This window comes from Hibiscus syriacus, unplaced genomic scaffold (genome assembly GCF_006381635.1).
Source record: "Hibiscus syriacus cultivar Baekdansim isolate YM2019G1 unplaced genomic scaffold, ASM638163v2 tig00111648_pilon, whole genome shotgun sequence".
Classification (NCBI taxonomy): domain Eukaryota; kingdom Viridiplantae; phylum Streptophyta; class Magnoliopsida; order Malvales; family Malvaceae; genus Hibiscus; species Hibiscus syriacus.
This window is the reverse complement of record NW_024063145.1, coordinates 1,132,082-1,204,170: the sequence shown is the minus strand read 5'-3', so window position 1 is coordinate 1,204,170 and position 72,089 is coordinate 1,132,082. Positions and strand designations below refer to the sequence as shown.

General features: G+C 33.1%; 2 long non-coding RNA genes and 1 pseudogene across 2 annotated transcripts; 2 read left to right on the top strand and 1 right to left on the bottom strand.

Annotated features, from left to right (window-relative positions):
* Positions 1-174: 174 nt before the first annotated feature.
* On the top strand, positions 175-912 carry LOC120166866. Its single transcript, XR_005519974.1, has 3 exons — positions 175-322; positions 705-713; positions 901-912. It is a non-coding gene; the product is annotated as an uncharacterized LOC120166866 (long non-coding RNA).
* Positions 913-33,339: 32,427 nt separating this feature from the next.
* Positions 33,340-34,822, bottom strand: LOC120166859 (annotated as a pseudogene).
* A 7,129-nt stretch (positions 34,823-41,951) lies between these two features.
* LOC120166868 lies at positions 41,952-62,495 on the top strand. The gene is made up of 4 exons (XR_005519975.1): positions 41,952-42,003; positions 42,092-42,191; positions 60,732-60,773; positions 62,468-62,495. It is a non-coding gene; the product is annotated as an uncharacterized LOC120166868 (long non-coding RNA).
* Positions 62,496-72,089: the final 9,594 nt, after the last annotated feature.

Here is a 72,089-nt window from a genome sequence, read left to right as displayed (position 1 = left end):
AACATAATTCCAAAGCCACAAGTAGTCTAGGAGGGGAGATCTCGCGGGGCATAGCGAATGCTAGTTGACAACCCCTCTCCTCAACCAAGAGCGTGATATGGGGCCCACTTCCCCCAAACCATCCCTAGGTTGATCCTAGAGAGACACCGTACCATCCACTTGGTCCCGATGCCCGCACACCTAGGTTCCTCATGAACCTAGGAGAAGGTCGCTTACACCATGGTAGCTCCACATGCTAGCTCAGGGTGAGGGGGATGGTGGAGACCTAACACCAGATCACTTCCCCCTAAAGAGCTAAATAAACTTACCAGCCATGACACCAGTACACGTTGGAATGTTTGAATTGAGGCCATTACCTTGACAGGCCCTTATTCTTCATTCTTCAAGCTTTTCTTGTGTCCCAGTTACAACCTACTCGGCCCACCATTGGGTTACGGTCGAGGTAATCTCATGGAAATGAGATGTCCACGACATTCTCCCCCACTCACTTTGGTCGATGTCCTCATCGACACTAAAACCATATCTAGTTAACTTGTTGCATAGAGTTGACCCTTCTCATGAGTCCATCTCTTGCCCTCAATAACTAAGATCATGATTCGTTCCACGGGACACTAAACTCAAAGCTTTGGGTAGAGGAAACCCACCTACCTCTATTTTTCTCTCATTGCCATTGAGCTTGTTCTCTCTAAGGATATAACCTTGAGGAGCCATTGGTTACGTCTAACATGTTGAACACCATCACATATTCTAAACCATATGACATATCACTTGTTGTGTTACCCTTTTACTTACCTATCACTTTGTGGCATCTTAATTAATGTGTCACACATGACAGGATCCAGGTAATCAATCACGAGGTACCATATTAGCTCAAAACATATGGGCATTCAATTATGTTAGACATGTCCCAACTCAAGTCCTCTCGGTCCTTTGTAAACGCTATGCCTAAACTTTGTTCACCTGGCTCACGATTGCTCACTTGCAACATCCTAGACAAAGGATAAAGGCTCACCCACTTCCTCAACAAAGGATAATGGCTCCCCCACTTTTATTCTTGTTCGAACCCTACTTAATAGTAACGATATACCTGCTCAAACACTAAAACACCACACCACCACTAGTAAACACATTTGTTAGCCCAATAATTATAATACGACTTCCAATACACCATTTCAAAAAACATTAGCTAATAAATATAACACAAATCTACATACCTTATCTCAAGATACCAAAGTACCTTAAGTTTATCATTCTCTATTATTGCCACTTATTGACATCATGCCAAGTGATTTACCTGGTCCAAACCATTCTTTTCAAATTTGTATCTTGCTCCTCCATCTTCTCCCCCACACATTCTCACGACTTGTACACTCAATGCACCCATGCATGCCTCGATCTTTGCATTCTTCTTAAACAATCGGATACACTTCTGATCCCTTCCAGGAAAGTGCTAAACATCATTACATCATCCAAGTAGATGACTACGAACTTGTCAAGGCAGCCATGGAACACCGAGTCACACAAGTCAGTTCTGGTTGATCCCCTTAGGCCATCATCACCTGATGGTATTCTGATATGAGAAAACTTTGTGGAATACTTGGTACTATTCCGCTAGTCAAATAAATCATGTTTCCTTTTGGATAACACTGATGCCCGAAAGACAACTTCGAGGGTCGAAAGAAATCTAGCTTGAAGGAACCCATCCCACTACTTTTCTAACTTAGTCAGCTCTTGTAGTACACACCGAGAAAGGCCACTTTGCATGAGGTTGTACTTCCGTGATTAACTCATTCTCATGGTCCACTGCCAGAAATGACATCCTCCTCGGAAACTAGAAAGGTTAAGAATAAAGGCTCCCCTTCTTCCCTCTTTTATCAAACTGGATAGCTGATAGTACTTTATTCCCGGGACACATATAATAATCGTAGTGGCCAAAAACACGGTTGTTTCCCCATGCATAAAATAATTTGACGCAGAAAGAGAAATCACCAGGAATGCTATCATGCTTCATGGAATTTTCCCTACAACCAATATAATGTTAGGTAATATTCTATTGACACAATTACCTCTTTGGACCTTTTCCCCCGAACTCAGCGTATTAGCCATATAAATGGCCTGTCAGCTAGTGATCCATTTGATCCTAGCCAACATCCAACCTTTGACAATTCGATGATTTTCTCAGAACCCAGTGAGCATCAATGTTCTCAAAAGAATAACCATCCTACAAAAAATACAGAAATTAGGCATCACATTGCCATAAGGAATAAGAATCGATGAATATAGATTAAAATCAACATCCCTTGAACAATCAATACCGAACACCTTGTACGAACATCTAACGAGCACCTCCGTGCCAAAATAAGATTGGCTCTTATGTAGATATCACACAAGTATCTTTGTGCTAAAGAACATGCACCCATGTGATAGTAATACAGTGACGCAGTCTTATGCGAGCTTCACAAATTGAGCCTCTCTGTACAATACCAAGTTGTTTCACCATTCCTGCTCCATACGTTAGAGGGCTTAGGGTAAGATCAGGTCATCCTTCCTCCTCCCATGTGGAAGCGCTCGACAAGAACTCTATCTACTGGCCTACTCTTAACGTTAAGGTACATAACGTGAATCATAAAAAGAAATGAGGAACACACACTATACAAAAACATCCATTCCCTCTCTGGCATTTTCTCAAGCTACTCAACCGGGACTGTAAGGCAAATATGAATCACATGGAATACATTAGAACCAGCTCAGTTCGACTATCTTCAGTTAGAGCGTTCACTTGCAGACCGTCCCTTATTGATGCCACCATGGCATTAAAAGCACTTTATGGTGGACACTCTACAGATCGCTGAGGCCCATTTACAAAGAAACCACCTTAATGAGGGTCTGCTCCCTCCCTTGCTCGAACCAAAACCAGCGGGACTCTATTTTGGAGTTGGTTCCCTTCTAAGGAAACTATTATTCGCTCCACTCGTATAAGGCACCTTACGCTTTTCACGATGATCATTGTAATCATTACGGAACCCAGCAAGAACTATTGCTACTTTCACATCTCGTACCTTCTAGGTTTGCAATTGAAGCCTCACTCACGGCTTAGGCCCTTTAAGGAAATGAAAGAATTTATCCTTTTCAGACATGTCCTTGATATCTAGCACCAGGGTTGAGAACTCTCTCCCATTCTCCCGTAGGGTCCTGTATGAGTCACTTTCCTCCACCTCTTACGAGCGTCATAGTCTACATTCCCAGGGAGAACGAAACACATTAAACTCCCTTTTTTTTCACGCATGCCAAGTCTTAATGGAGCATACTCCATCTTCAAATTTGGCCCGCCACCATCACAAGTGTCAACTGATATATATGTATCGACAATCACCACCTTATATTCCTTAGACTCGGTGCGTATTGCTCGAAAATACTGTTCCATACCCATCATAAAATTTTCAAGCTAGCATCTTTTACCCCATGAATTGTTGGGGATCAGGGATCTTTTCTCGTACGCCCATATTTCACAAGGTTCGCAGTCAAACAAGCTATAGCTGCTTAAAGCCCGCCTTAACTTGAGCTTTCAGCTCCTCAAACACAAACTAAATAACACGTATGGCATTCTCGCCTCGTTCCCTGATCCAATCAGTGACTCCACTAATCCCTCTTGAGTCTCCTCGACTCTCATTATTTGATCACCATATATCATATGAGTCATACCGACCGCTCATTTGGCTTTCGAAACCCGTATAACTCGTCTCATGTATGACAGGAATTATAACTCATTGCTTCTCACATCTGTGAGAGCTTGTTGACCCATCATTACACATACGAACCATTTGCACTAGTTCGTAAACACCTCTATACCTGTACCACAAATGAAGCACTATCATACCTGAAAAAAAGGAGAAGAGTCACTAGCACGGCTTCGATCTCTTCTAGCTTTTGTCCCTCAACAGAACCAGGTTTCTTGTACAAACGACTCGGTTGCTTTTTGCCCTACACCTCTGTGAGAGCCTGTTGATCCACCATAAATGTGCGAACCATTCTCTTTAATTCGTTAGCACTTCTAGGCATACAACACAAATAAGCACTATCGTGCCCAAATTAGAAAGGAAAAGAGCACCGCTGTGCTGAATTCAAGCACATCAGTGCAAGAATTAGCAATTGAGCACCTCTGTGCATCAATCAAAAGCTGACACCTCTATGTAGCTAAAACGAATTGAGCACCTCTGTGCTTCAACCGAGAACTGACACCTCTGTGCAATTAAAAATGACTGAGCACCTCTGTACTTCAGCGGAGAGCTGACACCTCTGTGTAGCTAAAACTGATTGAGCACCTCTGTGCTTCAATCAAGAACTGACACCTCTGTGCAGTTAAAAATGACTGAGCACCTCTGTACTTCAGCCAAGAGCTGACACCTCTGTGTAGCTAACATTGATTGAGCACCTCTGTGCTTCAATCTAGGATCTGACACCTCTATGCATTAAGATGATTGAGCAGCTCTGTGCATTAAGATGATTGAGCACCTCTGTGCTACAATATAAAATCAAGCACCTCTGTGCTTTTACAAGTGATCGAGCACCTCTGTACTGTAATCGACAACCAACCACCTCTATACTAAGTTTAGCAAAAGTGCACCGCTATGCAATAAGCAGGTCCAAGCATCAACATGCCTTAGTCCATGAGATGAGCACCTCTGTGCTTCAATCATTAAGCTGGCACTCCTGTGCATTTGCCAAACTATTTCACCCTGCCTACTCCACACATTAGAGCGCTTGGCATGAACATTGTCCACCTTGCCTACTCAACGTGTCGAAGCGCTTGGCGTGGAATAAAAAAGAAGAAACTCAAATCATCTGCCAAAACCAAACCGTTTTGGCTCTGATACCAAGTGTCACGGGCATAACGTCTCGATCCTGTTGTTATGCCGTGCGGCACTTGAATGGGACAACTCCCAGACAAGTCAACCTTTCCCATCATAGATCCATGCCTCGAATTAACTCGTCATCAAGCCAAGTTGCAATGGCTAATAATCACCCCTCAGTTCGCTAGGCGATCCCACAACATCCTGTCCGAACAAACAAGCCACACATTAGTCTCTTGCCATAAAATAATTCCAAAGCCACAAGTAGTCTAGGAGGGGAGATCCCGCGAGGCATAGCGAATGCTAGTTGACAACCCCTCTCCTCAACCAAGAGTGCGATATGGGGCTCACTGCCCCCAAACCGTCTCTAGGTTAATCCTAGAGAGACACCGTACCATCCACTTGGTCCCGATGCCCGTATACCTAGGTTCCTCATGAACCTAGGAGAAGGTCGCTTACACCATGGTAGCTCCACATGCTAGCTCAGGTGAGGGATGGTGGAGACCTAACACCAGATCACTTCCCCCTAAAGAGCTAAATAAACTTACCAGCCATGACACCAGTACACGTTGGAATGTTTGAATTGAGGCCATTACCTTGACATGCCCTCCTTCTTCATTCTTCAAGCTTTTTCTTGTGTCCCAGTTGCAACCTACTCGGCCCACATCGGGTTACGGTCGAGGTAATTTCATGGAAATGAGATGTCCACGACATGGCACCCAACAGTACCACTATGGTGCTCATCAACGTCTTGTTCCCAACATTCATCACCACCAGGTTCTCCATCAACCCCTTTCTTTTATTTTTTTCAATTTTATAACCCCTTGTTTCGTTGTTTTACAATGTTTAAAAAGAAATATTTGTCATTTCCCTTTCTATATTAATTTGCCTACCTTTTTCTTTGGTCTAATATAATTATGAAGTTCTCGTATCACAGGACATGTCAATGCAAAATCCAAAACAAGAGTTGGTTATTAAAGATTTGCTCAAAATGAGTGATGTTTTCAGCATGTCTTAGAGATTAATACTTACAATACCAATAATATTAGACTCAAATCTAAACATTAAGTAAATCATTTTCTTATTTTGAGGAATTGGTTCACTTGAAAATGGGAATGGTAGGTCAACCAAGAAGACACTTACAAGACGGAGGGATTTTGTCGTTGGATACATTTTTTTTAAGGTTAGATTTCTTCCTAAAAATTACTATCACATTTGGTTTGTTGTTTATTTCACTTAAACGTGGACATGGAATTGACTTGAAATACGAGTGCTTAATATTAAACCAAATCTTATAATCATTTTATAGAGGTGAGAATGAAGAGCTACGTGTTGGACTACAAAAGGAAATGAGGCCAAATTCCAATACTACTTCTACAAGTTCAAGTGATCCTCTTGTTGTGCTTGCAGATGTATGAGAGGCCAACGTAAGAAGAATGTTATTCACTATATATTACAAACCAGTGTTTATTTTATTTCAAATTTGTTAAATTTCATGGTTTCCCTATTTCTTTTTTAAACCATTAAGCTTGTAATCATGAATTTTTAATTTTAGGAGATAGTATATCTATAAATTAAGTGAGACGAGTTATGTTAGATATTGATTGAGGAAGTTTTCTTTCTAGTGAGGAAGATGATGGGGTAAGATCTCAATCAACATCCATGGAAAATAGCGATCCTTGAGCATGAATCCCATGAAAGATTAAGCGTGCAGCCTATGAAAGGTTGATCTCAATAAGACATCATTCCTAGGAAAGATCAAAGTCACTCTAAGTTAGCTCCAAAAATCATTCCAGGAGCTATTAGGACATCATCCCTCCAAGCATCAACATTCAATTCCCTCTTAAGTAGTTAGTAGGAAAAAAAGGAGAATTTTCTATTTTTTTTAAAGTTCAATTCATTTCTTTTAAAAAACTATTTACAATTGAGTATTATAACCTCTACATATAATACTAGATTTTTAAACAAAAAAATTCTTTGAAAATATGATACATGTATCAAGGCTCGAGATCAAGATCTTAGACGTGATGGACTAACCTTCCCCCAATGCACAACAACAAAGTCCACTTATCTCTTTAATTTGAAATCCATGCCGTTACAATTCGCTTCTCTTAAAAAATATTTATCCTCAAAATTTACCTAAATGAAACTGATATGGATATTATAGCTGCATAGCCTCATTAGGCTCCCAATTTGTCTCATCGGGACCATGATTCCTCCAAATAACTTTCACTATGGGAATCCTTTTATTCCTCAGTTCCTTGACCTCTCGAGCCAAAATCTTAAATAATTCCTCCTTATAAGAAAAATCAAGGCTCATCCATAATGTTGTGGGAAGGGTCGTAAAGATACATCCGAATCATTGATACATGGAGCATTATGAATGCACTCCATCTTTGGTGATAAGGCTAATCAATAAGCCACAAACCCAAATGTCTCAAGTACCTCATATGGTACTATGAATCATGGACTTAACTTTCCTTTATGCTCAAAATGCAATATCACCTTCCAAGGCGACACATTGAGAAACACTTTGTCACCCACAACAAACTATATGTCTTTATGCTTCAAATCTGCATAAGATCTCTAACAATCGAACACCACTCTCAACTAGTTTTGTATTAGTAAAAAATTTTCCTTCGTCTCACGGATCAATTCGATAATAAAGATCTTCCACATAATGAGCTTCATCCAAAACAATGGAGTCCTACATTTTCGTCCATACAATGCCTGAAAAATGAACCACCTGAATGTTCGATTGAAAACTATTTTTGTAGGCAAACTCAACCAACAAAAAATGATTCTCCCTAGGGGTGTAAATGAACCTAGCTTGAATGAACAATACTATGTTCATTTCGTTTGTTTGTTTTAAAAGTGTTCATGTTCGATGCATGTTCGTTTAATTTTTCAATATCATGTTCGTGTTCATTATTTTCAAATGTATTCGTATTTGTTCATTTAAAGTTTGCGAACGTGTTCGTTTAATGTTCATGAACATATTCGTTTGGATGTTCATGAACATGTTTGTTTAATGTTCGTTTAAAAGTTCACAGACATGTTCATTTAATGTTTGCGAACATGTTCGTTTAACATTCACGAGCACGTTCGTTTAGTGTTCATTTAACATTCGTGAACATGTTCGTTTATATATGTTCAAAAATGTTACCAAATAAATATAAAAGAAAAAATTAAATAGAATCACCTAATAAAACTTATATAACATCCAAAATAATAAAATACAATCTTAAAACATACTATTAGTATTTAGAAACATCCATAAACATTTCCATCTTAAAAAATACTTGAAAATAAAATGGAACAACCAAATCAGGATGAATAGACTGCTGTAACAAATGGGTCAATTCCAACAAAACCAACAAAATGAAATTATATAACAAAAGAAAACACAAAATACATCACCTTAACTAGGAGCAAACATACGAGCAACAAGTGATAGCAACTCAACAAAACATGACCATCAAATAATGAACAACACAGTCAAAACAACAAAATAAAGTAGCAAACACAACCAAAATACCTTTCCTAAAATGTTAAATCACCTACAGAACATAAGAGATAAAAACAAACAACAAGAATGTTAAAACACAAATAGCAACAACATAAAGAGAATTTAAACTAAAAAATAAATCATATATACTTTAAAATTTATAAAAATATTTAAAAATAGTAGAAATCATTAAAGATGAATACGAGAAGCATATAACAATGCCACAAGATTAAACAACCCTAAAGCACAACATATTTTATTTGAGTAAAAATTTAACCCTCTTAAAAAATGAATAAGAAAATGCACCAACATTGTAGATATTCTTCCAACAAAGACGTTTTATATTGGGAGCGTAAAATTGTTCCAGTTGTGCAAGAAAGAAACATGAAATTTCTCAAGAACATAAATTTTTTGAGCCACTAAAGATATGGTCCAATTCAATGGTTGGACATATCTAGGCTCTAGGTGCCAAGTGTAAATCTCTCTAACTAGTTCAAGTCAGAATTCTTAAATATAAAGAGGGAAAAACAAATGTCTTCTAACAGGAGCTTGAATACCAATAACATGAGTCAGTAAAATAATCAATACCATCCGCCCAAGTAACCTTTATTCCACTGTTTAAAAAATTATAATCGGTGTAAAAAAATTAAATACCTTTAAAATTCTTTAAAATTATAATTTCAAAGTAAAAAAATCTCTTTAATTTCTTCTTTCCCCTTCATAAAAAAATTAAAATTAGGTGATCAAATTAAATAATATTTTAAATATTAAATAAATATAACAAATACTTGAAAATTACTTACTTAATATTTTTTAACCCTTAAAAGTTTCGATACCAATCAAAACCACAAAGTAACATTTACATTGTATTAATTCTTAAATATAAACGATATGCATCAATCACTCTACCACTAGCACTAAAAGCATATTCTAAGGCAACTGTGGTAATAGGAATAGACAATATTTCACAAACCATTTTTTGATAAAATTCGAAACTTGAGTTTTTTAACCTTCCACCACTCTAAAGCATCGAAATCACCATAGTTTTCCTTACAAATGAAAATTCATTCTTCCAAGTATTATCTAGTTCATACTTTACATTATAAACTGTTTCAACACTCCAAATATATATCTCAAACTTGGACCTCGTAGTCATAACTTTTTCCTTTCATGTTTTACTAGTGGTAGAAGTATTGCTAACACTACTTTCTTACACACCATTTTTCATTGATATACCAACATTTGCTACTACATATTTATCCATTTATTCTTTATAAAGCACATATAAATTATCACACACAGTGCAAATTTATCTAAGAGCTTCCTCTTCAGAATAAATAACTTGAAAACTAAATTCGATCATTTCATCTTATTCCTAGGATTAAGTGTGAGTGTTCGATCGAGTCGATTCAAAAAATTTTGTGTTATTCAAGTTGACAAATCTTATTTTACAACTCAGAGTTGACTTGAAATTTTTTCGAGTCGAGTTATTCGAGTTTCTCTATAAAATAATATTTTTTTCATTTTAAAAAAGGCCTCATTAAAACCCACTTATTTTCCAAGTCATGCCAAAGCAAAACCAAAGACAGTGGAAGAAGGGAAAAGAGTACCCCAAAATATATTAACAACTAAATCGAACAATTACATAGTAAAGTTTAGAAAATCTAACATCACAAAATGTAAAAAAAACAAAAAACAAAAACAAAAAACAAAGCAATGATAGTCTAAAAAGTCAAACAACAAACAACATCTTGAGTTCTCGAAATTATATTCTCAAAGACCTTAAATTTCATCTTCTTCTTCATGCACTATCGGTAACTTCGAAAAAACTTCTTCTTTATCGAATATTCTTGATAAATCTAAAAAAGTTCAAAACAAACATGTTAGTTAAATTATAAATAAATTTATAATATAAATAAAAAAATAACATTACGAATCAAAACAAAAATATTACCATCTTCCATTTCTTGAAGTTTCACAACATACTCGTCAAGATTGATAGGATCCTTATATTTCTGAAGCCAATCCTGAGTACAAATCAAAGCTTCAACCATCGTCGGAGTTAATGAACTTTTAAAACCATCTAGAACACATTCACTGGTGCTGAATGCACTTTCTGAGGCAACTGCTGAAATAGGAATTGAGAAAACATCTCGAGCAATGAACTCGAGTTGTTTTCATCTTCCTCTTCAGTTAAATATTATCCAACTCAGACTTTTTTCCAAACTAACTTGTTGCTTCTTCAAAAAATATTGTTGCATAGCCAAACTCGCCTTTGATTGATGCAAGTCCATAGACACGAACACTTTTGTCGGAATACTTGATTGACTTTCATGAGCGCTCACAGTTTTCCCGACAATGAAATAGTATTCATCAAAAAAACAATACAATTCTTTATTAATCATCTTCATAACCTCTCTAGCAATATTAGGAAAAAGTAAGTATACCCCAAAATTCTCAAAGCCCATTTTCCGTCGTTGATCTAAGATAATGACTAAGTAAACTATGAAGTTGATGTTCTTGGCATCACCCAAATACTTGTTGTAATTCTCCCTCATTTTTGAAGCCATGGAGATTATTTCTAAATCCTCAAAATTTATCCATTCATCAAGTAAACAATGCATGTCTATCAATGTTTCCCAAAAGAAATGAGAGGTAACATGTAATGACCCAGACACCTTCAATGTAAGATTATAAAAAGGTTTTAAAACTATTGTAATTCTTCGAACATTTCCCAATCATCAAATGTAGGGACTCCATCTCTAACTGTGAGGTCGAGAAAAAAACTATTGTAATCACGAGCATATGAATCAAATGCATGCTCATATTTTTCAGCTACCTTCAACATCATATACGTTGACTTCCACCTAGTAGGCACATCTAAACGCAAATAAGCTTTAGTATCTATCATTTCTTATTATGCTTGATCATATAATTTTTTCATCCTTGATGGTGATGCTCTTATGTACTTCACAACAACTCTAACTCTATCAACAGACAAAGAAGTATACTTTACACCTTTTTGCAAGATGAGATTAATAACGTGTGCAACACATCACATATGTATATATTTCCCATTTGCAACACAAGTGTTTCGATTGTTCAACTTCTTTCTAAATATTTAATACTAACACCATTAGCAGATGCATTATCAACTGTAATAGTGAAGACTCTCTCAGTCCCTCAATCCCGAATGCATTTTCAAGGGCTTGACCTATGTTTTCACTTCTATGAGTAGATATTGGACAAAAGTTTATGATTCTCTTTCGCAACATTTATTCATCATCTATCCAATGTGCCGTTAGAACCACATAAGACACCCTTTGCAGTAAAGTCCAAGTGTCAGTTGTCAAACAAATTATTCTTGTATCTTTTGAAAAACATTCTTCACTATTCTCTTTATGGAGTTGAATAAATCGAGACAATCCCTTCTAATTGTAAAACGAGAAGGAAGATGAAATCTTGGGCATGTTAAAGAAATAAATGACTTAAACCCTTCATCCTCTACAATTCAAAAAGGTAGCTCATCCACGATTATCATGTGAATCAATGCCTTTCTAATAGCCTCTTCTTCAAACTTCCAAGTTGAAAGTTTTGTCGCTTCACTTTAAAGGTTAGACCGAAGTATTGATATTTCAAATTGTCTAGAATCTGAAGTGTTGCCTCAAGGTTTTTTAAGCATGTCTTCAAATGATTATTCAAACTAGTTGTACAACCCCCAGTTTCTATGCAGTAAGTTATGTCGCAATAATTGCATTTTACCCTATTTTCCCCATCTTCAGTTACATATTTTTTGAAATGATTACAACATGCTGCTCTTGGTTTTTGTCTATTTCGAACATTTTTATTACTCGTTGGATCATTGAATTTACATGTAGAACTTTCTAAACTTTGATTTGAACTATGACCACATGGTTGTGAGCTTTGAGTCCCTTACGATTAAGTCATCTATAAATCCTAAAAAATAAGAATTGTGACGAATATACAAAACATAAAAGGAAAAAAATAAATAATTAAACACATAGAAAAAGAATCCAGAAATTCATAAAAGAAAATATAAAATTCTGCTATCAGAAAGTAGTATCAAACTACACTGTTCAAATCTATTTTTTGAAACAATGGGCACACCAAGAACAAGTTCATGGAAGAATAATAATTAATCGAACTTTCAAACTTTTTTTGTATATTTATAGGGTATAACATGTCTATACAATGAAAGAAATTTAAGTTTGGACAATGGTTAAATCCATCTAAGGCAATCAACGACTTCACATAATCATTTTTCTATGTATGGCAGCGTCTTAATGCATTTAGTTAGCTTTTGATTTTTCTTGATTCATATCGAGTATGATCATAATGATTCATATTCCAGTTAAATATTGAAACTACTTGACTTCAATAATCATATGTTTGTGGAAGTTTTTTTTTTTTTTACAATTTCTGATTTTCGATGTATACATGTGAATATCTACAAAGTTTCTAACAAAACAAATGTTGCAAAGCTCTTACTTTTAATAGCATAATGGATCAGTTTACTAAAAAGTTATAATTTTTTCAATTTACAATGGATATTATTAGTGTTAATCATTCTGTGATATATATACAAGATTAATTATGCAGTTAACTTCGTTTGGAGAATATATGCAATTTTCAATTTGCAAAAACTAATAATTATGGAAATTAGAAAACCAAATTTCCAGAACTGTTATCTAATCCCAGATATCTCGCTTAAAAATTTTTGTTTCCAACCCATTTTTATCTATCCTATCACTTTACTATGAAATGTATTTATATTTTATGTCCGAGAGATATAAAAGATTTCACAACATTGTTTACGAGAGAGAGAGAACAAAAAATAAATACGTTAAATACTTAATATAAATGAAATTAATTACTAATCAACAAAGGGAAGCAACCAACAACTTACTTGAATTCGTGAGGCTTCGTTAACAAAAACACATATATCAATCGCTGTTGATGAGAAAAGTTTTAGGGATTTTGACTTTCGCGTGAATGTTGGTGTTTTTGGTCGTTGCCTGTTAGATCAAGGTGGTCTGTAAAGGAATTTACAAAACTAAACGGCATAGTTTTGAAATATTTAAACTAAATAGAAAAACGATGTCATTTTAAATTTCAGTTTTTTTATTTTTTGAGTTGGAAAAATTTAAATTCGACTCGAACTCGAAAACTGAATTAAAAATTCGAGTTGACTCAAATTGTAACACCCAATTCCCGTATACATTCCTACATATGAGTCCAGGATGTTACATAGAATTTGCAAAGTAATCATTTTTCCGAAAACCAATAAAATTTTGTTTCTTTCTAATATGAATTAATTATATCGAGAATCATAAAATATTTAGAAACAAAGATAGTATTGACATTAGTTACCATTAAAATGCTAGGCAATAAACTGTCATTCATAAGTAGTATTAAGCAGTATCATTCATTTAAGACAAAATAAAAACATTTTGAGTTCTAAGTATCATAACCATATAATATACATGCCAACTAGTTTATCAATATTCAAAAGATGTCATAATGAATATGGAGCATATTTGATTCCTAAAAAATTTGATGTTGAACTTGACTCCTTACTCCTTACGCTTTCTACTACCTACGCATAAAAATCATCACACGCTAAGTATATACTTAGTGAGACATTATGATACTAACAATAATAAAAATAAGAATAATAATTAAAAACATGTATAGGAAAATAACATACATATGACATAATGTAAAATCATCATATAAAACTTTACTTTCAATAAAATGAACAAACTTGTAAGTTTCACTTTCATTTCAATTCACAACCCAATGTATGATGAATGAGAATGCATGATACGTGAGTTATATATGAGTGTGCGCAAATATGTAGTCAAAATTGTCGCGTAGATAATATGCACCTAAAGTGACATGTAGAATATACATGTACTATATAACACATCATCACTGTATAAATCAGGAATATCATAATGATTAACATCATGAATTTCTTGAATGCACAAATAGTAGAATTACACATAAAGTGCCACATAGAATTAAACATAAGTGCCGCGTAGAATGTACACTAATGTACCATGTAAGATTAGTCAATAATCACTCGAACTCTTGGCATGCCAATTGTACCACTTACTCTCAATGCACATATAATGGGCATTATATTTAAATCCATATACCATTCACATGTCAAATTTCATAAACACAAATATATCAAAATATCATATAAAAATACATTGGGCAGTTCATACCCGAAATAATTCAAATCCTTTCCATAATATATTAAGAAATATCGTAACATAACCTAGATCATTTCATTGTTAGACTTTCAAGATTGGCTTATCACAAGCCAAAATATTAAAAAAATCATTTAATAAAGCATTATGAAAATATATATCATAATATGATTCCAAAACAATTTTCTTTTAAAACATTCGAGGTTGACTCATCGCAAGTTTTCCTCAAATCATATTTAAATAAGATAGAAATGCATTCACTTGATAATGCCTCACTAGAAATTCTACTACCGGTATTCCTTTACTCTTGAACTTTTTCTTTGATTTTGAATCACTTTGAACTTGCTTTTATCATGATCTACACAAGCATTATTTATCCATCACATACAAATTTCAAAATATAAATTAGTATCATACTAACATAGGAACAACTTAGTAATAAAATTCATAAAATTTCCATTGATACTTATTCGATTCTAAATCCATTTCCTCTTCAATTCTAAAATTTCCATATTCTGACAATTTGCACCACCTTTAAAGAATCATTATTATGTATTGATATACCCACTGAAATTTAATTCCGTTTCTTCCGTTGGAAAATAAGCTCGAATAAAAATCTAACCATATAAATTTCTCCTTCTAATTCAAGTTTTACAATTTATAGTGATTTTTCTAATCCAATTTTCATAAGCTGTTTTGAGCAGAATCTGCTGCCTTGTTTTCTGACCTATCATTGATTAAAAATTTGTATCTTTCATTATACAATTCAAAATCAATCCCTTTTTTTTTAAACAAAACTAGACTGACATACAAACACAACGATATAAAAATAACATTCTAATAAGTTTTATATAATTTCTAGTGTTTTTTCAAAACTTATTGCTAGATTCAAAAATCTAAACCGTTTTCATTATTTTGCATCCTCTATTTCTTCATCAATTCTTACAACTTACTTCTTGATACTTCATATTTTTTACTTTATTCAAATCAATCCCAAACATTCCAGCATTGTAAAAATATAATTAATTCAACACACGCGCCTTTACATAATTTCAATTCAATCCCATATTTCCTAATCCATTCGTCATGTCTAGCCTCAAGGAATATTTTACATATTTTCCCTAATTTATTCACCATGGCCGAATACGAAGGGTCACCTAAGACCAACTTTCCAACTTGATTTAATCATGAATTCAACTTATAAACATCATTTCCATTCATCTACAATCAAGTCCTTATCAATTTCAATTCAAACAATTTATTTCTAAATAAACCCTAATGGTCGAATATTACTACATGAAATTCCATGTAGCTTCAACCATCATACAAGTATGGAAATAGTTCTCCAACATCAACTACACCATAATCAAGCCTTAGTTCATCAAAACCTAACTTCCCCTTCATCCATCAAATTCAAGAATCCAATGTTCTAAGCATAAAAAACATGAACTAATAGTACCAATGATAGAGAATTTCATGTTGAACAATTTTCTATTTCATGTCTTCATCTAAATTCCTAAGAAATTAGCTTGAAAATAAAAAAGAAAGCTTCTCCTTACCTTAGATGAATTTCACGGACAAGAGAGAAAAGATGAACAAGTTTCTTGATTTTTTAAACAAAAATCTAAGCATACTTATAATCTTTTAATGTTAAAAATTAATTAAAATTCATTTATTGCAAAATGACCATTTAGCCTTGAAATCCAAGGCTCCATAACTTTCCACATGTCAAATTAGACCAATGAGTTAGTAGTTACCAACTTAGCCCTTCGAATTTTCAAAATTATAATCTAGCCATTTTTTATCCAATGATCCAAATTGATTATGGAAAACTATCCTAAATCCAGTGGTTCATATTAAATCCTACACATTAAAGTCATGGAAATGACATTTTTAACCTTGCTTAATCATCCTTCAAAATTTCCTAAAAATTCAATTCGATCCGATTATCTGTATTTTTTTTCTTGAATTTTATTGCTTTATAGCTTTTAATACAAAATCTGTACGAAAAATCTGATTCCGTGGAAACTTCATTCTTGGGAGTAAACTATTCATTTATGGGTCCGGATTACATAAATTTTTGAAATTACAATTTAGTCCCTAAAATTGTACATTAAAAAAATTAGATTTTTTGAGTCGAGTCAAGTTTTTCTCACCCCTACCTAGGATCTAAATAGTAGCAATAGAAATTAACAAATTACATTCGCCTCAATATTTATCAAAGTTTCCTTGCATTTTGTCGATCATTTGTGTCATTCAAATTTCATCACTAAAGATTTCTTCATCAATAACTCTTTGATAATCCATAGTTAGGAAGAAACAAATTTGAAGTTGGATATACATAATCTGATATTTATAAAAGAAAAATCATGTATTAAATTAAATATCAAAAATAAAAATTAATAAATAACGAAACTATATATATATATATTTAAATTGTTTATATGATATAATGTTGGTAAATTCATTAAAAGTGCGAATAAAGAACAAACTTCTTTAACTCTCATCCAATCTTCATCACTTGGCAAATACTTATAACTTACATCTCGTTGAGCATACCACGAAAATACATCCTTAAATTCCATTGAACATGACAACATAAAATATGTTGCATTCTACCGTGTACAATAATCTAAAATCAACATCTTATTTGGCAACTGAAGTTGTTTAACAATATCACTAAACATAGCTCACAATGGATATTGTGATATGCTTTATACTTTCCTTCACATTCTTAATTACATCTTCAATTTCAGAAAGATCATCATGCACCAATATGTTTAAGATGTGTGAACAACAAAGAACATGAAATAATTTCCCATTTAAAGGAAGCCTTTTATGAAATGAAAGGCTATCTTTCAATATCCTTACAGCTGGATCATTGCAATAAGCATTGTCTACAGAAATTGAGCATACTTTTTCTCCAATACTCCAATATTGTAAGCATTTGTACAATGCATCATATACAATAAGTCTATTATATGGAGGAGACATATCAACAAAGTTAAAAACTTTTTTTTGTTGCAAATTCCAATAAGAGTATACAACATGAGATGTCAAGACCATGTATTGAGTCTTTTGACCCAATTTCCACACATCATTTGTAATGTTAATCTTATCCACAATGTTCAATAACCCATTTAACCTCTTCTTCTAACCTCATAACTTGTCCAACAATCAGCTTTATTTGTAGCATGAGAAATTCTTACATAGTGAGGACTTGCAATTTTCATCAATAAAGTTAATAACTCATACTCAGTGAATGTAAAAGGTAATCATGAACCATTATCATGTGAGAAATAACTTTCCTAATCTTTGCTTGATCATATATTTAAGTATGGATACCAATCGTACTGTCAGATCATGGTTCTTACGATAGCAAAAAAAATTGCCTTGTCCCATTAAAAGTACCTGGCATTTCACAAAACCATCTAAATGAGTTTTAAACTGTGTAGTTGTACTGATCACGTGTAAATGTGTGTGTTGTGGCACACAAATCTATGTAAGTATACACAATCAATGCAAATAATATAGTAGTAAGTGAGTTATCTTCTCCTTAGGGATTGATGGGAATTTTTGGTGTTTTCAACAATTAGAACTAGGTGTCACTAACTAGTCCTACGATTCTTGCTAAACAACAATAAAGTGTACAATCAGATGGAAATGTATTGTCGAGGCAAGAAAAATTCTAAAGTGTAGTGATCAGAAAAGTTTGGCCGAGGCAATAAAAATATGTAAAGGTAAACAAAGAAAAGTTGTTAAAGAAATAAAAATTAACAATTATCAAATATTCAGAAAAACCTCACACAATCAGACTTCTAACGGAGCACTTGGGTTGGACTTGCTATGGTGACAAATTATTCTACGTTTATAAAGATTCAGAATGCTATGCTTATGTTGCTCAATAGGATTTAATAGAGTGTTTTAGGACTTTTGCTATAGCAATACTAGTCGGCGTGAACTACAACCCTTGGTCTGTCAAACTATTGTTGCGGTAATACCACTCAGCGTAAACTATATCCTTTGTCCTATCTCACTCAAGTACTTACCTTTTTAGCCGAATGAAATGCTTTCCTTATATCTAAGTGGATTAAAACCTCACCATCCTAGATTAGTTCCCTTGTTCACGTAGATATACCCTAACTCTCTCGATATTAGGCATCTACTCCTAAAAATAGAAATCTCTCGAAGGCTCTTACAAAGACTAGGATTGTTCTACCGTGGCACCAGACAATCTCTCAAAAGCTCTTATAGCGTCAAGGATAAATATTGAAACTGTGAACAAAACAACACTTAGCAAAAACAAAAACTGCATCAATAATTAGCAATTAAGAAAAATATTTTTCAAGCGTCATCCAACACCAAATAAAACAATTATGGTGTGGTAAATATCATCCAAGAATCATTCATTAAATACAACCCTTTAACCAATATGGAAATAAAAACAAAGGAAGAAAAACTCCCAAAATTAGAGCTCTACCATGACATTCTGACCACCGCCACACCTATTATGGTGACCAACCTCTCTCGAGGCCTGGCCCCTACTCCAATGAAGTCCGGCTATAGAGGGCACCAAGAACGGTTGAGTGGGGAACGGTGTGAAAGTGAGTGTTGCAGCCGTCTACTCCAAGCCTTGGGTATATTATTCTCTCTTCTTCTCGATTCTGATCTCCTTATGAAGAATTATAATAGGCTATTTATAGTGGGAATTTCTAGGGTTTAGTGCATGTGGAAATTCCTTAAACACCCTTACTATCAAACCCATTATATGAATGATGTAGCGGCTATCGATGGTCCCCATTAACTTAATAAGGGTATAATTGCATGTGTGGTTGAAGATGGGCAAGTGACGTCAGCAGTGTCGTCAATCTACGTCAGACTTGCATGATATCTCTCGCCTAGGAGAGAAAATATGTTCCTCAATGTCATCTTTTTCTACTCCACTGGCCCTAGAAAATTGATTTGTCTCGGCTAATAAATTATTCCTTCATCATTTCTTATATCAACGCAACCAGCAAACAACATTCCTCTTCAGCAGCATTAGTTAAACTAAATAAAGTTTGCCTCGGAAAAACTTGTCCACCACAAGAAAATGTGTTCTACATGCAACTATATGCAACTAAAATGCTATGAAAATGGCTTTTACAAATAATAACCTAAATAAAAAGACCCAGAACATTGTCTTTTACGGAGTTATCACACCCCCAAACTTAAGCTATTGCTTGTCTTCAAGCAATGAATAATAAGCATTAGAAAAATTAAGTGTCACGATAAAGTAAGAATTAGGATAATCATGTGGTTTAAAATTTCATCCCTCAACAAAAAGTTTGGCCTCAACATGCAAGACTGTATGAGAAGTTAAACACCTTTCCCTAAGTCAAGACTCTTTGTCAGTGTGTGTGCGTGATTGTGTCTATTCTATCCTTTAAAGTATTTAGAAAACTCTTAAGTAAGTTCTTCTATTTTTCCAAGACATCAAATAGTTCACTGAGAACAGTTTCACTCCTATTTATTCTACATGTAACTTCATACTTTGTGTTGTTTTTTTGTACTGTTTTTTTAACAACTGCTATGAGGGGTGTCAGATCTCACCTACCATCCCACACACTAGGAGAAAGGGAGCATACCTTCCACCCAAGCTAGTCAGGTAGAGTCATCACGTGACTACTTTCATTCACTCATGTGCTAAGGCTACCATTTATTCAAGGGGTTTTCCAGGTAATGTTGTAACACAGAGGAGCGTCCCTCTACAGTTATGTCGAGGCATTTATTCACAAGTCACCACAATTCAAACATTAAGAAGTTTAATTTAGCCTTTCAAACATTGATATGCAGTTTAGTATATTACTAAAATTTTATGTCACAAGGCGCAAAAGTTCTTCCATAAAAAATTCTAAGTTCTTTAAGCATATAAAACATACAATCGTGTTCAAATAGTCAAAAAGAATCAAGTCCTAGGGTTGGTTCTATCTTCCTCAATAGTCATGTACAATAATTTCTAGCAATGACAATTTTTTTATCATCAGTGGATATCATCAATTTATTCCACGTAACTAACCTGATCTTAACTAATTCCATAACAAAAAAAATATTCTACTAAACATTATCAATGCAAATGACTAAGTATGAGCAATACTTCCCCCAATCTTGAGGGATGCATTGTCCTCAATGCATAAAGACTAAACTAAAGATGAAATGCAATGCAAGGTACCTTGACTAACAACCATTTTGATGGTGGTGGGGTTGTTTTGCTTAGATTATTGAGGTGGAGAAGTCCAATCATGATTGGTTATCTTCTTCAGGCGACGATCTTCACAAGTTTAATCTTACAGTGATTACATTACACTTTTTCAGTCCCATCAACAAGCTTAACGATAGTAAATTCTTACAAACTAGTTGATGTCTTGTTTCATTTCTCCTCGTACATGTGTCAACATCAATTCATCCAAATACTCATGTTTCTCAGGGGTTGATTTTTCATGACTATTTTCTCGAGCATTGGAAATTACATTTCCTTCAGTGACATCCACCAGTGAAAAAGAACCATTGCACGAACAATGACCTTGTTATGAGTTATAAGATATATGATGTAAGGTACTCCTACCTTAAATTGATTGTGGATCTAGGAAGGAAGCAAAACAGCCTGCATAAGTGAATAACTTAAATAGATGGTTTAATAGTTGACGTAAAGGTGAAATGGAGGGCTATTTATGTTTAAGAATATAGTAGAGGAAGTAGGATGATATGGCTATGGTATGGTTTATGAAACAGAGAATGTTTGGTGAGGATAATATCTTAGAAAGACCAAGAAGAACCAGTGCTACAATGAGCAAAGACCCAGCCTTACAAATCTCTCTAAGGGGTGGTAACAAAGGACTTGGACCCACTATCTATAAGAAGATAGGAACCACAAGTATCAAGGAATAGAAGTTGATGCCACAAGTAATTAACTTACTTGATAAGTCGATAAAATCACAAGGGCTTGAGAAAAGAGAACAATCTCACTTAATTATATGAAAGGTGTGTTTACAAAATGAATAGGACTAGTCTATTTATAGGAATTGAAAGGACATGGCTGAATGGATACATGTTAGATCGGCCAAGCCTTGTGTCCTTCTAGAATGACATAATTAATTAATTAAGTATATGAATGAAAGGGGATAATGTTTCAGCTGAATGGAGGGGGCATGTCTCTTGGCCGAATGATGCTTGAACTCCTTCAAGTTGGCGCCTAAATGAAGCATTATGAGCCTTGGCCGAATGGTTGGCTTGTTTGGTGTTTGGTACCCCTAGGAGGAGTCCACACGCTTGGCACATGGTTGCTGGTCACAAGGCGCACACATGGTTATCTAGGAGGCTTATGGTGTAGCCTTATGCATATGATGAAGACCAAATATGTGTAGCAGCCTTGGGCGTGAGTTGAGCTATCTTCAAGCTTGCATGTGTATATCTAGTTAACAATGCAAGGGTGGTGATGAAGGCTCTTCTTAGCCGTGATCTCCTAAGCTCCCTAGCATCACCTTAGCTATGTTTAGCTACATTTGTTTTCACTTTAGCAACTTTTCTTCAAATAGTCCAACTAGCTAAGATTAGCTAACCTTGAGCTCCTCCAGCTGAGTTGAGTTTCCCATTATGTTCTATGATCTACCATGTTGTTTAAGAGTTAATTGTGAGCTGCATATGGATCCCAATTACTCCAAAAAGCTGTCCCAATGTGTGCCATGCTTCCATGTACCTACATGTGCAAAGAAAATAAGGTAAATCAAAGGCATTGAGCTTGTATGATCCAATTACCTTGCTGCCGTGCATGAATATGATCTTGTGAGCTATGAATGCATTTCATGACCTAAGTACACAATGATATAACATATGTAAGATAATATATAAGACTTATGAGATAAAATGAATGCACATGAGCTAACAAATGAATGGTTAAGCATGCTGCCACTTCATGAATGTAATGAATCATGCTTAAATGAATGCAAGACTAATCTAACATACTTAACATATTTATAACATTGTGCATCAATCATAAGATGTGGATATGCTAATTTACTTTACTCATTAAATCACATAACTAACAACCTTAGCATGATATGTATGATTATTTCATAAATGATCATAATGATAGAAAGTAAGTAAAGTATTAAGATGTTCAAGAATACTCCCTTTGCATGTGGTGAAAATGTGCTTGCCTCAACATACCTAAGAATTAAAAAATCAACTTATTATTAGTGGGCAACACTACATATAATAAACAAGAGCTATGAAAGCAATAATACATATTACTTAAACAAGTTTAAAGACAATAGTATACCACAAATAAAGATCTGAAAATGTCTCCCCCAAACTCTTTGTGGCCTCATCGAATCTCATTTTTGGAGAGACTGTTAGAAAGGGTTGTATCTTATAAGAGGATATATATTACCAATATATGGGAAATAAAGGAAAGGATAACTCTTTTGATATACCTTTTAAAAATAAAAGTCGATTATTTATGACAACTGATAAAGTTGAACAATGAAATATATCAAGAGATGCAACAAATTATCTAGTTGAAGATGGAATTAATTTGAATCCAAATTAAATCGGTCTTGACTTCTCACTGTCATTCCATAAGATAATTGACATTATATAAATCGAACATACAAATCAACACGTACTTAATCGTTTGCGAGCATCATTAAGCAAAGAAATTTTACCTTGCAATTTACAAGTCATTTTTTATATAAGTTAAAATAAAGTTATTAATACTTGATTTTGAATATGAATGAACAAAACTAAAAACATTAACATAAATAAAAATATTATTTACATTTGATAAATTAGTGATATATAACATTAGTGAGAAATGCAATCTGTTGATAAATATATTAATGATATTAATTTATCAAAATTAGAGATAACATTTTACCAAATATATTAATGCATTATGTAAATTATGATGAGGAATGATTAGTAGTTGTGGAGGATTCCTATGAAATGTTTGATTCTTATAAACATGATGCAAGTACACATAGTCCATAACACTAAAAGATTGTAAAGAAAACACCATATTTCAAGAGGTCGATAAATAATCCGAAGATTAGCGATATTCATACAAAGATAAACATTCTGGCAAACATAGGTTGATAGAGGAGTAAAGTTAAGGACATGATACTAACTTCAAACTTTTCAACAACATGCCGTAACTTTTCTGAAGATTAGAAACATCCCTATAAAGATAAATATTCTTACAAACATATACCTACAACTTTTAGTGCTTAGTACCATGAGTCATGGAAATTTAATAACAAGTAAATAAATAAACATGTTCTTGTTTCATAAAGATTCTGAATTCTCCTGAAGCTGACGACAAACGACGAACGAAGACTTCTTGGTACCGCTATGATTGGGACAAGGTGAGGAGCAAAAAGAAACTTAAAGTTTAAAAGACATCCTCACAAAAGATGATTTAGGGTTTGACAAATCTCGTGAAAAATAGAGAAAATGAAGCTTTTAGAGATGAACGACGGGCTAGAAGGGAAAAGAAATGAGGAAAAGAGTTTTAGTGTTATAATTAGGAGTAAATAGTAAAACTACATAATTAGTGCTTTAACTTTTTAGGGTTCATAGTTTAAACACTAAATTTGATCATATATTCATTTAGTATGTACATTCACTAATATTTAAAATGTAAGAAAATTAAACGAGCTTATAAACAAGCTTGTTTGTGAACATATACGAACTGTTGAACCATGTTTTGTAATATTTTGATATAACAATTTAAGGGCAAAATGTTTTTGGACTTGATTGAATTTGTTCAAAGTTTTAAAAAATAATTTAAAGTCCATAACTAAAATTTGAACACAAAATAGTTTTCTAAGTAAATAGTACCAATATTGTTCTTACAGTATTGATACTACATGAACAATATCGATATTGTTCATGTTGTACCGATAGCGAAAGTAAGAGAAGTATCGATACTCTTTTGGTAGTATCGATACTACCCGTTCTTTTCCAAAATGTTCAAATTCTAGAATAAAAAATTGGTACTGATACTACTTTACATAGTGATATTGATACCATGAAACTCTACTATCAATACTAATTAATCCCAACGATCACTAACAACTAGTTTATTTAAATATTATAAAGGAAGTATCAATACTCTCTATTCTTGGTAGTTTTACTTTTGCAGAAATTTTATCCCCAATGACTTTAAACTTCCTCCAACGGATAGAAACAACCACAAACACATTCCAACATATAAAAACAAATCAATAGCACTTGTAAAATGTTACAACACCCATCTAATCAATCTATATCAAGAGAAAAGTCCGTCCAATCTTTTATTTCCTTTTTTTTCTTGTACGTATGTGCTTGAGCTCATTGTAAATCTTTCAATTGTTTGTCTTGTGAGCTTAATTATTGTAAACACCTACCTTGTGAGGTTTTCTTGTTTACAACTTTTATCCTTTTTGTAAAAAGGGAGTTGTTCTAGTTTAGCCTTTGAAAAACTAGGGAGATTGTAAAGGTTACTCTTGAGTTTAGAAAAAGAAAGAACAAATTAGTGAATTTGTTAGAGAATGCTTAGTGTGGAGCTAAGGTAATGGATGTAGACTTGGTTTAGAATTCGAACAACTATAAATCGTTATGCAAATTTTCTTATTCTTAATCCTCCAAACCCAAATTTTTCAAAAGGTCAATTCACCCATTCTTGACATTTTTCGGTTGATTATTTAAGCTTCATAAATCCTAACATGAATCGAACACACCCCTGTTCGTGCTAATTCGTTTATTAAACGAACATAAAATTTTTGTTCATTCTCATTTATTTATTTTAGCAAATGAACATAAACGAACATTTTACAAACAATTCACCGAACGATCTGTTCATTTACACCCATAATCCTCCCAACTACCCTCAAAATCGATGATGCAACACCCAAGCATGTCCTCAAGAATCTAAAATGCTATTTCTAACTAATCATTAATTTATGAGTGCAAAATGATATTGGAGTGCAACCGGGTACACAAAGCCTCATAAACTGCATTCCAAAACCTCAAAGTGAAACACAAATCTCTATTAAAGATAATCAAAGTTGGCACTCCATGCAACCTCGCTATTTAGTGAATGTATAATTGTATCAATCTCTCGATTTAAAGTCCATTTGTTTACAAAGAAAATGGTTTTTTCTTGGTTAATCTATTCACGATGACCCAAATGGCATCGTGTTTTGATGATTCATCGAGAAACCCATCATGAAATCTATAGTCACACTATCCTATTTTCATCGAGGAATCTAATTTCGTACTCATAATCATTTTGTTTTTGGGACAATACGATCCCTTTAAGTTATTAACTTTGGGCATTGTGAGGTGCTTCAACCTTCCTCATGTTTAGCTTATTTCCGAATTCGATCATGATCTCATTGTAGACGGGGACCAAACTCATGTGTATCCAGTTCTACCTAGCTAAATATGATCAATGATGACTCCAACTGTATGATGAATTCTTCAAAAACTCAACATAATCGATTCATCATAAGATGACTTAGAAAATATCTTTTTATTTTATTAATAAAATAATACTACGATGTTGATTGTTTGTGCCACATAAGGAGACATGACCTCTGTTTTGAAAACCGGACCGGACCGGTCGGTTCAACCGGAAACCATTGCCTAGTCCGGTTCAATCTAAACCGGTTGAACCGCTACTAGTGAACCGGCCAGAATCGCTGAACCGTTTGAACCGGACCGGCTGAAAACCGGAAAAAACCGGAAATTTTGTTTTTTAAAAAAAATAATTAAACCAAACGTCGTTCGTTAAACGAGTCAAGTCAAATTCGAGTATTGCTGAGCTCGACTCGAACTTGAAAACTTTAAAAGTAAGCTCAACTCCACTCAAACTCACAAGTTAAAAATTATCAAGTTCAACTCGAACTCGAAATATAATATTGAAACTTGAACTCAAAAAGGCTTGAACTAAAAAAAAATTTAGAAGCTCAATTGAAGCCTAAAATTCGAGCTTGATTGAAGTGAAAGAATAATTCACTCAATGCTCACCAAAAGGCTCCATGATTTTGAATGCCAAATTACCTCTATTATTTATAGAAGTTAGTTGTGATGCTCTTCTATGTTTCTTAGCAATATGAGATTGTTTTGTTCTCATATTTTTACTCTTTAGACTTTTGGGATGCTCTTCTATGTTTCTTAGCCATGTGAGATTATTTTTAAAAAAAAAATTAAACCAACAATATCATTTTGTTATGATTTTTTTAGCCCCAAATTTATTTTTTAATTATAGTTTATAATTATTTATTATTTAATATGTTTTACCTTAAATATTATGTTGTAGTTAATTTGAATCATTTTGTTTCACTTGATTTTATGGTTTTTAATTTATATATGTTATGACTTGCTTTGAATAAGACTTGTGATATAAAAAAATTATTTTTTATTAAATACTTTTGGTATTTTTATTTAATTTTTTAAATAATTATGACGTCGTCCGGTTCTTCCGACATGTCGAACCGGTTCGACCGGTTGAACCAGTGAACCGGTAGTATGACCGGTTCGCTAACTGGTCCGGTTCTGAAAATCATGGACATGACTGACTATACATACCTTTTTCCTACGTACATGACACAGAAGTTTCATTTTAGAAATTAGGGTAAACTACATGTTTAATACCTAGATTATTAGTTTTGTTTCATTTTAATACATAAACTTTCATTTGTTTCAAAATCATACCTAACATTTACTTTTTGTTTCGTTTTAGTACGTCGCTGTTAAAACGTAGCATAATTGTTACAACATGACACTTTTTTATGGGTAAATTACATCATTCATTACTCAACTAACTTTTTACTCCTATTTTTGTCACTGAAGTTTATTTTTTTAGATTTAATTACTTAACTTTCAAATTACTCCTAATTTAATCACTCTAACTTTCAAATTTAATTTTTTATTTTAATTATATATTAATAAAATAATAATAAAAAATTTATGTCACACAAATTATTTATAAAATAAATTATAGTGATTAAACCATGAGTAGTTTAGAAGTTAATAGTTAATTGAAAATTTTTAAACTTAAGTGACCAAAATAGGAGTGAAAAGATAGTTAAGTGATGAATGATGTAATTTACCCAAAAAATTCCACATGCAACAATTCTATTAAGTTTTTAATGGAAGGTACTAAAATGAAACAAAAGTTAAATGTTATGTATGATTTTGAAATAAATGAAAGTTTAGGTACTAAAACGAAAAAAAAACTGATAGTTTAAGTACTAACGTGTAGTTTATCCTATAAATTAATAAGAAACTAGTGTTAGGTTAAAAAAAATTTTTAAAATATTTTTTAGCAAAAAACTACACCCAATACCAAGTTGATAAATTAAAAAAATATTATTTTTAAAATCAAATTGTTAAGAGCTTTGAAGCCTTTTCTGGTATTTCTAGCCAATTTGATTAATATATATAGATAAATAGATAGAAGTATATTAGTTAAGATTCACCTACATAATGTAAAATTCTTTCAGTTTTACATAGATTTAGAACCGTTGGATGAGTGGAAATAGATGACTGAGAATAATTCATTTTTTTCTAGTGAATATTTTCTTATTTCCTTCTGTTATTTACAACCATCTATTTTCACTTATATAAAATTCCTAAATCTATGTAAAACTAAAAGAATTTTACATTGTGTAAGTGAATCCAATTACACCTAGTGTAAAACTAAGAGTTTTACATCTTTTTAAGACTGTTGGAAATGAGAATATATTCATTAGGAAAAACAAAGAGTTAATCTAGCCTTTGATTTCCATCATCCAGCGGTCCTAAAAATGTTTAAAACTCTCTCTCTCTCTCTCTCACACACACACACGCACGCACCCATGCAGACACACACACGCGCACACACACATGCACACGCACACGCACACTCATGTGCACGCGCACACATGTACCCATACGCCCACACACGCACGCATACACACGCGCGTGTGCACACACACATACGTATATGTGGGTTATAATCCACTTATACCAAGTGTAAAACTAAGAGTTTTACATCTTTTTAGGACTGTTAGATGATGGAAATCAAATGCTAAGATTAACTTATTGTTTTTTTTCAATGAATTTCTTCTCATTTCCTATTGTTAATCTCAACCTTTGATTTGTAATATTTCAAGTGTCTTATCCACTTCCAAATCCAGTCGAACTGATCAGATCCCAATAATGTTGTACTTACCAAGTTTGCGGGTAGAGTAGTCTCTCGAATATTCACTTCTTAGTTCTAATTGCGCCATAGAGTTTAGTTGGTCTGAGCTGAGCACTTTCATAATTTTCATCGATCGAACCTCGAGGAGACAAACAAGTATTTATTCATTCCATGACTTGGAGTTACTGATCACTTGTAAATGTGTGTGTTGTGGCATGCAAATTTGTGCAAGTATACACAATCGATGCAAGTAATATTGTAGTGAGTGAATATCATCTTTATAGGGATTGTAGGGCTTTTAAAATATTACTACAGCTAGAAATAGGTGCCACTAACTAATCCTAAGTATTTAAGTCAAATGATATAAATAAGGAAAATATACAGTGGCAAATGGTATGAACATATGGAAAAAGTTTAGTTGAGGCAAGGAAATTGTAAAGTGAAGTGAGCAAAAAAGTTTTGTCGGGGAAAGAAAATATGCAAGGCAAATAAATAAAAAGTTGTCAAGGCTAAAGTTGTCAAAACTCTATAAATAGGCTGGCAACCTCACAAAATTAGACTTCTAAATGAGCAATTGGGTTGTATTTGCTACGGCGAGAAATTGTTCTATGGCTAGGATGATATAGTATGCTATGCCTATACTGCCCCGATAGGATTAACTAAAGTATTCTAGGACTTTTGCTACAGAAATACTACTCGACATGAACTACAACCCTTGGCTTGTCAAACTATTGCTGCGACAATACCCCTCTACGTAAACTGTAGTTTTTCGTCTATCTTACTTAAGTATTTACCCTTTTTAGTCGAATGAAACCCTCTCCTTATCTCTAAAGCATATTAGAACCTCTTTACCCCCGATTAGTTCCTTTGTTCACGTAGATCTAACTTAACTCTCTTGATATTAAGTATCAAGTCCTAGAAAAATGACAATCTCTCAAAAGCTCTTACAATCAAATAAAGTATCATCCAACACCAAATAAAATAGTTTATGGTGTGGTAAATATCTTCCCAAAAATTAATATTGAAGTACAAGCCCTTAAAAGATAAGAAAATGAAGAACAAAAGGAAGAAAAACTCTCAGAACAGAACTTTGCCATGACATCATACCACCACCATGACTGCTCAAGCGACTAGCCTCTGTCGAGGGACTAGCCACTACTCCAGCGAAGCCTAGCTATGGAAAGCACGAAGGACAGACGAGTGGGGAAAGGTGGAAAAGAGTACGCCGCAGTCACCTTTTTCCAAGCCTAGGGTATTTTCTCTATATGATTCTAAACAATTTATGAATAGTTATAATGGAGTATTTATAGTTGGAATTTCTAGGGTTTAGTGCCCTTGTAAATTCCCTAAATACCCTTGAAGTCAAACCCTTTTTGTGAATAACATAGTAGCTGGTGGTGGTCAAATTCCTTGATGAAGGCATGATTGCACGTGAGGTGAATAGGGCATCTGGCTAAGTGACGTCAGCAGTACCATCAGACTAGCAAGATAAAATTTGCCTTGGCAAGAAAATTTGTTTCTTACTATCATCGTCTTCTGTTCCACTGGCCCTAGCAAATTATTTTTTCTTGAAAAAATGAATTCATCCTTATTAATTTCTTGCATCATCACAACCAACGAACAACCTTTCTCCTCAACATCATCAGTTTAACCAAATAAACTTTGCCTAAGCAAAACTTATCCACCACATGCAAATATGTCCTAAATACAACTAAATGCAACTAAAATTATAATTAAATGGCTTTTAGACACTTAATAACTTAAGTAAAAAAACCTAAAATATAGTCTTTTTACGGAGTTATTAGTTACCTTAGGTCATTTACACTCTAGGGGTATTTTGGTCATTTTATAGTTCAAGGGTATTCAGTCATTTTCTTTGATTCAAACGTATGAATCATTCTAATAATTTTATTTATTAGGTGGTTTTATCCAAAAACCAAAAATTCTAAATCTTTTACCATCTTAGAGGTTAAAATCGGTTATCTAGGATTTTTTAAGTAAAACTAGCATTTTCCATGTACCTCAATAGTATCACTAGATCAATATGTCTTTTCGAAGTTATTTTTCCACTTCTAGAGATAATTCTTGTATTTTTACAACATAAGGGTATTTTCATAATTTTACCCCATAAGGTTATTTTCGTAATTTTACCACATAAGGGTATTTTCATAATTTTACCTAATAGAAGTATTTTCATAATTTCTCATCCAAGTACCTTTGGAATTTAATCTTTAAAGAGATAAATCAGAATTTACAAATCCTGAGGTTGATTGCTTTACCAATTAATCACAGAACTTGTAATTTAATTCCTATCGATCTTCCAATTTCTTATACGACTCATATGAGTCATATTCAATTTACTAACTTTACACCATATTCGATTCTAGTCCAATAATAATTAACTATATGTAAATGATCAATAATATTTTTATTCATGCAACTCATACCAACATGTTCCTAAAAGCATGCAAGATGGTAGTAATGTATTACCTTAATTTTCGTGCTCCACTGATCAAACATTAAAACTCTATTCGATCACTCTCGAACTTGAATCCAATATCTAATAATATCTCGTATACATATCAATAGAAATTACGTCAGAAACGGAGCTTAATTATGAAAAACGGATCGAATGGGGAGGTTAATCAGTGAAAAATAACTTATAGGGTTTGAATTTGGCGAGACAGACCCAAAAACGGACTCAGGACGTCAAAAAACATCAGGATAGGTGTTCCTGGAAAAAGTCAACGATGGTTAACGATCAACATTTGGTCAACGCCTGGTCAGCAGTCAAGGTTCGGTCAATAGCTCGGCTCGACTTGATGGTTCGGCTAACAGTTCAACTTGATCGGGTCAGTCTGGTCTAACCGGTTTAGACCGGATGTACTGGTTCAGCAGACCCCCTAGATGCAGACGACGTCCACGCGTAGGGAGCGGCATGTGTGGTAGCTCCGGTCGTTGGACGGTGATGAAAATTTCTAGTTTATTAGATTTTCGGCACGGAAGTCTCGTGCAAGTGTTATTTTTTAATGAAACACGACAGAGTGTGTAAATTTTAAAACGTTCAAACTTTTCCAAAGGTGATCGGCGAGTGACAAACGCGCGGAGCAATGATGGCGTGACAATTTCGGTCGAATTTTGAGCACACAACGAATGATGAGTCCAATGGTGTAGGTGGTGAGGCGAACTGCCGACCGGATCGATGTGAATCAATGAAAATCCGAGCACTGGAGGTGGATTTTTCCAGCGATGCTTCGAACGTTGATTCGCATCGATTAACGATGAATCATGCTTTGATAGTGCTTGAGTCTTGGTCACCGATCGATGGCGAGTTGAATAGGAGTGGTGGCGAGCTGAGTGGTGGTCGGACGGTGGAGAAATTGACATTGAAAGGGTCGATGATTAGGGATTTATGGGGGTTAGGGATTGGGGATTTTTGGGTATATATAACCCAGCCAAAACTATTAAAAATATATAACACGTGCGTGCGCACACATACACACGTATATATGGGTTATAATCCACTTATACTGAGTGTAAAACTAAGAGTATTACATCTTTTCAGGATTGTTAGATGATGAAAATCAAATGCTAAGATTAACTTATTGTTTTTCTTTTCAGTGAATATCTCAGCCTTTGATTTTTTTTATCCAACGATCCTAAAAAGGTGTAAAACTAAAAGGATTCAAAATTATGTATGATGTTTAAAAAGTAGAATAATACGAGAAATGACCAAACGTCCATAATGTGAAATTTAGAAAAACTAAATCTTTGGGTTTAAGACATCAAATTCAATCTATAGCCACTCAAAGGCATCCACGCAACACTAGGGGTGTAAACGAGCCGAGTCGAGCTCGAGTATCGCCGAGCTCGACTCGAACTCGAAAACTTTAAATGTAAACTCGACTCGACTCGAAAACTCGCGAGCCTAAAATTTTCAAGCTCGACTCGAACTCAAAAAAAAATTCAGGAGCTCGATTGAAACTTGAGACTCGAGCTCGATTGAAGCTCGATTTTGAGCTCGATTCAAGCTCGAACTCGATTCAAGCTCGAACTAAAACTCGAATTTGAACCTACAAAAATCTTATATTGCATTTAAAATATATAAATAATTTTCCCTTTAATCAACCATCACCAATACATTATAATATGATTGTATGAACTATAAAAAATCTAAAAAATAAAAATATAATTACAAGAAATTTAAGATAATTAATATAAACTTTGAAGTTTTTTTTTATAATAATTATCAGTATTATTATTACTCATGTTTATTATATTAACATATGGTGCAAATCCACCAGGAGGAAGCCCGAGATAGTGCGCCACCCACGTGAACCATGCTGGTCAGCCATCCACCGAAACCAATGCTACTGTCGCCCATGCTGGCCATGCTCGAATCCATGCCCTGCAGACACACAAAACAAGGGACAGTGCACCAAGCACAACAAGGGACAGTGCGCCACCCACGTGAACCATGCTAGTCAGCCATCCACTGAAATCAATGCTATTGTCGCCCATGCTGGCCATGCTCGAATTCATGCCCTGCAGACACACAAAACAAGAGACAGAGCACCAAGCACAACAAGGGACAGTGCGCCACCTACGTGACTTTTGTTTGTCTGGACTCTGGAACAAGTGGGTCGTCGGGGTTTGGATCAGTCAGCAAGGAGCAGATTGAGAGCAGAACCTATTTTGCAACAGTGTTAGTTTTGTTGACAATGTTTATAGTACAAAACATCGTAGCAATGGAAGAGACATAAAGTTGTGACTGTCTAAACAAGAGATCTAGCTTAAACAACATTTACCTTGTGAAGAATGAGTTACAGACGTTTAATTTCCTTCTTTGGATAATCAGCATCTTTCTTCTCCAAACAGTTTTTAGCAACTTTCAAATATATATTTCCATACCTGGCAATCGACAACATAGAATAGTAAGCATATAACATAAAGGAACTTTAAACAAAGTAGGAATTTGTAAGAAGTTTTCCTTAGGAGCTGAATATTAAGAAACCGATTAAATACCTCGAATCAAAACCCTTGAATTTCTCAACTTCCTTTTTGATCTTTGAAAATGCTGATTTCTTCTCATCGCCGGTAGCAGCCACGAACTCCTTAACCAATGGATCCAATCCAAACTTGACAAAATACCAGCCTACACAAAGACAAGGGGAGAATAAGTGAACAACCAATCTCAAACAGAAGAAATGGTGATGACGAACATGATGTAAACAATGTATACTGTGAGCTACTACTAACCTTTGAAGTTAGCTGCCCTTTTGCATTACGATTGGTGCCACATTTTTTATTGATGACAACAACAAAAGCATTCAAATCTCTTTCACCATTGTAATCTTCACCAGTTTTGTTGCCCTTGAGAAAGAATTTCAATGTCGGAAATCCGGTTACTTCGTACCTGCACTCATAATGCATAGGCCTTAATATGCATCAACAGAATCCCTCCCTTTTATAAAGGAAACCCTAACTTATTGGCCACATTTACACTTATTTTTCCTCTAAATCTTTGTATTTATCGACATCTAGATTAGCTATTATTACATCATCTTCCATTTTAAATGTTGTCGCTACCTCTTCATAGGTCTATATAGACAAAAAAGAAACAAAAGGTTAGAATAGTTTGCTACTTCAGCCAACTCTATTAAGCGAAGATATAGATGCTTACAGGCGCAAGGATTTTGCAATGGCCACACCTAGCAGGAAAAAGTTAAAACACATTCAGTAGGAAAAAAAAATTAAAGCAGAAGAATTCCACCAGCAAAAATTGTTACATGTATGAGGAAAATAAACCAAACGCTTACCAAGGAGCATAAAACTCAACCAACACGTCTTTGGTCTCATCAAGAACAACCTCATCAAAATTATCAGCATTTAGCACTACAACACTGGATGGACAGCAAATCCTTGAGTTCCTTCAAAATCCGCTTTGAAGCCATGACGCTCGAACAGCAAAGAACGCAACAGAACAGAGGACAAGACAAAAATTCTTTCTAGATGGACAGGAGCCAGGAGAGAAAAAAAAGAAACGAAAAGAAAGCTAAAAAGATAGAAGGGAAGAACAAGTTAGAAAAGTATAAAGCTTTGAATTCAAGGATCAAACTTTGAAGGCAGAGAGATCCCTATCCTCTTCTCCACCCATAAATCCCTTGACTTTGCAATTGAAGCTTCAAACCAAGACACACAGAGAGAGCAATTTTGCTATTAGGGCTGTGCGCCTGTACGGCTGTGTTTGGTATTTTGTGTGCGTGAGTTTAGTTTAGGTTTAGATAAATTTAGGTTTCATATTAATATTTTGGTAAATTAAGTTATAGTCCCCCAAACTTGAGCACCATTTTATAAATCCTTAATTTAATTCTTGATTTGTATGTTGAATTTTACGTTTATTTAAATATAGTCATTAGTTTAATATGTATATGCATGTTTAATAAATTTATAGTTTGGTATGTTATATTTTAATTTTTGTATTTCAATCACATTTGTTTAAATTTTCTTATTTGTTTTAAATGTTCAGGTGTCATTTATGTTATTTTCCATTATATTTTAGCTTAAACCAAATAGTATCAATTGCATATAAGACCTTCTAGTTTATGCACATTTTGTATTTAAGTCATTGGTTTAATTCCAATTTTGTAAGTTTAATTTTACATTTACTTGAATTTAATCATCATTCTAAAGTTAGTATATTTAGCTTAAATTAGTCCTCACATTTAGGTTTCTCTTAATTTAGTCCCTGTTTAGGATTGTTTTCTTTAATTAGTTGTGTATATTTATTTTGCATGTTGATATGTTTATGTATAAGTATGCGAATGATTTATTTAGGAGTCACATAACATTATTTTGCATAATTTGTATGTGGCCTTCATGTGCATAACTTAACCCCTATCACATAATTGGGTTTAGGGATTAGGGTTTGGTGTTTAAGGTTTAAAGTTTAGGGTTTAAAGTTTATAGAATAAGGTTTAGGGTTCATTACAAAGATATCATTTAATCGACTTGGTATTGGATTATGAGGTAAGTATAATTTAGGGTTTATGGTTTAGACTTTATGATTTATGTTTTAGGGTTTATGGTTTATAGTTAGGATTTAGGATTTAGGGTTCATTATAAAAGACATTAATTAAAATTTGATGGTAGTTGTATTATAGAATTTTTAATATATTTTAAAATGTTATAATTATCAATAGTGTATTTTAATATATTTTTAATAATGTAATTTTAAAAAATATAAAATTATAATATAACATTTTTTCGAGCTGCTCACGAGCTTTTCGAGTCGAGTATCGAGTAGCTCGTTTCGGCTCGTTAAGAACTCGAGTCAAGCTCGAGCTCGAGTCGAGTCCATTCGATCCGAGTATTTATCGAGCCTTGATCGAGTCGATCTCGAGTAGCTCGCGATCTGTCTCGTCTCATTTACAGCCCTATGCTACACTCTCAACATTGAAGGGCTAATGTGAGAGATGTGCTCCCTTACACTCACTTACCTACATGCACATTTTTTTTCAATTAAACAATCTAATATCCAATAGTGCCCAACCACTTGGCACAATCTACAATACAGAAATTCAAAAAACCATAAAAAAGCTTAAAAAAAGTGGGAAATGGTAAATGAAGTATGGGTGTAAAAAATTGACCCGACTTGTAAAATTGACTAAAATCGACTCGAGTTAAAATTATTTTTGGTCTGCACTGTAGCGATCTGAAATCGACTTGAGTCGGAACTGGTGTTGACATGAACCCGAATTGAACCAAAAATATGATACCCGAACCCAAACTGTATCAGATTGATATGAACTCGAACCCGAGATTGACCTGGTAAATAACTGGTATTACCCGACCTGTTATAAACCTGACATGTTTTTAACTTGACCTGTAAATGATCCGACTTGTTAATGGCCTGATATGATATTTACCTGATTTATATATTATCTGGACAAAATTACAAGATTTTAATAAAATTATGAGTGTTTTATCTTATGATGTAATTAAAATAGTAATATGATTACTTTTTAAATGTTATATTAAAATATTTATTATGATAATTATATTAATAAATAGATATATTATATAAAATTATTTAATAAAATTCATAAAAAACTCGGATGACACACACTTAACCCCGCATGACAATGGTTATTATGTCGATGGTTATAAATACTCGGATGCATCATACATACATGCATGCATGTGTGTTGACTAAAATAAAAAAAAAAACTAGAAAAAGGAAAGGGCATGGGGTCGGCTAGAGGCCAAGTTGGGCATGCAAAAAAAAGATGAGTGACAAAAGAGAGGTAGCTTTGTTTTCGCGCCAAATAAGATGACGTAGAGCCCACCGCCTATCCATTACCGGATTTAATGTTTGTTTGAGTAATATGGAACTAAATGTCTTACGTGTTTGTTTGAGCATGAAGAAGATTCATGCACATCGCCATGAGTCGCCTACTCCTACCCTATCCACCTGTATTTCCACGCCTTTTTGAATCTCTCAAAGCACAGGCAGGCAGACTAATTTATTTAAATTTTAATTATTTTAATTTTTCCTTGAAAAACTAAACTGTTTAGTTAATTAATTATTATACTAGAAGAAGAAGAAATGTGTTGAGGGCGAGGAGGGTTAGATTTCCCATAAATATATGTGTTATTTTTATTGATTATTGTGTTATTGGTAGCACATGCATGCATAACACGTATATATATGGCAGGTATTATCCAAGGGAGGTCATGGTTTTGACTTTGAGAGATGATTAAGGGAAAGGCGTAAGTCTCATCAAAACCGTCCAATGTTTTATTATTTTAATTGTTTATAAACTATAGGTTACATATATTGTTTATATAACATATAAAGAGATTGTATATATATATACTATAGGTTATATATATATATAGTTTATATATACTATATATAATTTATACATACATGTACTATAAGTTACATATATAGTTTATATGTATACATATACTATAGGTTATATATATTAACTATTGTTTATATACTATAGGTTATATATATTAACTATTGTTTATAGACTATAGGTTAATGTTACATTTTTAATTTATATAAACTATTGTTTATATAAATTATGTATGAATTATCAACTGTGTCTATCGTATATAGTTTAAAGTTTAGGGTTTAGTAGTCATGATTTAAAATTTAAAGTTTAGGGTTTAAGGTTTCTATAAACTATATACTTTATTACTTTATATAGTTTATGCATAGTGTTTCTATAAACTATATAAGTAATTTACTTTATATAGTTTATATATATAGGTTATATATATATTATACATAGTTTATACATACATGTACTATAAGTTACATATATAGTTCAGGGATTAGGATTAAGAGTTAAGGGTTTAGGGTTCATAGTTTAAGGTTTAAGGTTTCTATAAACTATATACTTTCTTATTTTATAGTTTATGCATAGTGTTCTATAATATATACTGTAGATTACTTATATTAGTATACATACATATATATATTATATTAATATAAATTATAATTTATAAACTATATATTTTATATAGTTTATATGTATAGTTTATATACATATATAGAAAATTAAAAGTAATTAGAATGTATACATGATTAAATTACATCAATTGAAAATTCAAGAAGATATTTACAATTAAACCATGACTAAAATGAAATAAAAAATAAAATACAAGTGGAAAAAGATGATTGTTGGAGCATGAGCCTAATTAACTCAAAATCTTGTTGGACACTATTATTGGCCCCAACTTCCCAAATTTTTCTATTCCATCTAAATTTCCCAATTTCCCTCTAAATTCCCAAATAAAATCAAAAATTTTCACAAAAGAAAAATCTTTCTTTTAAAAAGTGTTCTCCCACCATTCACTAATATATATATATATATATATATATATATATATATATATATAATATATATATATATATATATATATATATATATTAATATAAATATAAATTATAGTTTATAAACTATATACTTTTTATAGTTTACATATAATTTATATATAATTTATATATAGTTCATATACACATAATTTGTATATAGCTTATAATAATTATATAGTTTATATAAACTTATATATATAATATATATATTGTATTTTTTTCAATTTTTTAAATGAATGCAATTTACTATATTTTCATTATTTCTTCACATCTTGCATTTATTTCAATTTTATCCTTTTGTATTTCTTAATTTATTTCAATTTTAAGTCTTTCACTTTATATGTATTCAATTTAGTCCTTAAATTTATATTAGCATCTTCATTTGGCCAATTGTTAGTTGTTATTTATATTTTTGTAACTGACCCATAACTTTTAAATAGGTATAATTTAGTCTCTTTTATATTAATTTAAAACTCACATTTAAATTTATTTCGATTTGGTCCCTTACCTATGGTGTTGTTTAATTTATTTTTAAAATTTTATTTGTAATTTTACATTTCTTCAATTTTGTCCTTAAATTTATATTTTTTTACAAAATTGATCCATTATTTTTTTGTAATTTACTCGAATCACATACAATTGCAACTTGCAATTCAACAATCACGAAAAATGACAAATAATTAATCCAAAATAAAAACAACCCGACCTGAACTCAATCTGTATCCGGTAAACATCCGACCTGAATTTTTCTGTCAATGATGTGACCCGATCTGAACGATATCCGACTGAAGTCCACCGAACCTGAATTAACATGGCTTTATCTGCTTTGGACCTGAACTGTTTTAACCTGAACTGACATCAATCCGAACTGAAATGACTCGACCTGAACCCAATCTATATCGATGTCAAATCAACCTGAGTTGACATGTACCGATTTACCCGACCTACCAAGATCCAACTAAAATGTCCGATTACCTGATTTACAACCCTAAAAGAAAGGAGCCCCCAAGCTCCTACCACCCAAGCTCCACCACAAACCAAACATGGCATAGCCACGTGAAACCCAGCCTAACTACTGTACTGCATGACTCAATTGGATGACATGTACAACTTCCATTGGCTCCTCTTGTACGAATGAAGCTGACATGCAACTTGTAGGGCTATTAAAATTTAAAAAATGATTTTTTAATGGAGTCCGGCGAGTGTCTGGTTCTTGCATGCACCCGACAGAAATGTTCCGTGTCGTGCATTTTTCGCTTCACACGCTGGCTTTGCGGAACCTGGCATGGAGGTTGTCGGTGAAACTGGACAGGTGTCTCAAACTCAGGCAGTGTGCAACGTTTTTGGTGCATCCACTTTCTTTGTGGGATCACAATATTTTGGCATTTATTGTCTGGTTTTCTGTTTCTGGGATGTGCCCAAAAGAAGAAATAGATTAGGTTCTCCACGTACATTATTATTTATTTACTTTGTTTGCTCTTTTTTTTATTCTAGGGTTTTCTTGAGAGAGCTTTCAAGCAGTGATATAGGTGACTATTTGGTTCTCCTCATCCGCAAAATCTAGGGTTCTGTGATCTTTCATTCAAAAAGTAATCCAAGAAAGATTTTCTTTTTGGTTTTTTGTTTCTTGTTTCTGTTTCTCAGGTTCCATAACTTGAGTAGAATTCTCAGTTACTAGAATTTGTTTGGTTGAATAATTGTTGTTCTAGAGGTGTTAGGTTCGAGCATAGCAACTATAAATTGATTGAACTTTCATTCTCAAATGATTGAGAGAATACTTAGAATAGATATTATTTTATAATCAATTTTATCTTAATAAAAAAAATTGAGGCTACACTATAAGTTACCCAGATCACCAGGTAGACAACATCTATTAATCTTGGGGAACTTACTTGATTTGTGTTTATTTATCTTCAAAATTATTACAATAGGGTTTAGAGATTTCAACTACATAGGAAGACTTGTTCCATTTTGTAATTTTATAACTACAGGATTTGCACTTTGAATGTAAGGTGCCAATAATGGAGTTTTAACCACTGCTCCAAAAGGATGTTGGCTAATTTTTTATCTTCTTGTTTGATTGAATAGATGTTTATTAATGATTCAGAGTTAATATCATCCTAACCAACAAATTATGGATATGCATTTGTATGAATATACTTGAGGAATTTTCTAGTTTGGATATCATAAGTGTTTTTCTAGTCCAAAGCAGCAAGTAAATTGATCAGTTGGTTAAGTTGTTTATCTTTGTTCACTCATATTTCCCTAAGTCATGGATTCTAGACCTACTAGAACTCCTCTTGCTTCTTCTAAAATCCCAGCTTCTCCTTCCCTCTAAGTAAGATTAGGACATTTGGTTTAGTAATGTCAAAACATATGCATGATTTTATGTAAAAGTGTGAATTTCTAAAATTTAAGAGAATGCAAACTTATAAAATTCTAGGGACTAAAATAGTTTATCAATAATAAATATAAGAAAATATCTAAAATATAATATTCTGGAATTTTAGGAATGTCGACTGTCTCCATCCATCCGTTTCCTCTTCGAACTATTACTAGGTGATGGTGCCCAACATCCCCCTCCCTAAGAAAGAAAATCCACGAGAGGACGTCAACAGAGTTTAGTAATTCCTGAAAAGAATCCAGGAAAATGGTGAGAATATTTGAATAAAAGGAGAACATCCAGCTGGAAAGACCATTTCTAAATGCAGTGCTTTAATCTAGGCGTGTATTCACTTAGGGACGCAAGATTTCATATTAGAAGAGATGAACTTATAAATTTTAGGGAAGTGAACACATAGTTACAATAGAAAATACAAAGGGGCGATCTCTCCACCCACCCACTGAGTCCATCCTTATATTCACCCTATTTTTTCTTCTCCGTTTTTTCAATTTATTCCTTTTTGGACATGATTCTAGTATGATATGTGCATGATTTTCCATGTATTGAGTTGTTTCAGCATGAACAAAACCATAGAGCTGTATCAGAAGAGAGAGAAGGAAATTCGAATCAGCACAAGTTAGTAGTAGACCAAACCTGCGGTACCTATCTCTGCAATCATTCTTGTAATTAAATGCTTAATCTTGCTGGTCAAGCACGAATGAAGCCACCTCAGTATTAAGTAGTAAGGGATGATTGTCTCTATAAGTCCAGATTTGAACACAATGTCTACACGAGTGTTTGAACGTTCATTGTCGACATATACTACCTTAATAACAACTAACGATTATTGAGCTTGTGCATGAAGAATGCAATGAAGACGCTCAAAGCTTGGTAAGAAGATTGAATTACTCCAAGATTCTAAACAGTTAATCCTTAGTTTCAAACAAGAACTTGTACGTTAGTAGCTGCTCTCATTTCATCAATATCTGCATTAATATTTTTATTTTTAACAGAAAACTATTGGGAGAAGGATTGGAACCATGTTCTGTTAATGAGCTACAACAGTTAGAAAACCAGTTGGAACGAAGCTTAAGCAGAATAAGGGAAAGATAGGTACATGTACATAATAATCAAATTCCCATGCATGCATTAACGTTTCGAATTAGGTCTAATTCTAGTTTTAGTCCCTTTAATATGTTGAAATTTAGGTGTTAAACCGACTATTTTAATTTGGCATAAATTATTCCTACTATTTAAAAAAATCTAAATATAATCCTAATCCTACTAGAGAGAGGAAGGAGGGACTTAGGGAAAGGAAGAGCAGCGCTCTTAGTGAATCTAGAACATACGACTTAAAGAATATAAGGCAACAAAGATAAACAACTTGATCAATCGATCAAATATGCTTCCTCAGTCTTACTGCTTTTATAATAGGCAAATGCTAAAATTAATTCCATATTTATCAAAATAGTCATTTTACTCCCTATTCTATTTTTTGGAGCATTTTGGCTTCCAACGTTCATTTTACGGCAAACAGGTCTTAACATTTGATAATAATAATTTTGTCCCTTATTCTCTTTTTGGGACATTTAAACCTCAACGTTTCATTTTTGCTAAAAGGCTCGTATTTTGGAGTGTTAATCGTGTTACTAATGGTTTTCATCTACTGGAGGCTTTTTACCTCAAAATGAAACGTTGAAGGGCTAAATGCTCAAAAAATAATAGGAGTCAAATAACCATTTGGTAAACGTTGTGGCTATTTTGGCATTATGCATTTATAATAGTATTAGTTGGTTTAAGTTGATAACACCATTATTATGTTGAAACTTAGGAGTTAACTCATCTATTTTAATTTAACATAAATTAGTTTCTACTTTAGGTTTAATTAATACTGCATTCATTTCAATAAATTTATTATTTATTTTTTATATTATCTCATTCAAAATATTACATTAAAAAAATCCACAAATTAATATACCTATTTCTTTTTTTACCCATTTTTACCCATTTTGTAAATTTTGTGCTAAACACAAAGCTTTTGTTTTTTTAGTAATTGATTGTTATTTAATTGAGGTATATTACTGTTTAGTATATAAATTATTACTTTTATTTTGTTTGATACTCAAAATTTATTTTTTAAATTATTCCTAACGTTTAATTTAGATTTCATTTTGGTATCGTCATAAAACAATTAACGGTGATGGTGATGTTGATGTGTCACCATAACGTAATGTCATATCATCATTAAAAAAATCACATTAGCATTTTAGTAATTGTTGTATTTTAATTGAGGTATATTACATGTTTAGTATATAAATTATTACTTTTATTTTGTTTTGATACTCAAAATTTATTTTTTAAATATTAACTGTTTAATTTAGATTTTTTGGTATTTCGTCATAAAAAAATTAACGGTGATGGTGATGTTGATGTGTCCCAACGTAATGTCATATCATCATTAAAAAATTACATTACATTATGTTAACTTTAAATGGCGGGTACTAAATTGAAACCTTATTTAAATATTAGTATGATTTTAAAAGTAAAAATTGAATATCAAAATAGAAGAAAATAACAATTTTGGTATTAACTTATAATTTACGCTTTTAAATGATTATATCACATGTTTGGAAACTTTTTACTTCCTAAAATTTGGTCAAAAGTGAACACGTGACAAGAAATAGTGATAAAGGAATATAAATTAATTTGTGAACCGAATGTTTAAGGATTTTTTCATTACATAGAACCAAAAGAATTAGTAATTAAAGATTATTGTATTTTTAAAGTTTTGGATTCGAACATCGTGTATATAGAATGTAGCGTTTATTGTCAAAATAATTAATTTTTTTTAACAAATATTTTTATATTCACGTCAAATTTATAAAAAGAATTTTATATTAATATAAAAAACGATAATTATTATACATATTAATAATGAAACTTTAGAAAATCAAGAACAAGGAAAAATATAACACATTAAAAGCATAGTAATATCATAAACACCATTATACATTACAGAATAAATCAAAATTTTAAAATATTAACAAGTTTACCACCTTATTATTAATTTTTATTTTTTTTAATTTCAATTGGCTTAATAAAGGTATTAGACCAAATAAAAAATGAGTATAGTACATAATGATTCCTCGATCATAGAATACTATTATGCTGAGTCCCTTAACTATTAGAAGTTATAAAATGGTCTTCCGACTATAGGACGTTTTTTTTTAGTCTCTTGACTATTAAAGTTACAAATAGTCACCGACTATTAATTATGTTCCAACTCTTCTTTTGTTAAAAATTAACGTCTTTGAGTTGGACTTAACATGCTGATAAGATACAATAGCCGGTTGAGATTATGAAATCAAATTTTATCATATCCGTCGAAACAATTTTTTTCTTAAAAAACATACAAATTTGATTTTTGAAAAGTGATTTTTAAAAGATATTGTCTCAATAATTTAGTGATGTTATTAAAACATGATTCGAGGAGTCCCACCAACCTTGATTAAGGTGTGATTGGGCACCCAAAAACGTATTTGTCATTTTAATAAAAATATTAATTTAAATAAAACAATAAATTTGCGGTATGCGTTACTAAAAAGTTGAGTTCGAGAGTCGGTTACGCGTGGGGAGGATTAGCACCCCCACATCGCCCTAAATCGGTGCCTAGTCACTAATTTAGTTGTCTTTGCAATATAATTTAAGAATTCGAGTCTAATTTAATTTAAGATCCCATACAAGTAATATTCTTTGAACTTTAGGATGAAACACAATAATATTAATTATTTTCTATGAGAAGAATCAACCTCTCATGCCTTAAAGTAGCCGATTCTTACCCCAATCGAAATAAAGAATATTGCAATTCCATTCCCAAACTCACTATTAATTCCAAGTTTAAATGCACAAATAAAAATAAATTTAAGATATCAATAAGTTTTTTAAATTTTAAGAGGGAAAAATGAAATATTAATTATCTTCTATCGAGAAGAAACAAACTCTTATGCCTCAAAGCAGTCATTTTTATTCCAATCAAATAAATAATATTACAATTTCCTTTTACAATTTGATATTAATTCGAGAGAAAACGATGATATCTAATTATTTCCAATCGAGAATAAATGACCTCTCATGCCTTAAAGTAGTCATTATTACTGCAATCAAAATGAAGTGATATTACTATTCCATCCTAAAATTAAATATTAATTCGAGTATTCTTATTTTGAAATCCCATTGAAAATACATACAAAAATAAACAAATTAAAAGCACACATCAAGCAAGTACAATTAATTAATTATTTTTCCAGTCTTTACTGAGAATAAGGATTTCAATTATTTAAACATCAAGACGAGACCTCAGATTCGATCTAACAATATTCTCGATGAACTAATTAAAAGAACATGCTCTTTTTCTCAATACCCAAATTTTAAAATGGAATGAATTTAATTCGTATCACTTAATGGATAGACTTTCATTTTAAAATTATCGAAAATAACTTTCTTATATGTAATACAATCACTTTACGATAATATTAAAATGAAGGAGTATTACCCTTAGTCAAATCATTTTGATTCAAGAAATGCTTATGAGAGTATCATGCAAATTAATTTAAAATAGAGAACATAACTAATTAGCGACTAAATAAAATAACATAAAGCAACATGCAAAAATTAAAAGAGAGATTTTTGAAAATAGAGTTGAAAAGAGATATGCTCCACTGCGTCTTCAGGGTAGGTCAGATCTGGAAATGTTGATTCCTTCCACTGTTCTTCAGGGAATATTGAATTGAGGCAGACTTGTCCCACTGCTTCTTCAGGGAAGATCAAATCTGGAAAATTGGGATCTTTCCTCTGATTCTTCAAGGAAAATCAGATCTAGAGATGTTGATTCACTTCACTGTTCTTCAGGGAAGATTGAATTGAGACAGACTTGTTCTACTGTTCCTCAGGGAAGATCAAATCTGGAAAAACAAGGGATTTGTTCAGCTGTTTCTTCAAGGAAATTAGATTTGGAAATGTTGATTCATTCTACTATTCTTTAGGGACATTGAAATGAGTTCGATTTGCTTCTCTTGTTTTCAAGAATATCAAATCTGAAATCTAAGCATTATCACTTGTTAATATATGTTTGAGAATTGAAAACACCATACATGAACGTTTGGGAATTCAAGATAATCTTTGGAAATTGATTTTTCTTGTGGAAGCTTGTCTCGCAGCCACCGAATATGGAATCTGCCTCAACTTGAGTGTGAGTTGAACCTTCCTCTTTCTAGGACTCTGAATTGGTTATTTTTATATTGGGTCTCGACATTTCAACCTTTCCTTTTGGAAAAACATGTAAGTACTCAATTGCATTTATCAGCATTATGCATTTTTTGAATGTCATGATCCTATTTATGCCTAAAATGTGTGCATGATGCAATTTCAGAACATTTTCTTTTTCAAACGAGAACTCTCTTTTGTCGACCGTATTTGTAATTCAGTCAAATCTTGGGCACAAAAATCACTAGTAGTCCACCCCGACTGACAATTCTGATCAAACACTCTTTGGTTAGACATTACTTTGATGCTCTTCATTGTTGAACCCATATAGTATTCATGATAGCTATTTGATCAGCAAAAACATCTTGGAATATCCCAACTTTCTGAGCTTTTATATGTAGCCCAAGGTTTTGATTTTTGTAGCCCATCATCATGTAAGCCTCATGCTAAAACCATTTTCAGCTTCAGAACACCTGCACTTTTCCAAACTTTTTACGCAATAATCATCTAATCTCATGTCTCCCAAGTTAATCATAATTTTATTTTCAAATTAGGATGCTTGCAACATGGTTTTAATAAGAAAATACCTTTTTATTTATAAAATTGTAAAGAGTTTTTTGGGTAAATACATGAAAAATTTTAACTGGAAAAGTTAAAAGAAAATAAAGTAGACGTCCTCATATATCAATAATACGAATGTTTTTGAACTGGCACACCACAAAATGACTCGAGTATAGCTTCATCTAAAGGGATCTTGAGAATTGTGACAATGTGCAAGGGTGTGAAGTTCCCTTTGTATTACCAAATTCCCTGAATGTTGGATGCCATAAACCAATATTTTAATCTCAAGTGCTCTTCATTTATTTTCTGGTTATTCAATCCTATTTCAATATTTAGTTTTAACCCTGATCACCATTTAATGTCATTGCTCAAATCTTCAAAATTAATTTAGAACCTCCACAATTCACAAATCCTAACTTTAAATGATTCTCAAGCCATCCTTTTCGAGTTTTCAACTTGAGACCTCATTTGTTTCAAGACGCCCTTTACAGATTTTTATCTTGAACCCCTTTTTATTTATTTCTTTTTTTTTTCTCTTTTCTTTCTTTTCCTCATTTTTTTTTTTTTATTTTTATTTTCTTTTTATTCTTTTGATTTTTTTCATTTCAATTTTTCTTTCTTCTGGTGAATATTTCTTGACTGCGCCAGAATTCACAAGGTTAGGTAAGTCTAGTCCATCCATCTTGGTGAGGATCAAAGCTCCTCCAAAAATGTCTTGTTCACAACATAAGGTCCTTCGATTTGACATCTATTACCTTTATAGTTTTTTAAATTGGCATAATCATTTTAAGTATCAAATCTCCTTCCTGAAACTCTCGTGGGCGAACCTTCTATTATGTGCCCTCATCATACGTTTATGGTACATTTTTCCATGACATATAACTTTTAATATTTTTCCTCAATCAGATTCAGCTGATCATACCTAGCTTAGACCAATTCTACTTCGTCTAGCTTAACTTCTGATACTCGAAGTGACAGAATTTTTACCATAATGGGTAACATAGCGTCTATCCCACAAGCTAAAGAAAATGGAGTTGCCCTAATTGATGTCCTTATCAAATTTTGATTCTTGAACTGCTTACATATTGAATCAATCATCTTATTGTTTAAGTTCAAGGCATTTTCAGTGACGATTCTTTTCTGGTAACACATACGACAAATAATCTCTTTCTTTAAAGAACTTGCAGACTGTGACTGAGTAAAAATTGCATAGGAAGCCACTTCTACCCATTTGGTAAAGTAGTCTATTGCCCCAAGATGAAACGATGAACATTTGATGCTTTGGGCGAAATTGTCCAATGACATCCATGCCCCACATAGAATACCATGAGAAGCAACACGTGCATGGATGAGGAGGGGTATGGAGCTTGTCTCCATAAATCTGGCAGTTGTGATATTTTCTGGCATAATTTGATACAATCTTTCCATGGTTGACCAAATACCCAAATCTCATTACTTGTCTAACAATTGCATGTATATTGGCATTGGTACCACATACTCCCTTATGCACTTCTTCAATGATTGTTTTAGCTTCTTTTGCATCTACACACCTCAACAAAACCTGATCATGACTTTTCTTATACAAGACCTTACCATCAAGCACGTACCCCACATTCATCCTTCAAATAGTTTTTTGTTATTCTCAGTTGCCTGCTCAGGATAACTTTGAAATTTGATGTATTGCAAGATATCATAATACCAGAGATTTCCATCATATTGCTCTTCTATGCTATAACAGTGGGCTGGATACTCATAAGCTTGTATCTCAATGAGCATCATACTTGAATGTTCATTTACTTTAAAGGCTACTGCCAAAGTGGCTAGAGCATCCACTATTTGATTCTCTTCTCTGGGGAGGTAATGGAATGTCACTTCTTCAAACTCTTTAATAAGCTCCAGGACCAATTTATGATATTCCACCAACTTGGGATCTTTCGTTTCCCACTCACCTCTAAGTTGATAAATTACTAGAGCTGAATCCCCATACACTTTGAGTATTTTTACTTTATGCTCAATGACAACTCTGAGATCCAAAATACATGTTTCATACTCAGCCATGTTGTTTGTGCAATCAAAATTCAATCGATTGGTGAAAGGATAGTGTTCTCCACCAGGTGAGACCGAAATTGCCCCAATCCCATGCCTAAAGGCATTCGAAGCACCATCAAAATTCAACTTCTAATGTTCCTCAGTAGAAGTAACCACCTCTTCAGCTGAAATAGCCATCAAGTATTCATCTGGGAAATCGAAGTTCAACGGTTCATATTCTTCAAAAGCACTACTTGCAATGAAATCTGCTATAACACTCCCTTTAACTACTTTTTAGCTCACATACTGGATGTCAAACTCAGACAATAAAATCTGCCAATGAGCCAATCTTCTAGATAAAGCAGGTACACCCATTAGATAATTCAGAGGATCAAGTATAGAGATCAACCAAGTAGTATAATACAACATATACTGCCTGAGCCTTCGAGTAGTCCAAATTAAAGCACAACATAACTTTTCGATCAGTGAGTATCTTGCCTCGCAATCAATGAACTTTTTACTGAGGTAGTAAATTGCTCTATTTTTTCTCGGTTTGGTCATGTTGCCCTAATACACACCCCATCGAATTCTCAAAGATTGAAAAGTAAAGAATTAATGACTTACATGAGATAGTAGCATTAAGATTAGAGTATTTGAAAAATATCGCTTCATTACTTCAAAAGCTTATTGGAAATCATCACTTTATACCCCTAATTTATTTTTGCAGATAATGCAAAAAATGGGATCACACTTCTAGATTAATTGTGAACTAAACCGAGTCATGTAGTTTAATCTCCCTAGAAATCCTCACACTTCCTTTGTGTTGTGGGGGTGGTAAATCCTGAATAGCTTTGACTTTGCTTGGATCTACTTTAATCCCTTTTTTCTTACCATAAACCCCAAAATCTTCCCAAACATCACCCGAAGATACACTTGCTTGGATTGAGTTTTAGCTGGAATCTTTTCAATTTTTGGAACAGTTTCCTCAAATTCTTTACGTGTTCTTCCTCTGTCATGGCCTTAACAATCATATCATTGACATAAACTTCTCTTTTTTAATGCATCATGTCATGAAATAGTGTTACCATGGCTCTCTGGTATGTTTCCCCTGCATTCTTTAGCCCAAATGACATCACCTTGTAGTAAAATGTACCCCACATAGTGACAAACGTAGTTTTTTCCATATTTTCAGGAAGTATCTTTATTGATTGTAACCAGAAAACCCATCCATGAATGAAATATGGAGTTTCCAGTATACTGTCCACCAGGGTGTCTATGTGTGGCAAAGGAAAATTATTTTTAGGATCGCCCTATTAGATCTCTATAGTCAACACGCATACGAACCTTCCCATCCTTCTTTGGTACATGGATGATATTTTCCTCCCATTATAGATACTTGGATTTTTAAGGAATCCAAAATCAAATTAATTATTTACTTGTTCTTTAATTTTTAGTAGCAGTTCGGGTCTTATCCTTCTAAGCATTTTTTGTAAAGGTTTACATTCTGGCTTTATCGGTAATTTGTGTACTACCAATTCAGAATCTAAATATGGCATGTCTTCATATGACCAAGAAAACACATTTGTACTCTCAATAGATACTTGGATTTTTAAGGAATCCAAAATCAAATGATATTTACTTGTTCTTTAATTTTAGCAGCAGTTCGGGTCTTATCCTTCTGAGCATTTTTTGTAAAGGTTTACATTCTGGCTTTATCGGTAATTTGTGTACTACCAATCATAATCTAAATATGGCATGTCTTCTATGACCAAGAAAACACATCTTTTTACTCTCAAATTAGTTCAATCAAACTCTGTCGTCCTTGGCAGATAGAGTGGTGCCAATATTACTTCTTCTTATTTTCATCTGATCCCAGATTCAAATTTTCAATGGGCTTTTCATGAGGCAGAAGCTGTTTATCTTCCATTTCTACCATTTTTTAGTAGTTAATAAGGTAAGTCATATCCTCATGATTATCATAACCCTCAATTTTCCCTTAAAATATGGGAAGCTTGAAATCAATCTCCGGGTCAATTTCATCAACATTCATACTACTGATACCAGAGGTCCTGAAAGAATAACAAACAATAAGGTATATACATATACACATATATGAGAATCTATCCCATATCAAATAGAATGAAAGTATATACATAAATAATAAAGAATAAAAATGCAGAAGAGTTTGTCAATTTGTGAATTAATATGAATGCATTTTTCATTGAAGATTTAAAAAAAGTAGATTAGCCTTTATAAAAGATCAACCTATTCCCTGGGTTTAGACAACAGCGAAAATTTTTGTGCATTACTATGAAAAGTTTTGTAAACTACAAGTAATTCCTCTACAGTCCAATTGTTTAGCACAAAGCCTGGCGTGAGGGATAAATGCCTACAACTCTTTCTTTTCAGCCTCATCATTCAATATCACATTTATGCCCAAATCTCCCAAGGCATTCTCAACAATTGGTTCCTTAACTAACAGACTTCCTTGAAACATATGGCCTCCAGATACAAAGATATCACATAGCAGTGGAAAGTAAGGCTCTGACCGCTTTGGCTCCCCTTCATAGAGTCAACTTTAATTCCATTTGGTGCAATTGGACAATATAGGCTTTGATATCCTCTTTCCTTAGCCACAAATATGGCATTAACAAACTACAAGGATCTAAAAGAACATTCATCAGCTTCTTCCTCCACTTCAACATAAAGGGTAGTAGTAGACACATAAGCAATAATGTATTCCTCCAGCATTGATGCATACCAATTTCCCTTCAATTATGAATTTGAGTTTCTGATGTAGTGTAGATGGTATGGCCCCATTGGGGGATCCAAGGCCTTCCCAATTGGCAATTGTAGATAGGTATGATGTCCATAACAAGGAACTCGATCTTGTAAGTAGATGGGCCTATGGTCAAAGAAATATCAATCTTTCTAATCACTTCTCTTTTTGTTCGTCAAATGCTCGAAACGCTCTCGGAATTCCTCATGTGTACTGCCTACTGGAAGCTTCTTCAGGGTTACCAATGGTGTTACATTAGTGCAGAACCATTGTCAATTAGTACTTAGGATAACACATACCCTTGCACCTACTAGTAATGTGCAGGGCTTTTGATTGCCAATAATCCCAAACGGGATCATTATCAGAAAAAGAGATAAATTACCGTATTGAATATTCACAACCAGTCTATCTATCTTATCTGTAGGTACATCATTCGGTACAAATGTCTAATTCAAGACTTTTAACAAAGCATTTCGGTGTGCCTCAGAGCTTAGTAAAAGAGTAAGGATCAAGATGCGATATAGCTTGTGCAATTGCTCAAAGATGCTATATTCAATATGTTTCAAAAATTTCAGAAACTCCACATCCTCATTTTATGTCACAAGCTCGTTAATGACCAGCTCATCATCTTTAGCAGTAATTTAACTTTCTTTCCTTTATCAGCGACGATTCTTTTCTCGAGTTCTTGGTCTGATTGGGAGAAACATCCCACTTCTGGTGAAATTCCTACTTCATCCACTTCTTTAGCGATCTCTAAAGTACCCATATTATCCATCTTACACTTGTATCTCCAAGGGACTTGTTATTGTCTTATAAGGGAATGAAGACGGGGTGTGATTACAAGTTTAGGAGTTACTTTCTCTGCCACATGAGTTTTTGGTGTGATAACTAGAGGGCAGTTAACATTGTAAACTCCATTGGAGAACCTCAGACGCACAAATCTATGTTCTCTTTCTTCTACGCTTCTTTGTAAAATTCTATCTCTCTGTCATCCATCATTCTTTGTAGTAGAACTCGAAACTCAGAACAATCTTATGTGATGTGACCCCTTACAGTTGTGATATTGGCATGCATGCTTATTCTTATCATCACGTCAGAGACCAACAAGCTTGTCTTGATCATCTGCCCCATACCCAATGCATGAGTGACTTTACCTCACTCACTTTTGTTATAATCTTCTTTTCTTTTTCCTTAACAATTGCATTGACCCCGTACTTGCATGGTTTGGCAGTGGGTTCTAAGCCATATTTGGTTGCTCATTGTCACTAAAGTTGATGATGTTCTTCTAGCTTAATCTTTGGACAATCTTGAAGGCAATGTAATTCTATATTGAATGTCCCAGAACCCTTGCTGATATTCTCATTGGGCATTAACATCATACCATTTAGGGTAGGGAGGTTGCATCGATGAGTATGGTAAGGTGACACCATATGTTTATCATATAAAATCTAAAACAATTCATTGTAGGACATGGTAATCGGGTCAAATTGAAGCCTTTCGATCTCTTGTCTTGGTTCTTTGTTCCTTGCCTGGTAGAGTTCTGTGTGGATGACCCTGTGGCTGTGTTCGAGACACAACAATGTTATTGGAGTCATACTTCCTCACATCATTAACTTCATTATCATCATTTTTACTTGTGATTTCTTACTGGACTTCCTCCGTCAAGCCTCCCACTCTTGATTTCCATTTCGATCATTTCTCTTGTTGTGACCAAATCAGTAAAACCCTTGGATGAATTTCCTATGAGGTGGCCAATGAAAGGATCTCTCAGAGTGTTTACTAAGAGCATGTTGGTTGATCTTCTTCAAGTGGAGGATGAATTTGTACATCCACATATCTCCACCTTTGAGCATACTGTCTGAAGCTTTCATTAGATTTCTTTTCATGCTCTGTAGCATGATTCGATTAGGCCTTATATCTTTCACGTGTTTATATTGCTCTAGAAAAGCTTTAGCCAAATCCTTTCAGGATTTAATGTGAGCCTTACTCAACTGATTGTACCAACGGATGGTTGAAACCTGTCAGGCTCTACTGAAAGCAATGGATCAACAATTGATCATATCCACATAGTCAGTCATTTTTCTGCAGAACATAGTGATTTGTGCAAATGGACATCTCGTGCCATAAAATTTTCAAAATCCAAAATTTTAAACTAGGTGGCATCACTAAATTAGGAACCAAACTTAGCTCATTGGCATCGATCCCATACATGCTAGTGTCCTATTTCATAGCTCTGATTTTATCTTCAAGTTGTTTCCATTTATCCTTTAACTATTGTGTCTGCTTTTTGCCCTCTTCAAAATCTGGGACATCTTTAATTAGGTGTGGATTTGTAAAGGTACTGGTTTTATGTGATATTCTTCTGGATGAGCAGTCGTTGCTTGTTGTGCTCGAACATGCGATGGTGTAAAGCCAGGGGGATATATGGGTTCTTTAGTAGAACCAACAATTAGAGACTTAATGATAACCGTGGTTTAAAGCCTGGGGTACATGGATTCTTCAGTAGTAGCACGACAATTAGAGTCTCTTCACGACTTGTATTCTCTCCTATAACATGCTTGCAAGTTTTTCCATCATATCATTATGTGCTTTCAATATTTGTTCAGCATTTTCTATTGAGATTTCCTGAAACTCTCCTGCATTTTGAGTCGAGTCTTCTCAATTTAGGCAATTATCTCGTCCATTACCTTTTTTGGGTATGGTACGAATTAGAAGTTTCTAGTATTCTTCCATACAATTCTTTTATTAATATTGATATTTTATTAATGAATATGAAAATGACTATTAATGAATAAAATGCAATGCGAAAAGTAAATTCATGTAGATGCAAAAATGCAAGGTGTTGATTCTAAAACGATTCTTTAGAATAACTTTTTATATTTGAAACGAAATTTGTTATAAGGCTTAAATATCACATATAGATCTGAGCTATCTCCCCTAGTGTTGCATGCGCCCAAGTAAATCCAAAATCCTATGAGCTTCTTCAGTCTTAGGTTCTAATCATTCGCTTAGCATCGACTTCATGTGATAAATCAACCAAGTACTGAGCCACTCCTTGAGCATGTTCCAAGTAGCTTGCGATGAGGTCATCCCTTTGCTTAACTCTCAACTGAGCCTCTTCTCAACAATGGCGCCATTGTATAACTCCTTTATAGGGGACTACAGTAGTTCACTTTCCCTTCTCTGAAAATCTTGAACTATAGCTTCAAGTTCATTCACACGCTTTCCTCAAGTTTTCAACATTCGCACGGTTTGAACTATATTTTCGTCTTCGGCATCGTCACAAAGTTGTCTCTAAACTCAAGACCCTACCCTTCAATTTCTCATTTGGACTCAACTCTCTTGCAGTTGTTGCTCTAATACACTATTTCTCTTGAAAGTAGCTTCACCTGATGTCTACTTACTTGAGCTCTTCACTGATTTCCCCAACTCTCTTTAAACTCACCACTTCCTGTCTCTATTCAGTAGGCGATTTACTTGAGCTAGTGGCCATTGAGCTTTTACCATTCGTTGGTATGAAAACTGGAGGTCATCAAAATCCAACCTGAGTTATTTTTATACTTTTTCAATTCGGTCAGCTCGACCTCTTTGGATATCGATTTCTAAACTTTTTTGGTACATCTCATCCTCAATTTTATGTAATGTTTCCTTCCACTATTTCCTTTCAGTCTCAAAATCATGTCTGACTAATTCTAACGGAGATAGTACCACTTTGAGATGTTTTCCATAGGCTAAGTATTTTCAGGATTGACCATTGGATATCATTAACTCTATTGCTTATCCATTCCTCGTATTCTTGTGATAACTTCAAGTCAAGGTGAAGAGATTCCTTTGAAACTTCTGTAGTACTCTCCTCTGAATGCGAAATCTGACCCAGAAAAATCCAAGTTATCGGAATGAATTGTCTCGACCTATATTACCTGGAAACCAGTAAAAAGAACATATCCTACAGAACCTCATATGTCTGATAACAAAACCCAATCTCGTTCTTTATACCTAAAAAGAATGCCTGAAGAAATATTCCATGAAGTGCACCATAATATATCAGTGTCTCAGATATCTTTGAAAATGACCATCAATTTCTCTTCAGTGAAAACCCAGTTCATTCTTTAGAAAGAAAATCCTTCAAAGGTGAAAATACTTCTAGAAACACTATACCAGGTTCCCTCTCGACGTGTTTGAAGTGATTGAGGATCCAAAACTAGTAACAATGGTGCGCACTCTATGAAGCATCATTCTCCTTCTCGTCTGCAAGAATTTAAGGAACATAATGTCTCTGCCAAAATAGTTGGAACGGGATCCACATGTATGTCCAATCTTTTGAACAAATCAACCACTGATACATCAACATGCCTCAGAACCTTCGAGAATATAACTAGCCTATAAATACCCATAGTAAAGAGGTCCATGTTCTTTCTCTTTTCGGGATGACGATAAATTACTTCTCTCGGAGTGATCCACGTAATGCACTCACTATCTCCCTTCTTCTTGATGCCTTTTACGACCCATTCTTCACTCATGTCGGTCATCAAAAGCATTTTATTGATGAAAGGAGTATTTGGCAGCTTAGTGTACACTTTGTCTACTTGAAATCTCGGACAACAAATCAAGGGATGGTACTACTCTATGGTAGGTGTCATATCCACTCGACCAAAAGTAAAGCAACTGTAAATGGGATTATAGAACTGTGCAAGAACCCTAAACAAATTTTGGTCAATCAGAACATCTAAGAGATAAGAGATGTCACCATAGAGTTGATAAAGCAACTGCTTATCGGATGCTTCCCATTTTCCCTAGATTTCTTTCAACTCGCTCACGTCTTTTTAATGTACATTGATGTGTGTGTACCCAATCAGATTTGACATGTATCTATATTGTAAGTAATCTCAATTTGTTAGATGAGACTGCTCGGACCATCTCAGAACATCTACATTATCTTCTACCTCTTTTTGAATTCTTCGTTCCGTATTACTAGCGTTCTATATGGACATCAGTCACGGATCAACGTCATGGAATGAATAGTGCAATACAAAAAATGGAAACAAAAGGCCAAAAAAATTAGTCAATAATCATAATGAAATTAATCGAACATAATGCAATTTGTTAATAAAACCTACCCCACATTATGGCTACCAAATCATGCTTTAGTATATCCTACCCAAACATGATTTCTACCTAGATGCTTATTCGGGAAAAAAAAACTAAACCTAACCATATTATCTCTAGTTTGCATACATTTATTTAGAAATTAAAATTACACTACAAAATTAAAAGCCTCAAAAAGGTTTTCCTTGTGTACTCTCCTCAAGGGATTTTTAGGGTTTGGGTAAGGCTTTATCTGGGTTCTAAGTTCACTATATGATGGGTTTGACTCTAAAGTAAAAGGTTCTCAAATTGTCCTTGTCGGTTCCCCTTGGGCTGCCAGGCCTTCAATTCTGACCCATATAGGCTTTGGATCGAGTTCAATTCGAGGATACACACCTCTTTATCTCCAAGGATGTGAAAACTATCATAGAGACCATAAGGCGTGAGCCCTAGGAGTGATCCACTATCGTACAGAGGTGAAAACACACGAGGGAGTAGTGAAAACCACACGAGGGAGTAGTTTCTCACTCCTACTTAAATAGAACGAAGTGGGGTTTTAGCTCATGTTATGCAAATGCAGTTGTACAGTGTGTGATGAAAAGCGAAAACAAAACAAACAATGCAAAACATAATTCTCAAAATCTTGAACATTTATTTAATCTGAAAAAATCAACAAACAAAGCAGTATAAACTATTTAGTGATCAATCAAATTAAACATATTTTTTAAACTAAATACTGGATATAAAAAATTAAAACAAATTCAGAATTCTCATTGCGAAGACAATTAATTAATCGACTAATGCCCGACTGTCTAAAATAAGTTCACAGTGGAGTCACCAAGCTGTCGAAACTATTTTTTAAAAAAACATACAAATTTGTTTTTGAAAAGTAATTTTTAAAAATCTCGTCTTGAATAATTTAGTGACCCGTTATTAATAAACATGATTTTAGAAGTCGTCACCAATCTTTGATTAAGGTGTGATTGGGCACCCAAAAATGTATTTTTCATTTTAAAAAAATATGATTTTAATTAAAACAAAAAAATTGTGGTATGTGTTACCAAAAAGTTGAATTCATGAGTCAGTTACGCGTGGGAAGGATTAGCACCCCCACAGCGCTGTAAGTTGACAGATAATCGATTAATTAGTTATATTTGCAATGGAAATTAAGAATTCGAGTCTAGTTTAATTTAAGATCCCATTCAAGTAATATTCTTTGAATTTTAGGACGAAATAAAATAATATTTAATTATTTTCTATCTAGAAGAATCGACCTCTCATGCCTTAAAGCAGTTGATTCTTACCCCAATCGAAGTAAAGGAATATTACAATTCTATTCCCGAACTCATTATTAATTCCAAGTTAAAATGCACAAATAAAAATAAATTTAAGATAACAATATGACACTCTTGAATTTTAGGAGGAAAAAGGAAATATTTAATTATCTTCTATCGAAGAGAAACAACCTCTCATGCCTCAAAGCAGTCATTTTTACACCAATCAAAATAAAGAAATATTTTTATTTCCTTCTAAAATTTGATATTAATTTGAGAGAAAATGTTGATATCTAATTATTTCCAATCGAGAATAACCTCTCATGCCTTAAAACAATCATTTATTACTCCAATCGAAATGAAGAGATTACTATTGCGTCCTAAAATTAAATATTAATTCGAGTATTACTTATTTTTGAAATCCTATTGAAAATACATACAAAAATAAAACAGATTAAAAGCACATCAAGCAAGTACAATTAATTATTTATTTTACCAACCTTTAACGAGAATAAGGATGTTTAATTTAAATACATCGAGACGAGACCTTAGATTCGATCTAACAATCTTTTCTCAATGAACTTAATTAAAAGAACATGATCTTTTTCTCAATCCCCAAATTTTAAAAAAGAATCAATTTAATTCGTGTCACTTAATGGGATAAACTTTCGTTTTAAAATTATCAAAATTTACCTTTCTTATACGTTAAGATAGTCACTTTACGACAATCTTAAAATGAAGCAATATTACCCTTAGTCAAATTATTTTGATTCGAGTCAAGAAATGCTTATGAGGGTATCATGCAAATTAATTTAAAATAAGAACATAACTAATTATTTACTAAAAAAATAACATAAAAGAACATGCAAAAATTAAAATAAAAAAAATGCAAATAGGACTAGAATGTAAACAAATAAATCATCATGTCAAAAATTAAAATAAAATAAAATGCAAAAGTGACCAAAATGAGTATTTTTAACATTAAGTGCCAAAATTGTTATGAATAAAAATAAATAATACATGGGGTCCAAATTAAAATAAAATAAATTGCATGGTTGAATTAAATTAAAAAAGAACGGAGACCAAAATATAAAACATGTTAAAACTACAGGGTCTATTTAATGATTATTTCTTTTTTCAAGCATAAAACATGGTTTTAAAGAAAAATTCTTAAATAACTAAATCAGTCTATAAATATTAAAATAAATTAAATAATCACTACAAATTACCAAAATGTAAAAACATGCCTAAATAAGGGGGACTAAACAGAAAATATTCCAAAAAAGCATTACAGGCATAAAAACGGGTAAATAAAAATTTCGGTCCCTAAATGTGACCAACATGTAAAAACACACTAAACTATGAGGGACTAAACAACAAATATCCCAAAAATATATATCATTCATAAAAATGGGTAAATAGCAACTTCGGTCCTTACAGGTGACCAACATACAAAAACATGGCTAACTTAGGGGATCTAATCGTGATTTTACCCTAAAGTTTTCCTATAAAACATATTTTCTCTTTGTTTTCATTTCAACCGAAACTTAAATTTTTTTCTTCTAAAACTCTCTCCCTTCTTTTTTCTTCATTCAGCCGACCATTGCCGGCCACCTCACCACTACTCCAACCACCATTTCAGCTGTCGTTTCAATCACCACACACGACAATCAAAACTCCTAAACCAACCCAAAGTATCCTATAACCTTTGTTTCACTCTCTAAAACTTAGATATGGGGTTAAAACCTAAAAATGAGCCTCTAAAGACCCAATAAATTCCCTTCAACATTTCAGTTTCTAGCTCTGATGACCCCCCAAACGACGCTCACATCCCTTTAATCTCTCAAACCTCTAAGATGGAGAGATCCCTAACGGACATGGAGAACACCGAAGAGATATCCCCTTAGGCTCCCTCCTCTTAGGTAAACGATTAATCTTTCATCTCTCTTTGTTTCAAAACCCAGATGCACATACGCACAAAATAGAAACAAAAATGAAAAAAAAAAGATACCTTCGAAATGTTAAAAAACCTCTATTTTTTATTCCTTGCTAACCTCTTTTCGGGGAAACATGAACCCCTCTACATTCTTTCTTGGGGGTTTTATCACACTCGTTACATGTGTGAAAAAAATAAATGATTTGGTGGTAGCGTGCTGAAGCAACAACAGTGATCGACAGAATTAGTGGAAATGACGATGGAAGGGGACTGGTGTAGTAGGGTTACCGTGGTTGGTGGAAATGGAGGTGGTAGGGGACTGGTGCAGCAGGGCTACCGTGATAGGGCTAGGGTTAGGTTGGGTTTCAATTTGGGCCCGATTTGTAAATTGGTTTGTAAATAAAATAACAACAACAACAACAACAACAACAACAACAACAACAAACAACAACAACAACAACAACAACAATAATGGTCTCTGGATGAAAATGGGCGTCGACAATATCTTAGTTAGGAGGTTAAATTCTAGCTTAAATCGCCGTCAACTTTTTATCGAAAAGGACGAGTTTGGAACATAATGAATTGTCAGATGACCATTTGTAACTTTATTAGTCGAGGGATTCAACAAAATAACATCTTATAGTTAAGAGACTATTTTGTAACCTTTAATAATTGAGAGACTCAATAAATAATATCATATAGTCAGAATACTATTTGTGTGTGTTTAGGATCTATTATTTCGCCAACAGATTGAGAAGCTAAAGGAAGAGGTATTCAATCAATTTTGTGAATTACCTTTATTAATATTTCAGATAAACTACACGTTTATTATCTAAACTATTATTTTGTTCCATTTTAATACTTCAACTTTATTTTATTTTAAAAGCATACCTAACATTTAGTTTATGTTTCATTTTGATACTCCGCCATTAAAAATTTAACGATGTTGTTAACATATCACCGTATGGTAATGTCATGTCATCATTGAAAAAAGAAAAAAATATCACATCAATAATTTTATTAATTTTTTAACTGTGGATACAAAAATGAAACTTAAACTAAACGGTAGATATGATCTTAAAATAAAATAAAATTTAGGTAAAATAGAACAAAAGTAATAACTTAAATACTAAATGTATATTTTACCCTAATATTTTTCCACCTCGGAGTACAGTTAACTTTTAATTCCATTGATGGTTATAATATTCAGGAGAGTTGTCTAAGGGAGGAAAAGGAATGTCTCAGAAATGCGGGTTAATATACGGCTAATATACGGCGTTACCGGATACATTAAAAGATATTTAACAAATTCGGTTTAGCGCTACCGGAAATATTGAGGAATAATAATGTAGTAGGTCTAAGTCATGAAGAAATATTAAAAAATTAGCAACCGACAAACTTAACTTGTCGGTTTGTGTCGATCTAAATTAAAAATGTATCGATCCATATCAATATAATAGGTAAAAATATCGATAAAACCGGTCACAAAAAGACAATACCGGTAAATCCTTATCGGATATATTGAATGTGTCGATACTTTAATATAAGGATCGACACTTTGTGAATTTAAAAGAGAAGCAATTTTAACGCCTATAAAGTGTCGATACTTTATAAAAATGTATCGATCCACAACGATATAACAGGTAAAAATATGATAAAACCGGTATGAAATGATAAAACCGGTAAAGAGCTACCGGATATATTTAAAGTGTCGGTACTTTAATATAAGTACCGACACTTTGTGAATTTAAAAGAGAAGCAGTTTTAGCGCTTATAAAGTGTCGATACTTTATAAAAATGCATCGATCCACAACGATATAACATGTAAAAATATGATAAAACCGGTATCAAAATGATAAAACCGGTAAAGCGCTACCAAATATATTTAAAGTGTTGATACTTTCATAAGTACGTGTAATAAATTATCGATACTTTCAAAGAAATAGGTAATTATCCTATCGAAAGTATCGACACCTGACATAAAAGTATCGACACTTTGGTAGTTGCTAGTAGATTGAGAAGCTAATGGAAGAGGTATTCAATCAATTTTGTGAATTACCTTTATTAATAATTCAGATAAACTACACGTTTAGTATCTAAACTATTATTTTTGTTCCATTTTGATACTTCAACTTTATTTATTTTAAAAGCATACCTAACATTTAGTTATGTTTCATTTTGACACTCCGCCATTAAAAATTTAACGATGATGTTAATGTATCACCGTATGGTAATGTCATGTCATCATTGAAAAAAGAAAAAATATCACATCAATAATTTTATTAATTTTTTAACTGCGGATACCAAATTAAAACTTAAACTAAACGGTAGATATGATCTTAAAATAAAATAAAGTTTAGCTATAAAATAATAACTTAAATACTAAATGTATATTTTACTCTAATATTTTTCCACCTCGGAGTATGGTTAACTTTTGATTCCATTTGATGGTTATAATATTCAGGAGAGTTGTCTCGGGGAAGAAAAGGGAATGTCTCAAGAAAGGCGGGTTAATATACGACTAATATACGACGTTACCGGATACATTAAAAGATATTTAATAAATTTGGTTTAGCGCTACCGGAAATGTTGAGTAATAATAATGTAGTAGGTCTAAGTCATGAAGAAATATTAAAAAATTTGAAAACCGAAAAACTTAACTTGTCGGTTTGTGTCGATCCAAATTAAAAATGTATCGATCCATATCAATATAACATGTAAAAATATCGATAAAACCGGTCACGAAAAGACAATACCGGTAAATCCTTACCGGATATATTGAACGTGTCGATACTTTAATCTAAGGATCGACACTTTGTGAATTTAAAAGAGAAACAGTTTTAACGCCTATAAAGTGTCGATACTTTATAAAAATGTATCGATCCACAATAATATAACAAGTAAAAATATGACAAAACCGGTATCGAAATGATAAAACCGGTAAAGAGCTACCGAATATATTTAAAGTGTCGGTACTTTAATATAAGTATCGACACTTTGTGAATTTAAAAGAAAAGCAGTTTTAGCGCTTATAAAGTGTCGATACTTTATAAAAATGTATCGATCCAAAATGATATAACAAGTAAAAATATTATAAAACCGGTATCAAAATGATAAAACCGGTAAAGCGCTACCGGATATGTTGAAAGTGTCTATACTTTCATGAGTACGTGTAATAAATTATCGACACTTTCAAAGAAATAGGTAATTATCCTATCGAAAGTATCAACACCTGACATAAAAGTATCAACACTTTGGTAGTTGCCAGGAGATTGAGAAGCTAAAGGAAGAGGTATTCAATCAATTTTTTGAATTACCTTTATTAATATTTCAGATAAACTACATGTTTAGTATCTAAACTATTATTTTTGTTCTATTTTGATACTTCAACTTTATTTTATTTTAAAAGCATACCTAACATTTAGTTTATGTTTCATTTTGATACTCCGCCATTAAAAATTTAATGATGATGTTAATGTATCACCGTATGATAATGTCATATCATCATTGAAAAAAGAAAAAATATCACATCAATAATTTTATTAATTTTTTAACTGCGGATACCAAAATGAAACTTAAACTAAACGGTAGATATGATCTTAAAATAAATTAAAGTTTAGGTATAAAATAGAACAAAAGTAATAACTTAAATACTAAATGTATATTTTACCCTAATATTTTTTCCACCTCGGAGTACGGTTAACTTTTGATTCCATTTGATGGTTATAATATTCAGGAGAGTTGTCTCGGGGAAGAAAAGGGAATGTCTCAGGAAAGGCGGGTTAATATAAGACTAATATACGGCGTTACCAGATACATTAAAAGATATTTAACAAATTTGGTTTAGCGCTACCGGAAATGTTGAGTAATAATAATGTAGTAGGTCTAAGTCATGAAGAAATATTAAAAAATTTGGCAACCGGCAAACTTAACTTGTCGGTTTGTGTCGATCCAAATTAAAAATGTATCGATTCATATCAATATAACAGGTAAAAATATCGATAAAACCGGTCACGAAAAGGCAATATCTGTAAATCCTTACCGGATATATTGAACGTGTCGATACTTTAATATAAGGATTGACACTTTGTGAATTTAAAAGAGAAACAATTTTAATGCCTATAAAGTGTCGATACTTTATAAAAATGTATCGATCCACAATGATATAACAGGTAAAAATATGACAAAACCGGTATCGAAATGATAAAATCGATAAAGAGCTACCGGATATATTTAAAGTGTCGGTACTTTAATATAAGTATCGACACTTTGTGAATTTAAAAGAGAAGCAGTTTTAGCGCTTATAAAGTGTCGATACTTTATAAAAATATATCGATCCACAACGATATAACATGTAAAAATATTATAAAACCGGTATCAAAATGATAAAACCGGTAAAGCGCTACCGGATATGTTGAAAGTGTCGATACTTTCATAAGTACTTGTAATAAATTATCAATATTTTCAAAGAAATAGGTAATTATCCTATCGAAAGTATCGACAGCTGATATAAAAGTATTGACACTTTGGTAGTTGTATCGATTAAATATAAATAACATATTCGATGAAAATATAAAGGCCATAGCTAAATATCCTCTGAATATAGATAGAACGAACGAGTTTTTGAAATCGAAGCGTAATTGTTGCTGCATTTCAGAAGGCGTTTCTAAAGCGAAGTTTGTTTGTTTGTTTATTGATGCAGTTGAATCAAAAAGTATGTTGTCGAAACCCTAGTTTTTTATTATTATAGTAATCACAAATATGGTTTTTATATGTTGTTTGGGGTTTTGGAGTAAAGAAGCATTTAGGACCGATTACAGGTAGAAAGTGATAATAAAGGTAAAATATAAATGTCGATACTTTTATTAAATATTATAGGTTGTATAAATGTGCCGACACATTTTGTAGTGGCCATTCAAATTCTTTTGAAGAAAATCGTTTTACCACAAGAGTAGTTATCTATATTTGTATATTGAATAAAGTGTATGTAACTAGTATTTGATTTGATTTGCGTAAACTGATATATGAAGGAAAAATGGAGTCAATGGGTGGAAAAATTGTTGGTGGCGCAGATGCCTTTGAAATTGAGGCTGAGACTCGAAAGCAACCAAAGGGTGGATATATGTACTTCTAGTAAGTATCAATGTATTTTTGTTATTATTGTTGAAATGGTAATTGGATTAAAGTATTTAAGAACTTTAAATTGATTACAAATTTTAAATGTTGACAGTATGGCCGAATGCAAAAGGATGAAGGAAGATGGCACACAGAGCGATTCGGTATATAAAATCAAATTGACATTGAGTATTATTTAGTGTTAATGTATTGATTAAGAAACATTTATGCTTAATATTAGGTGACAAAAGATGTGAGGTCCAAATGGAATTCGATGAGTGATGCTGAAAAAGGAACCTTACATTACACAGTCAAGGAATGATAGTAAAGAATACAAAGAACGGAGGAAAGCACATGAAAATAAGGTATTCATTAAACTTATAAATACGTTGATACAAAATATATAAGAACTATAACATTATATATTGTTAAAAAATGTAGGAAGTGTCGACAAGGTGCATCATTAAAAGGGTGAATTCATTAATTAATCACCTTAAGAAGAAGGGTCAGTTGAATGTACTGGCAGAAATAGGTTTTGGATCGTTGGTAGGAGTAAGGGATCGACCTATTCAGAGGGAATTGTGTCGATCCTTGATGGCGCAATTTGATATCAAACAATGTATTGCTAAGTATGGTGATTTTTCATTTCCTCTCAGGATCCCATGTGCTGTAGCCGTATTGGGGGTAGAAAATGAAGGCAAAAGTGTTGTAGAAGTTTGTAAGAGTAAGGACTGGAAAGCACTTGCCTCTAAATATGGTTTGAAGAAGAAGGTGACATATGCTGAAATTAAAGAGGAAATCAAAAGTGGATCTTACGGGGGGATGAGCTGAAGGCCAGAGTTCTATTATACCTTGTCGATATCTTTCTTTGTCCAACGGGTGATACGTCAATGAAAAAGGACTATATGAAGCTCATTTCCGATAAAAGCTTGAAGGGTGAATTCAATTGGGCTGAATATGTCCATTCAAGATTGATTGAATCAATAATCACCTTTAAAAAGGGCAGCTAGAGATACCTCAAAGGGTGCATAGCAATCTTAGAGGTAAATGAGTTGAAGAATTTTTGTGTTTTTATATAAAATGATAGTATAGTTATTATATAAAATTATAAATTTTATTATAAATGCAGGTTGCACTGTTTGATTTTTGGTCGGGCTGTGAGGCAGTGCCGGCTTATGAAAGAACCGGAGTGGCACGCATCCGTGCATGGGGGAAGGAAGAGGTGGTTAGAGTGATGGCGAAGTTGAAGTTAGATAGTCCGAGGAAGCAAGAAAGGGTAATAAATGTAATTAAATAATATTAAGAATATAATCAATGTCTTAATATTGTAATTTAATTTTGAAGGTTATTGGCAAGAAAGTAGAGGAGGCAGATGAGAAGAAAGAACAGATGGTTGTATTGGGGGATGACAGTGAGGGGGATGACGGTGAGGGAAAACAGAGTAACTTCGACATTTTGATGTCTGAATTGGCAGATATCAAAAAAATCCAATTTGATATCATGCAAAGACAATCAAGAGTCGAAGAGAAACTTGAGAGAGTTGAAGATACACTTGAGAGGCATAAGGGGGAAATGAAAGCAAAAATAGATGGAGTGGTGAAAGAAGTAGAGGTGTTGAGGGGTGAAGTGGTGAAAGAAGTTAAGGTGTTAAGGGGTGATCTTAATATGGTGACGGGTGAAAAATTTGATGGAGTGGTGAAGGAGGTTGTGGTGGAAAGGAGATCAATACTTGGTGAAGGAGAATTGAAGGGTGAAATAAAAGAGATGAAGACTTGGATGAAGGAGATCAATTGGGTGAAATAAAAGAGGAGGCTATGGAAGAAGAAATATGAAAGAAATGAGGAGGAAGGAAGTCGGTGTCCTTTATACACCGGAGAGTGTTATAGCAGCATATTTGGATTCATAATGTCCTATACCCCAGAAGAAGAAGCATAAGGTAAGTTGAATAAAAGAAAACTTAATTTGATCTTTATCATGTTGTTATGACAAAAATTTGTATGCAAAATTGTAGGTTGAAAAAGCGGATATTCCAAGCGGAATTGATGACATCGAAGCTGCAATTTGTGATTATTTATGGAATAGTGAGTTAAAATCGGGGTAAGTGAAATATATTGCTTTATGAGTGATATTTAAATATTTCATGACAACATATTAATCCTAATGATTCATACATATATTCTGTAATCTCAATGGGAAATCAATTCGCTAGTTTATACGACATTGAACCGTTGAAGCCTACAGAATGGGTTGGCGGTGTGGTAAGTAGAAAGTAGAAAAATGTTAAAACTTATTATGTTCTGATTGTGTAATTAATTTTGTTAGGTTATTGATTTGCTCACCTGGACAGTATGCAATGATTCTCAAAAGTCACTCCGGAGGATTGGCTACCTTCCATACCTCTTAGCAGTGAGTTAAATTAATAAATGTTGAAAAGTAGTGTTATAGACGGTAAATTGATAATGTTTGTTGCGTAATTGCAGCAACAGACGTTGGATGCCAACAACAAAGAAAGTGTTGAGAGTATTGCTACCTTTTGGGGTCCTATATTGGATAACTATGTGAAATTCACCGACTGTGAGAAGGTAAGACACCATACCAATTGCAAATGATGTTTTCGGATATAGAATGTTGAATTTTGTCAAATTGGGTGTGAAATTTGTTGCAGATCATGATCACAATAAAGTACCATAATTCACATTAGTATATGTTGGTGTTGGATATGGTAGATCGTGTTGCAACAATATATGATAGTATGTTTACATCTGAAGCAGCTAAACAGAGAGTGAAGGATGCTAAGAGATTGGTATGTATGTATGTATGAAAGGACATTATGTAAATTATAATGCATAATTTTTTTGGATCGTAACTTCTTTTTTTAATGCAGATTAAAATATTAGATTTTTATAATAAGAAACGCATTTGGGTTGAATACTGTGGATCTTCAGGAAAGTTCCCCTTGAAAAATTTCAAATTTGTGGAGCATAAGAAGAATAAGCAATTGAATGGGTATGAGATGTTATCATAAATAGAAAGCTTAATTTATGCAGGATTCATAATTGACATGCGTGGTTTTCAAATTTTGTAACAGATATGATTGCGGCATGTATGTGATGATGTGGATGGAATCGATCGATTCTACAGGGGCAACTGGTGATTATGTAAGTGGAATTAAAAATTTGTTTGTGGTAAAATTGTTAAAAGTTGTAGATTGAATGTTGTGGTTTACAATACTTAACATTCTGACAATTTGAATATAGGTTGTTGGAGAGTGGGATCGATTGCAAATATTAAACGATCTCTTAAGCCACAATCAAAATCAACGAAGACAGGAGATAACAAAAGCTGCCATGAGACACAAGAATAACAAAAGGATGCAATGATGTAAATGTAGGGTTAATTTTTTTATAAGATTTATAATTTTGTATAAGATTTATAATTTTGTATGTGAATGTAATTATGTATGAGATGAGAAAAGTTAGCAGTAGGTTGTTGTACATTTTCTTATACACATTAAGAGTCATGTTGATACGTACAATATATGGAGATTGTTGCAAAAGTTAAATTTACAATGTAGTTGGTAAAAATAGACTTTTTACTGAAAAATTAATAAACACTGATTTGTTTCCTACATTTTGTCCAGTATGATTCCCAAACGTTAAGTTTCCAAAAAATAAGTCAGCATATGTGTAATATAATAGGTAAAATTTATCGATCCCAGAAACATATGCATCCATAAGTATAATGCAAGAGGTAAATTTTCAATGTAACCGGTATAAATATATTGATTTTATGAGAGAATAGGTCTACAACATGTATTGACACTTTTTAAATTTTGTGTCGATACTTTTGGTCAAGAATGAATGCCAAAAAGGGTGCAACAATAAAGTGTCGATACATTTATAAAAAGTATCGATCCTAGAAACATATGCATCCATAAGTATAATGTAATAGATAAATTTTCAATGTAACCGATATAAATATACCGATTTTATGAGAGAATATCAACATGTATCGACACTTTTTTAATTTTGTGTCGATACGTTTGGTCCAGAATGAATGCTAAAAGGGGGAACCATAAAGTGTCGATACATTTATAAAATGTATCGATCCCAGAAACATATGCATCCATAAGTATAATGTAATAGGTAAATTTTCAATGTAACAGGTATAAATATACCGGTTTTATGATAGAATATGTGTACAACATGTATCGACACTTTTTTAATTTTGTGTCGATACTAATTTAAATATCGCCTGTTTTCCCCCTTCATTATTTATTTGATACAAACTCTAAATTTACAAATCCTAAACCTAAAGGCTTCTGAACTCTTCCTCTACGACGAATACTAGCATTATCATAACAGTGATCAGATATTCAGGTAAATTTATCGATATTTTATGGGTTTGATTGATTTCTATATTGGAGTTTTTTTTCCTGAATGTGTTTGTGTTCCATTGTAATAGCATCCACACCCAAAATGGCTCCAAAACATTAGCGTCGGAAGCGCGGTCTTTCTCAAAGCTCTTCTCAACCACAACCTCCTTCTCAAATAAACGATTCTTCTGAGGAAATCAGGTCCTTCGAAACTCTGAACTTTAGATCCGATATGGAGAAACAAAGATGGCAGACGAGTTTTAAAGTAAGGAAGATTCGTTCCTGAACGTGTCATTGACCTGGGTTTCTTGTTTGATGATAAATATGCATTTAGTTTTAAATCCATATTTACATCTTGGGGTTGGCTTGAATTCCTTGGTGTAGAACCAAAATATTACCCCAACCTAGTTAGAGTTTTCTACAACAATGCTTCCTTACAGCACGAGCCTAATAAGACTAATATAATAGGAATTAATACCCATGTCATGGGGAAGGAAATATATATATCTCCAGAAACTATTACGGAGGGTCTAGGTGTCGAGAATAAAGGGGATTCAGATGAAAATAATTTAGATACTATAATACAACGAGTTGCTAGAAATAACCCAATTCACCTAGATAGAGTCGAGGGTGTTTCACAAAATGCTTACATGGTATATCCGGCCTAGTGTGGGAAAACATTCAACGCTTCGAGATAGCGATTATTGGTGGATAACAAAGTATAAATTCAAATCCAAAACAGCTCCAAACATTGCTAAATTGATATTTAATACAATTATATATATGGTCACAAAGGGAGCAACAATTTCAACTTCACTATCATATGAATGTGTCATCACCCATCTGTTGAAGAAGAAAGAAGTTGATTTTTCGCATGACGCCCCTGTTCGATTAACCCGCAAGATTGACATGTTATTTATTAAAAAAACGGGATATGATTTTTTTGAAAAACTCAGTTGGAAGCGTGTCAAGGAGGTCGGATTAATCAAGAGAGGGAGGAAATGGACCCCATTAGCCATGAAGATGAGCAACCAATTGGAGACGCAATGATGGAAGAAGCTCCAATTGGAGAGGATGTCACAATTAAGACCGTGATGGAATACATGGTCAATTTTCGGGAGCATATTGATTCCCTTGTGAGTGGAATGCGAGCCGATATTTCATCTTTACGCGATGAAGTCTCTATGTTGCGTGACGAATTACGTCAACGACATCAAACGAGTTAGGTAATTCATTATTTATATTTCTAAACATTTACACGTTCTTAAATATATTTTATTTTCTTTTAACAGATGTGGACAACCAAGCGGCCAATGAAGATGAAGATGACGATGATGATGATGACGATGATGATCCAAACAAGTATATCGTGACTGCAATGCCGCCTTCAAGGAAACTTTTAATTTTTTATCTCAATGGTGTCCTTGCCTACATCTCAAGACGGCCTGCAGGTTTTAATTATGTTCTTTTGTATCAATTATTTTAACATATAAGCGTAGAACTTTAATCTCATTTTCTTCATGTTGTAGATGTTGTCCTCATAACAGGATTATTTTAATTTATGCAATTTTGTGTAGACAATTTTGTTGTTGCCATTTGGTCTTCCAAGATGAGGTTAGAACTGTTGAGCAATTGAATTACTGTAGCCAAAATTGTTAATATACAATTGAATGTTAACATTTAAACTTGATTACAATCTCAGGCATAACGACGACCGTGTACTTGAGAAACTACCTTTATTTTCTGAGCATTTTCTATTCGTTGGGTAAGATGAATGTCATTACAGTTTGCTGACTTTTCTTTGTCTATGATTCCTACATATTTATGTTCGGCTGTTTGTGAACAGGATCAAGCAGAATGCAAAACATACGATAATGTTACCTACTGTAAAGATCTCAATGATGTTTGGAACACGTGTCCTGATTTTAACGAGCTAAATACACTTTTGGTCAATGATTCAGCGGAAAAAATGATTTATAATCCGGTAAGTTGCATTTATGCAATATGTTTTTCCAGTTAAACAGGTGTTCATACATTGATTATTTTAACAATTTGTGTGTTTATATAGAAATACAATTACATATGTCCACATACATTTGACGTTGCTTCCCATTCGAACTACAGTGCTCTAGGTATGACACAAATTTATTCATGCTTATGCGAATTTAGTTTTTTGTTAGTAAAATTGTACCTCGTTAGTTTGATAATTGAAATTATTTATGTATGTCCTTAGAAAAAGGCGGAAACATACGAGAGTATTTGGAAAATTTGTTGAAGGCGCCTAATGTTCCGGACTTCGTTAGAAATAACCCTTTTTCATCGGATTAATTTCGTTGTCGGTACATTATTTGAACATTGTTGTGTATGTATCTTTTGGTTTGATTATATTATGTGTATATTTCCATTAATTATTCCATATTTGCTTCTCTATATACATATACATTTGAGGATTTTGAAATATCAATACTAGTTATTAATGTATTTTACATCTGCGTGCAAATGTATCGAAACAAATTATTAAAGAAATGTTTTCTATGATCTCCACAACAAAGTTTTCATACTTAGAAATATCGGTATATTTATAATGTATCCAAAC